At 45.8% G+C, this 72089-nt stretch overlaps 2 protein-coding genes across 2 annotated transcripts; both read right to left on the bottom strand.

The window, feature by feature from the left end:
- Window positions 1-28953: 28953 nt before the first annotated feature.
- LOC121834261 (anaphase-promoting complex subunit 2) lies at window positions 28954-69062 on the bottom strand (the record flags this gene model as incomplete). The annotated part of the gene is given in 6 exon segments (XM_042288011.1): window positions 28954-29903; window positions 36796-37043; window positions 42183-42441; window positions 48694-48974; window positions 53619-53794; window positions 68945-69062. Coding segments are annotated over 6 exon segments (1298 nt in total), but the record flags the coding sequence as incomplete, so codon positions are not given.
- On the bottom strand, window positions 60418-61571 carry LOC121834262. The gene is made up of 2 exons (XM_042288012.1): window positions 61153-61571; window positions 60418-60815 (listed from the first exon to the last, which is right to left on the bottom strand). Exons 1-2 carry the CDS (start codon window positions 61490-61492, stop codon window positions 60604-60606), a joined length of 552 nt encoding a protein of 183 aa, XP_042143946.1. The 5' UTR covers window positions 61493-61571; the 3' UTR covers window positions 60418-60603.
- Window positions 69063-72089: the final 3027 nt, after the last annotated feature.

Raw genomic sequence — 72089 nt, 5'->3', positions numbered from 1 at the left:
GCCAATAAATTCAGATAGTCACACACGAGAGACTTGAATGGCTTAAGCGTGTCGATGTTGAAGTCACCTACCAAACAGATGTCATTCATGGATTGAAAAGTTTGAAGCTTATTCCTGAGCTCTTCCAAAAACTTGAAAGGATGAGCCGAAGGAGGTCTGTAGAAGGCTAGCAAAAGTAAAGATCATTTAGAATTTCATATCCTTATAAAGAGTGTCTCACAATTAACGAAATCGACATCAGCTTTTCAGTACCCAACGAATCTCTCACGAAGATAGCAATTCCTCCTCCTCGGCCAACCGAACGCGTGAAAATGTGTGCATTATACCCTGGTATTTGGAATTCATTACAGGAATCGTCTTTAACATTAATTTCTGTAAGGACAAAAACATCAAATAGTGACGTTGCATTTTTTGACAGTTAGTGTAAACTCATCCCAATATTTTCGAATACTCCTGATGTTAACATGTAACAAACCAAAAGTGCTATCACTGACTGTATCAAAGAAACGTTGAAGAGATAAAAAGTCTGAGCAGTTAGAAAACTGTACCTCCATAATTCGATGTTGTCATTCGATACCTTGTTATCTGTCGGTTTGGCAAAAGAAGAGCTAAACAATCTTCTCCAGGTCAGCAAACCGATGGATGCGTACTGCAGGAGAGGATTCTGTTTTCTTTGCAAACAGTTTACCATTCTTCACCCATGTGAATTTGTAATGCATGTCTCTTACTTTCTCACATAACTTCCAAAAGAGCTCCTTGTTCCTGCGGGTGAGGTTTTCGTTGAAGAAGAGTTTGGGTAAAGACCCGTTTTCTGAAAGAGACCGCAGCTTTTTTCTTGTGGAAAGCCACTGACCTCTAAGCGCTGCCGTACAGAATCTGACCAGTATAGGTGGAGGGATGTCACGTCGAGATGGTAGGCGGTGCATGATCACTCTGTCACTTCGTTGGAAGTCAGCTAGGCCGAGCTTACTGGCCAGCTCATTGACGACGGTGATCAAGTTCTCATTTGAGGAACAAGGCAGCCCATGTATTTCGAGATTTGAATGTCGGCTATACTGATCACTGTCATTTAACTCGTCCTGGAGGTGTTCAATGGTCTTGGACTGCTCCGTAGCTATGTCTCTCAGTGATGTGGTCTCGTTCCGGAGTTCTGTCACTGATGATGCGTTAGCGGTTGCTGTCAAGAGCAGAGAGTCGTAGCTCTCCGACAGGAAGTCAACCGACTTTTGAATCTCTGTTAGTGCAGAATTTAGGTTCTCGACTACAGGTTTTAATGTCAAGAGCTGGTCTATTTTGGCTGGTAAAGAAAGGAGGCTGTCGACGTTGGCCTTGAGGGACGTTAGGCAATCTAGTTTCGACTCCAGCGATCGAAAGTGCTCGCCAGTCACGGGAGATTCCCATTGTGACAAGCCCGTCTCAGATTGAGAACCGGGCTCTCTACTCTGCTCTCGGCACCGACGGCAGCGCCAAATCTCCCGCTTTGCAGCCCCCATGGTTTTAAAGGTGCTGTCTGCAATTCCAGAGCAAAGCTTTCCTACATGGTACGAGTTCTTGCAATCGACGCAGGACATGTGTCGACCATCAATGATGATCTTTTCTCGACAATTATCACACTTAGATGGAGAAGACATGGCAGTAGAAACTAAAACAAGCGGTGATAATTACCGTGCCGTCTTGTCACGCCGACTGTCCTGTTGTGTGCACTCGGCTCGAGAAAAGCGTCGGGCTGAGAAAGCTGGTGTAGAGCAGCCGATGAAATCCAGTCAGGTCGACGCTTGGAAGGCTTGCGCTCCGAGTCAACAACCGATTGGAACGATGGAACCCTGGTGCGGATCAGAGAGCGTGTCAGTGAAGACTCCAGGATTTGGCGTTCGTAGCGGACTGGTTGCCGGTGTTAGCTGAGCTTGGAATATTTGATTAGTACTGGAAATATGAAGAGCAATCGAGAAGAACGATTGCTCTCGGGGACTTCTTCTTCTTCGATCTATAATAATAATAATAATAATAATAATAATAATAATAAATTATTTTTCTGTAGTTACAACATTTTGTGTTTGAAATAAAAATGATTAACTGCATCGTGGCGGCGTAGCGTGCGCTATCGCATGCGCGGAATTTAGCGCTAACGTGCGCTAAAATTGCATACATTATTTTAAAACTTACTATTTTTATAAAAGCGAACCGCACGCGCTCAGCAAAAGGAAACATAAGACAAAGAGCGCAAAGAAGCTTACACAAGCCAAAGCGTAGTGTGGTCCGCTTCGCAACAAAAACTTCCTCAGCCGCCGAAACTTAAATCGACGACAAGCTTGCGGAGGAAAGAAAGGACCCATCCTTCCAATTCGGTTCGCTGCGGTTAAACAAAGCGCCCGTTAATCGCCGCGCCCAGACAAACAAACAAACAAGCAAGCAAACATGCATACTTCACGAGACCGCATCCAGACAGGCAGGCAATCAGCCTGGAACAGAACTGTCGCGAGACAACGGAAAAAGAAACATTCCGCTCGAAAACAACGTCTGGTTCTTTTTCTTTCTTTCCTCCATTTTGCAACCTACCTTCGCTCGCTCGAAGATGGCAACAAAGGAGAGCGGGACGCGTATGCCGTTCCGGAGCGTGGATGGAAGAAGCGGTGCCCCGAAGCAGATGCCCCGAGAAGAAATGTTTACCGCGGCACCCTCTCTATTTGCATCCCCCGAGTGGCACCACAACGACGGCGGCGGTGGTGCAGCGGTTTCCTTGCCGACAAAGACGCTTCGCCCGCAAGGAGGGTCGCCACGGGCCTTGAGTGTCCCAACTCCCTGGAGAAAACCCGATTCCGAAGGAGAAACGAGCCAGAACTTCGGTGCCCCCACCAGGGCACTGCCGAACTCGGAGAAGGCATTTCCTTCGGCATACAGCTCCGGCATCTACACGTGTTCATGCACCTGGGGCCCCCGGAGCATCGGGAGCACGAGGAAGACGCTGACACGAGGGACTTTTGTCGAACCGTTACCGTGTTCCGCACTACCGGAGGCTCCTTTGAAGCAGCAGCGCGCCCGGGTGATAACGTGACCGCGGGGCGCTACCGCATTTCATCGTGTTTGGTCGAATGAACAAAGCTGCAACCATTTTTACCTTTTCTGATGTTTTTTTTTTTTTTTTTTTTCGAGTTCTATTTTACCCATTTTTGCAGCGTTGAGCGTTGAACGGGACGCTACAAAGTCCCCCAACATCATATCAATATGTCAAACGGATGGCCGTACTTTTGGAAAAGAAGGGCGCCATCAAGCGAAGGCTATGACATCATGGTCCTTCTAGAGCACTTGAGAATGAAGGGAAGCAGCCTCGCTTCTCCCCTCCTCATTTCGGTTCACCAGCTCGACGGGACGAAGCGAGGAGGAGAGAGAATGGGAATCGTGACGTCACATGTCACGTCGGCCTCGTCAGCCGTGTTCGATCGCGCACTTCTTTTCCAAAAAAATACGGCCATCCATTAGAGATATCGCTGTATGAGTGATGTTTCTGGATCTTACAGCGTCCCGCCTATCGCTCCAGCCTTGTTTTGTGAGCTCCGAATTTCGGTTCAGCATACCTTGAACCCCGCGCGTATGTAAACAAGCTCTTTACTTCAATCACTTCCCTCGTTCTTACCGAGATTAAAGGACGCCCCCGTCCCCGCGAAAATAGCTAGGAGACGCCTCGTTATCGTGGCTGTTTTGGATGCATGCCTACATCCGTAACACTATCGTTGTCAAGATATCCTCTTCTTGAGCAAGTGCCAGACCATGTCACATACAACCAGGAAGCCAGATTACGGAGAGCGGCAGTCTCCATGCGCAGCGACCCTTCCGGAATCATAGAGGGGTTCACTGCACTGTCTATCAACAGGTATACGGACTCCGCGGAGTCTACTACGCCACGGCCTGGTTAACGTGCAAGGCGAAGCGAGAATTCATGGGAGGTCGGCTGGTTCTCAAAGCGGAACGATGAACCGTTCCCCGGGCCATTATACGTTTATTGGTCCGTCCTTGTACACCTAACTCGAAATCCTTTCCCCCTTATTTGCATGCATTACTGGTCACTTTTTCTTTTTCTCCCGCTTATGTGGAGTGTTGCTTCCAGCGTTTGCATAAGCAGGTAGTTTCTCGCCTTGCTTGTATTGCGACATTGATAGTTTTCTTTGTCTGTACGCTGTGCGCATTCGACGTACGTAACCCTGCCCCTCCGGAGTTCGTTCCCGCATACTAATTTTCGCGGAGGTCGATCTGTCGACCCGCGCCAATAACGTTCTAAAACACGCCTGCAGAGTCGACGCTCCTGCGACAAGCAAAATGAGCCGCACCGACCTCCGCCGTATTCTGGCCGAAACGTGCTGTAATAGCCTCTGTATGTATGTATTTCTAGCGGCCATTGCTCTCTTTAACGACGGCGTTTTTTTAATTAATTTTTTTTTTCGCATTTAAACGTTTCAAAATGAACACTGGTTGCTCTTTTTGTAAATTAAATCCCGCCAGCGTCCCCTTTTTTTTTTTTTTTTTCTTGTGTAGCAAGTGTAGTACGATATATGGCCTTGCGCAGCTTTTCAGTTTCCTGTTTATTTTTTTCTCGTCCGTCTCCCAGATACCTAAAAATCGCAACGACCCAAACAAGGAGGAGCTTAGCGATATGACGAATCAAATAACTCAAAAATGCGCTGCTTTCTTTTTTTTTTTTTTTTTTGGGGGGGGGGGGGGGGAGATTTTTTGGGGTCGCGCAACTTCACTATTTGTAGACAGCCTCAACGACTGACGCTGCATAGACATGGAGAGGCGTAGTGGCCATTGCTTATTAACTGCTAAGTATGGTGCCTGGATCGCGTCTTCGACTGGTGTGTTTAGCGTCCTATCCCGCCCATACATTAAAAGTGGTCCCAATGTGGCAACAAGTGACGCGAGTGTCATGCTGTTGCCTGTCGCGATCCTGGCGGTTGGCCATAGAAATGCTGACGAAAAGCACGAGCGAACGCGAGTGTCGCTGTCGTCACGGCGTCCCTTTAGGCGTCCCAACTTCCGGCTGCTCTAGCTTCCGTAAACTGTCACAGTGGAAAGCGACCTGCAGCAGAACAGGCGTCTGCCACTTATACCACAACTGTTGGGACGCCGCCAGGGTCGCGACCGGCGACAGCGTGACACTTTTATGACGTCATCAGGCGGAAATCGAGGGACCACTTTTTTGGCCGCGGTAAACACACCAGTCGGAGACGCGTCGCAGGCACCATACTGCTAAGTAAGGCAGAGTCGAACCGACAGCTTCAGAAAAGCAGGGCGTCGCTTTTTGTGCCAATCGCGATTGGCTACTGGGCGTTTTTTATCGGCTAATGGTGCAATCTGGTTGGCTGCAGAGAGATCAGAAGGTGATCGGGACTCTCTACGTCCTGCGTTTTGTTCAAGCTGCCAGTAACGAACGATACCGGCGATGCAATCCACGCTAATTAACCAATCAATCACATCTCTTACCCTGGTTTAGTATAATAGCGGTTCGCTTTATCCCTGTCATGCGTAATCAAGACGGGACCTCATGACATGGTTTAGGAAACAGACGCTCTCACTTTGCCCCCCTATCCAAAAAAAAAAAAAAAAAAAAAAAAAACTGCGTCGACATCCTTCGTAAACATTCCCACGGTGTGTCAGAGCGGAGCAGCCGCAGCACTCCAAACACACGCTAGATCTCGACGCAAACGATAGCGGCATCAGATTAAGTATGCGCGCTCGCTCGTCTATATTTGCGTAACTTTTACGGTTACTCTCGCGCTACAAACTGAATTAATTTATGACGGCGCGTAGGCAAACCATACAGCCCGCGTGCTCAAGCTCATACCCTTCTTCTTCTTGTTTAAATGTTTTTTGCGAGAAACACCGTGCGCCAGATTGCTAGGTCTGCGATGTCTCGGTCGGTCGAGCGCGCGGGAAAAACCGCCGAGCTGGGGCTAACGCCTAATTAATGAGCTTCCTGTCAAGGGGACCCCAACCTCGACGTATGGACGGATTCTTGAACACCGCGGAGCACTCCCCGTCTATACACGCCTGACAGCTCGTGTACGTGCAGTACATCCATACACAAATGCGACCCCGCGGTAATGCTGTGCTGACGGTATCATCGCAACAGTGTCGTCATTCTTGTCTTCGCATGATTGATGACGTCGGAACGACTGGGCGGTACCACGAGAAAACGGGCGGGCAACTACCAAATACAAACTTAATGGGGCGTCGTGTGAGTGACGCGCCCGAGAAGTACAAGAATGAAGAAAATACGGGCACAGCGTCGGTCCTCACGGCTTGCAAACGAGAAATTGATTCGCGTGCAAACTTTTAAGTGCTGCAGAACAAGCGCGACAGCAGCCTCAAGTGAACTGGTACGGCATTACTGGAAATAATAAAAAAGCGCTCAGACTCTATTACTCCATCGTTGTCCCTTGTTTGCCCTGTATGCAACATTCCCGTGAAGGGGACGACTCCTCGCAAACTACTGAATAGATGAATTAGCGGTGGTCTCTCACTCAGTTTTGTTTACTTGTTTCCCCTTTCGTCGTACTTCACTTTGGCCCTTCCATAACTGCATGTAGTTTTCCATTTCCATGTCGAGGAACACCGCACAACTTGCGAGGCGCTCTAACGTGGACAAGTCCTCTGCCTGCCTGTCAGCGCGTGACGTCGCGCGCCCACACTGGCTGTCAACGTTGACACTTGTTCCAGAAAAACGAGCGCCTTGCCTTATTTCCCCGATTTGAGTAGCGGCCAATTCGTCCATCCATCAAGCTAAGGCGCGACGTGGTAGGCCCTCCCTTTGGCTGCCGATGAATCAAAACTGACTGAGAGGTATAAATACAGGGTGTCACAAAAGAAAATTTACACGGTCTTTTTTACCGCAAAAATAAACTAGGCATCGCCGAACGCTCATTCTCCGCCCAAAGGTAGAACTAGAGGTCACAACCAGATGCCAAAGTTTCAGCCCGAGCCGATAACTTAATCAAAAGTTATAAGTGATTTTCTGAAAAGTTCAATGGGAAAATGGAGCCCATTTTTGCCCGTTTTCGGTTTCTGGTGCCATAGAGCCCCATGTGTTTGAAAACTCCGTCGGCCGCCATTTTCCCATTGAAATTTTCAGAAAACCACTTATAACTTTTGATTAAGTTATCGGATCGGGCTGAAACTTTGGCATCTGGTTGTGACCTCTAGCTCTACCTTTGGGCGGAGAATGAGCGTTCGGCGATGCCTAGTTTATTTTTGCGGTAAAAAAGACCGTGTAAATTTTCTTTTGTGACACCCTGTATATACTAAATTAAGATGTTGACGTAGTGATCCTTACAGCGTACAAAATAACGGAATTATAATTTCTCATGCTCGTCCGAGATATCTGCAGGCTTCCCTCCAAAACAAGTACACTAGGTACGGATGAGATAAAAGAAAATCGGTTGCTTGGTTTTGCCCATCAGTTTTTTGTCAACACAGTAGAACACAACGGAGAGCAGAGAGAGGCTTGCCATCATCACAAGCAGACATGTCTGAAACACCGACACCGATTAGGAATACTGTTACCCACATACGTTTTCTTGAGTACAAAAAGGAAAAAAAACGACATATAAGACAATACAGACTACAAGGTCGTATGTATTGTCCTATTTTGTCAAATATTTTAAACCCTTTTCTTGTGTTTGCAGTCTCTTAGTGGTGGGCCTCATCAGTCTTCACAATGAGAAGGAACTTTAAAACTGATGATGCACACGAGTGACGGTTTTCCTTCCTTCCATTAACTAATGTTCCCCTATAAATAATAAAAAAATAATGGAGAACAACAACCAAACACTCGGATCGAGGCGGCTCACCTCGACCGGCGCTTTGCTGCGCGGTCCGCACGTTCCCTGAGGCAGCCGACGCCGAAGTCACGATTACGCAATTAATTAGGTCAAGGACCACCGAGCCCCGTAAAATTAAATACCGCGGAGAGGAACCGCGCGAACGTGCATTAAGCGCTTGACAAATGACTCGACATTCCGCGATCTTTCCTTCCTCTTTCTTCATTCCAACATTACCTCCTTCGACGCGAAAGGATGCTGCTCCGGATGACTCACTTCCGCGGCGAGCGGGACGTCACATCAAAAGAAAAAGCCGCCAAGTTCAATTACTCGCACTAAATCGCGAGCTTCGGGTCGCGACGTTCGTGGCCTAGAGGCCAAAATGAAAGCCCGCCCCCGCTAATCGCGGCGATAAATCAAACCGCGAGAGGCTGGCCTAAGCCTATCATCCACCGAGGAACACACACAACGGAGTCGACGGACGGCTCGAACGCCCGGTCAGTGAGCCCGGACCCGGCCAGACTTGTTTACATTGGCGCCCAGCAGCGGGATGCTGGCGACTCCGCTCGCGCGTTTGGATGGGGAGCTCCGATCAAACTCTCGGCGTGGTATCGCCACTGACCTTTCACGACGTCGGGGACGGAGACGAGGACCCAGGAAATCGCCAGGATGAGCCATCGTAAACCACGTTGTTTGCGGTGCAGCCCAGCCATCGTTTTCACGCTTTAGGTCCGAAATACACTCATGGAGATTCTCGAACTCGCTTGCGGAGCCACGACGTTCCGGCCAGATTCCACGGCAGCACGCTGTCAGGCTACACAGCACAATGTATCGCCGGTATCACATCGCCTCGGAGAACAGCGTGCGTTTGACAAGTCGGAAAACCACGGACCCAAACAACGCTTCCAGGCACCAGCCCCGACCGAATATGGTGGGTCCATGTTGAATTTTTATCCCGGCGTTATGGCAACCAACGAGAGGGACGCCTTCTTTCGAATCGACCAATGGGAGCGAGGCGAAACGCCGTGTGCGCCACCGTTGGCAGCCTTCTGAACTAAACATGACGGGTTTCGGTTTCGATTTCCACGAGCGCAGTCTTTTGACATTTCAGTTGCCGCGAAGAGGTGGAAGTGGTGGCGCCCTCTAGTGGCATCTATGAGAAGTACGATCGCGACGACTGAGGCTAGTTTGGCAAGGCTGCAACTGGGTGCCACTACTCGTGACGACCAGTAATAATGGGGGATTTAGCTCGGGAAGGCCTCGGGCTGTACAATAATAATAATAATAATAAATTTATTTGTGACGGAAGAACGTAATCGAGGCAAAGTGCAGGTTCGCCAAAGCCATCATGGGCTTGTGCGGCAAAACCAGCTATGTAAATTGAATAAAAATAAAAGAATCAGTTCTAGATAAAAAAGAAAAAACAGAATTATCACTAAGTTTTTACAGCAGTTCCGATCTGCATACTAAAGCTCCGCCCTCCCCCTTCCCTTTCTAAAGAAAATAATAATAATAATAATAATAATAATCTTTATTTGCACAGATTGCGATACCCACTCGGCAGCGTGCAAGGCTAGGCGGAAAAGTTGAGACCCTACGCAGGTGCGCTTGCTAGCCCGCCGCCAAGTGGGGAAAAATAAATACAAACACTCAAATAGAAAGATACATATACAGAAACGGTTAACAACCCTGTACCATTCTAAGGCAGAGCACGCGCACGCACGCACGCAAGCGCGCGCGCACACACACACACACACACACACACACACACGCGCGCGCGCGCGCGCGCGCACACACAGAGTTTACGAAAATTGCTCGCCCGCGGAAACGGTTGAGCTTCTGCGCTCCACGCGTTGTTAGCCGTTATGTGTTGACACATCCGTCAAACGTCAACGCAGATGATGTGTGGTGATTTTAGTCCACGGGAAGCACTTAGATTAAGTTGGAGCCATTTAAAAACCGGGGCAAGACCTTCAGCCTACCTCAAAACCAGCACTTGACTGCAGTAAAAGCAGGGGCGGATTTAGAGGGAGGAGGGGGGGGGGGGGGGGGGGGGTTCCGGATGTCCTGACTCTCCTCTTGATTTCTGCATGTGTACAATTTAAGGCATGAAACGAGCAAGAGGGGGAGGGGATTCCCAAACATATCGTACGTTAACCAACACCTGACCCCCCCCCCCCCCCCCCCCCCCCCTCAGAATATTCCTGCATCCGCCCTTAAAAGTGACTGAGCAAAGCGACAGAGAGAGCCGAGGAGCTGTCAGCGGAGGATTGTGACACGTTTGTGTTCACGCTAAAGTAGTTCTGGCTCTGTGCAAATCCCCCTACTAGGAAACTCTTCCACCAGGGAAAATCGACTAATTTTTGGTGGGGTCGCTAGCAACGTTTCACTCCGATCATTCATTGTAGTTTTCCAAACAAACAATTCATTTTACAAAAAAGAAAAAAAGAAAAGGTGATTGCTTGTTTTTGTTAACTGTATTGCGCTTTATTCGTCATGCACGACATTCTTTGTAAAAGTAGACTGAACAACGCGATCCTCGCTTTTCGTAGCGTCCACTCCGCCTGTGAATGTCACTTCCCTGCGGTAGACCGGTGCCGTCGGGGGAACGGACCTAACGGAGCTACTAACTGCCCAAACGAAATTTGAACAATGAGTAATCATCGTCAAATGTCTTACTAACAATGTTTGACACAGCCAAATAACTAATGTTGTTCGAATCATTATGAATAACAAACAAACTAACAAAAACATGAATTATTCGCCCTTCTTCGTTAGAGACGATTGCAAGCGCGGGGCGACTGGCAGCCGCCATGTCTCCGTTCGTGCGAACAAGCCCGTGCAAATGCAAGCTTGCCAAAGCTACGCTCAGGTGCACGAAGCACGTGCTTGCACACATGGGGCACCAGTCGCGGCGCCATGCTTGCAATGGACTAATCGTCTCGATCGAGAGCCAGATCGAATTTAGGTGAAGCTTGTTTATCCATGGTTCTCTATGAGGCAGGACGACGACGAAGATCGTCCATGAAGGACGTGTTTTCTCAGCGCTCTGATAAGCCTAAAAATTCGGCCTTACAGGTCAGTTTTACCGGCACTCGTTGCCCCGAGGGGCCCTTCCAGGACTTGACACCCTGGAGAAGACACCAGAAAGCCAACCCGCACTGCCCACGGGCCCGGACGCCAAACCATCAGTCTTTTCGGAGATCGTTTTGACGACGCCAGCTGGCAAAAGACGCTCTGGCACGAAGGCCCTCTCCATGGAGCAGACGAACGCGAGCCCCTACCCGGCTCCAAGCAACACCACAGGACACCCTACCCAACAAGGTCAGTTGGATTTTTCAACACTCTCACCACAGGACAGCCAGTTTTTAGTCGCATGTACCCAAGAACGCCAAGCGATCGAAGAATTTATGCAGAATCGAGTATCTATCGAGTTCTACATAAGGAATAAAGAACTCATTGAGTCGCTCCGCTCCAACAGTGGAGCCTACGAAGAAATGGTCACGAATGGTGTCGCTTTTCAAGAGTACTTCACGCACAAGAACGAATTCGAGATTTTCCGAGCTCAGCGAAATTCCCAGACACCACCCCAACAAGGCGAAACGGGTGAGAAAGAATCGCTGACTCGGTCCACCATGACGGCAAGGCATAACATGCCTTCCACATCAACCAACTCGAATGAGAATTCATTGAGAGAAGTCGAGAACATGGAAGATGATGGATTTCAATTTCAAGGTTCACAAAAAAGACAAGAAAGACAACGTGCCAACTTTACTTACCATCAGCAGAAAATAACGCAAGCAACACAGAGAACACCCAGGCACACGGTCGTTCTGAAACCAACGTGCAAAGAGCGCGTAGACAACTTCACCGGCAGAGACATTGTTGGGGCGATGGAAAAGGCAGGAATTCAAAACAAAGATGACTTCTCCGTCCACCGCAACCAGAAATCTAATACTATTGCGATCACAACAAAGAACCCCCTCCTAACGAATAAACTACTCAACATCAACCAAATCGTCAAGGGCGAACAAAGCTACGAGATGAAACCCTACATGGCGGTTTCAAATGATCAAATCCGCGGAGTTATCTACCTTTCTGGACACGACGTGCAAGAAACTCCAGAAACCCTCATGGAAAGTCTTGACTGCAGAACACACACAATCGTCGCAGCTCGTCCCATTGGGCGGTCGGGCAGGACCATCTTGATCACTTTCGATGGGAAATCTATTCCAAAGCACGTTCGTTTCCTCTGCGAAATATTCAGAGTAACCGACTATCGACCAAGACCTCTCGTCTGTTACTCATGCCATGAAATAGGCCACAAATCGGACGTCTGCCCTAGCGGCATCAAGCGCTGTGACCGATGCGGACACACTCATGATAGCGAGTCCGGATGTGAACTACAGCCTAAATGCATAAACTGCGGTGGTCCCCACCTTGCCACAAGTAATGACTGCCCCAAGCGAAAAATTCCTCCAAAAAGACTCCCGGCTCAGACACTCCAGGGAAAAAGACCCCTTTTCAATATGACAAAAATGGACCTAGCACCCCCCGGATCAAACTCTTCACAATCATGGACTAACCCACCCCCACAAGGAGCATGGGCAACACCTCGCAATGTCAATCCATACGTTCCACCCATGGTATTCGGAAAAGTTTCAGATGTCACCTCATCAACCGTGCAAAACCTGCAAATTTCTCCAGCCACAAATTGCGGAAACTCAAACTGGCAACAACAACATAATCACACCAGCTGCGAGCAACGTCTAACGGCAATGGAACAACGCATGGACAGAGTCGAAAAATCCCTCAAAAACATCTCGCAAACCCTACAAGATATCCTCAAACGACTAAATGATTAACTTGCCCAAACACAACAAAGAAAACAAACCAAAACGTAAGGCGATATTTCCTTGGGTTCTACAATGGAACTGCAGGGGATTTAATAACAAGGCAGCGGAACTTAAAGAAAGATTAGAGAAAATGAGGGAAAACAAACCACACGTCATCCTCCTACAGGAAGCAAACGTCGAAAACCTCAATATTCGAAGGTACACTAAATATATTCATCCCACCATCGTCCGACGATCCCGCAACTACCAAAGCCAACAATCCACTGGTACAACCTATGGCCAAGCAACCACCCTCGTCTTGAACAGTACAACACAATCACAAATAGATACCTCGCAAATATGTAACGGAGCCAGAGAAGTTGTGGGAGTTAAGTTACGCATAGGCAATCAACAATTCGACATCTACAACGTCTACATTAGACCGGGACAGAAAGAAGGAGACGACGCAGACTGGGTCGATGCCACAGTGCAAGGCACCACACCCACACTCATCGCTGGGGATATGAACGCCCAACACCCACAGTGGGGGTACAAAAAAGCTAACAAACGAGGACGGAATATAACCAGCAAATCCAAGCAACTGAGGCTGGTCCTTCTTAACGAGCCCGACACCCCTAAAAGGATCGCAACAAGCACCAGGCACAACGACACAACCCCGGACCTCACCTGGGCCACGAAGAACTTCAAAGCCTCCTGGCATACGTTGCCAGATCCGATGGGCAGCGACCATCTGCCCATAGTCATTCAACTTAAAACAACCACTCCAGCCAAACATCAGGCGAAATTCATTAAATGGGATGTCTTCCGCACCGCCATAGCCGCAAGCAAGGAAGGACACCTTGCCACCCGTATCCAGCGGGCCCTTAAGGTCGCAAAGACAGTATACCAGATTAAAGAAGATTCTCCTATACCCGACCTTCATCTCCTCAATCTCTGGGCTAGCCGCCTCCAAGCGCTCCAGAGATACCGAAAAAATAAACAAAATCGAGCACTTCGGACCAAACTTAACTTAGCCACGGCAAGGGCCAAAAGATACACTCTCGAACTTAGACGAAACAGATGGTGGGCACACTGCAGCTCCTTCGGTGAAAAGACTGGACTAAAGAAGGTATGGAATACATATCGAGGAATGAACCGCAAAACCAAAAGCAAAAACACCGGTTCCAACCTCGCATTACGGCTAAACATAACAGAAGAAGAGCTAGCAAAAGCAGCGGGAGAGAGTTTTTTCCCTCAACCAGCCAAGGAACCACCAGATACTTGCTATGCGCCGGAACCCATAAACGCATTAATGCCAGAAGACTCCCCCTTCACCATGGGTGAGCTCTTGGACGCTCTAGCAAAAGCAAAAAGCAACACAGCTCCAGGCCCGGACCACATTACCATCACAGCACTCCGAAACCTTCCGGATGAAGAAATGCGTGAGCTCCTAGACAAATACAACGAGATATGGGAATCCGGTCAACTTCCCGATGACTGGAAGATATCCACCGTAATTCCCATTCCGAAATCGGGCAAACCCAACAATGACATCCAGAACCTCCGACCCATCTCGCTAACCTCCAACTTATGTAAAGTAATGGAACGTATGGTCCTGGCCAGAATAACCTGGATCCTAGAGTCACACAACAGGCTACACCCAATGCAAACTGGCTTCCGTCCACACCTGTCCACACAAGACAGTCTAGCCATGATTCACAATGACATAACCAAATTACAACCTACAGTTCAGCCTCGTACAATAGTGGCGATCGACATCAAAAAAAGCTTTCGACTCCATCCCACATGAAACAGTCATTCGAGGAGCAAAAAATCGAGGCCTACGTGGACGAATACTAAACTTCATCAAACCCTTCCTTCATCGACGCAAATTTCAAGTTCACATTGGAGGCACCACGAGCCCCCTCACAAGAAACACGGTAGGAATTCCCCAAGGAGCGGTCATCTCCCCAGTACTATTTAACATGGCCATGGCTGACCTAGCATTCCACCTGGAGGCAATTCGAGACGTACGTTACACTATATACGCTGACGACGTCACCTTATGGATCAACAAAGGCACACCCAACATTCAAGAAAGGCGACTTCAAGAAGCCCTGGATGTTACCATGAACTTTATGCATGAAACAAATATGATAATCTCAGCCGAAAAGACCACCTACACAGTCGTCGCCTCAAAGAGGGCTAGAAAGAAAAACATCGGAGACACCATTAATTTGTACGTTGATGGCACCAAAATTCAAAGACAACCAAGTGTAAAGATCCTCGGTCTCACAATCGACGAGGATGGGGGAGCACGGAGCTGGCTGAACCAGATTAAGATACAATGGAGACGCGGCCTTAACCTTATCAAGAGAACAACAACCAAAGCTTGGGGGGCAGAAGAAAAACCTTTAAAACTATTGGTACGATCACTGCTCGTCTCCAAAGCCATTTACGGTTATAACTACCTTCGTCTTACCAAGACCCGGCAAGATCAAGTTGAAACCCTTAACAAGGCAGCTATGAGAGTTATCACGGGTTTGCCCAAGATAACCCGCATTCCCGACCGACACAAAGCGGCTCAAATAAACACAATCAAAGAACTAGCAAAAGAAGCACAAAACAGTCAGAGAGACCGCCTCAAAAGAACCGAACCGGGAAGAATCATCCTTAAGCACCTCGGAATAACGGACTTTGAAATTCCAGCTATAGCCACTTCTCCTCCTCCATGGGAAGACGAATGCATAACAGAGATCAAGCCTATACCCCAAAATCAGAGCAAAGAGCACTGTAATAGAAGAAAAAATGTTGCTAACTAAAAAGACACATAAAAGAGATAGAACATCTCCTTCAATGTAAGACCAATAAAGTCATTTACACAGACGCGTCGCGAAACGAGGACGGTAGGACTGCCATTGCTTGGTACTCCTTCCGCACCGGCGAAACAAGCGCTAAAATCCTCCCTTATACCCCCAGTGCCAAAACCGCTGAACTCCAAGCAATTTTTTGGACACTAGAAAATGCCCAAGAGGATGAGCACCCCACAGAAATCTTCATCTACACTGACTCCCAAGAGGCTGTTAGAGAATGCAGGAAAGCCAGCAGCCGTAACAAGACTGTGAATGACATCAAAGCCGCAGCCCGCTATCTCCGAACTAAAGGAATCACCCTCAAAATTTCATGGATTCCGGGACACCAAGATATCCCGGGAAACGAAGAAGCCCATGAGGCCGCGCGGAGCACGCTACAAGCAACCTGCTCCGCACAAGGCCTCCTGGACTCCTCCGCCACAATACCCACCGAGGACCTCGATCCCGATGAAATAAAGACACTCGCAAGACAAGAGCGGAAAGGGAGGTTGACTGCTCTATTGCCAACGGAGGAACACCCGCTCCCATCAAAATACTCACGGTGGGAACGGGTGTGCCTCCGGCGCCTCGCTACCAACACGGCCATTACACCAGTTCTACGAAAGCGTTTTTACAAACGGACATCAGAAGACGACCCGGGCCCTGACCCTAACTGCACAGAATGCCATGTACCGGCTACCTGCAGACACCTTATCTGGGACTGTCAAGCGACAGCAAGAAAACGACAGGAAGCGATCTCAAGACTTGCCGCCGAACTCACACCACAAAACTACGAAGACTGGGTTACCCCCAACAGAGGTCCTCCAGAGAGGAAGCTAATCCTCGACACCCTTCTTGACTTCGTCAAGAAGGCGGGCCTAGCCCAATATATATAACCACTTCCCTTTTTCCCTTTTTCCCAACCCCTACCCTCTACATCCCCCACCGGATAAGATGACTTTCGTCAAGGTATCCGGTGTCCCCTTTCTGAAATAAACGTATTCTCACTCTCACTCTATGAGGCACGTGGTGATTCTCTTTCCACAATAACGGCACAGAGCACGGGCAAGGGTACAGAGCACGAGGTCTTAGTAGTTCATTCCGGTGCGCGAGCGCTGCATTGGCGCCTCCCATGACTTCGGCTTCGCGTGTTCGCTGCATTCGTATTGCTCCAAGCAGGTGTAAAACAAAGCAGTTTTGCTTTTCACCACATGAGCTGTGCCGCTCGAATCTCGAGGCGAATAGCAAAAAGGTGATGAGACGGGATTCAAATGACTTGCATCTGTTGGCTGACATTGGGTTATCCAAAAATTGCACCCGTCTTAAAGCGCAGCACTGATGAGGGGGTGTACCCCCCCCCCCCCCCCCCCCCCCCCCTAGTTTGTTCGAAGGCACCCCTTTAAAAAGTATTCCGCTGAACACAAGAAAAAAAAAACGTAATATTTATTTTGCGCGAAGTCGTACGTCTTCTCGAGCGCGCTGGCCACAGTGACCTCAGAGCACAAGCCGTTTCGTCCCTTCTCCTCCGCGCTGCTTAGCTTCTTGGCTCCTCCTCCCATTGACGTGAAGGAGAACGGAGGAGAGGTTTGCACGTTCTCGCATACCGCATTGGGTACAGCTCAGTGGAGTTTGCCACGGTGGAGGCTTATGGGGCTTCAAACCCAGTGCTTAACGTCTCCTGTAAGTTGAGGGGGTCCCTATCAGAAGGGTAAGGGGGGAGGAGGGGGGGGGGGTTCTAACAAAATGTACTAGATGCACATAAACCCCACTGCTGACTCTACCCACGATGTACCTGCAACCCTCACACTGCCATGCCCAAATGTCGCATTTCTGAAAACAAGCTATTTTATTGCAAGATATGATCTTGATTTCACTAATGCTGAAGCTGAGGAGGAGGGTCTCAGACCATCCTTTAAAATCAGTGGGGTCCGAGACCCCCAGACTTTAAGCCCTGTTCAGACCCCTCCTCTCCCCCCCCCCCCCCCCCCCCGAAATCCAGTCCCCTCTCCACCTTTTCGTATCCCGAGTTACGGACATCCAGCCACCCCAGCAACCCCTCCCCCCCCCCCCCCCCCCCCCCTTTCAAAAATATTTCTGGCTACCGCCAGTGGACAGCTCTAAAAAAAAACATCCGTGCTTGCACTACAACACTCAAAGTACCAATCTCTGCGTTCTACGAAATCAGCTCAGCGAAAGATCTGCGCTGTGGCGTTACGCAATGCAGAGCGTCATGCTTGCATTGCGTAATAATAATAATATAAAATGAAAGCCGTTTACAACTCCCTGTAACGCCGAATTAAAGCGCAGCTCTTGAGGAGGAGGAGGGAAGGGTACCGAGGGTCACGTGTTCTCGGGGGGGGGGGGGGGGGGGGGGAGTCACGTGACTTGGAGGTTTCACGTGACCTCGGGGGGTCACGTGACCCCCCCGGTCACGTGACCCCCCCGGTCACGTGACCGTCCAGAGCAATCGTTCCGTTAGATTTAGCGGGGAAATTTTTTCGCTAGATTTAGCGGGGAAAATTTTCCGCTGATTTAGCGGGGAAAATTTCACCCAGATTTAGTGGGGAAATTTTTCCGCTAAATTTAGCGGGGAACTTTTCCGCTAAATTTAGCGGGGAAATTTTTCCGCTAGGTTTAGCGGGGAAAATTTTCCGCTAAATTTAGCGGGGAAGTTTTTCTGCTAAATTTAGCGGGGACATTTTTTCCGCTAGATTTAGCGGGGAAATTTTCCCGCTAGACTTAGCAGGGAAAGTTTTCCGATAGATTTAGCGGAAAAATGTTTCCGCTAGATTTAGCGGGGAAATTTACCCATAGTGCACCGCGCGGATACGGCGACGGCGACGCCGCTCAAACTGGAAACGGGCGCCTCAGAGCTGCGCTCTAATAATAATTTGATTTATTGTGCCCAGTAAGAGCCGGTGACACAGCACAGGCCTCATTTTTAGGTATGTTCCACCTCGTCGTTCGCTGAGCTGATTTCGTAGATCGCAGACTTGATCTTCGAGTGTTTTGCGGGTAAGTAGATGCGCAGGCATTTCGTAGAGCGCAGAAAAAGGCGCGCAAGAGAAATGTGGAAAGGAAAACTGTCTCTTTAATTAATCCTTGCTTTAAGTAATTGTGTGTTAGTTTAGGCAGCGGGAAGTTGACCAGCCTTAATGGGCGTCTGGTGCCTCGCTGTAGACGATCGTCAGGCGCAATACGACTGCTCGGGTGGTCACGCCGCTCCTTGTCTTCGTGCTGTGACCGGTTGAACCAATCGCGCACAGTGAATGCGCCCTGATCCTTCTCTGTGCGCGATTCGTTCAACCGGTCGTAGCAAAGGCACAAAGAAGACCGTGGAGATACGCTTTTGGCACTTCATCACTGGCCTAAACGGATTCTGCGGTCGCACTTGGTCTGGAACAGAGAGTCGTAGCGAGCACGCATCGTGTGGGTTCCGTCGCAAAAGTGGAGAGTACTCATATGCATCTCCCGCGCGTCGGAAAAGTGTCAAGAGTACATGGTTTAAAATTTCTGCCGCGCGTTTAATTATTTACGATAAGCAGAGAGGGACATTGAAGACAAACAGTCTTGTCTGTTTGTCTTCAATGTCCCTCTTTCCTTATCGTAAATTAGAAACCAACACGCTCAACCATCTACGTTTCATTATTGCGTCGGTGTGTCGAGAACAGCTGCAAATAGGAACGCGTGTTTCACAACGTTAGTCCACGTGTGCATATACGCGTTTACCAGTGCGGTGTTGTATATGGTTGTCCTATTGGTCTAGGTTCGCATTATTCCCGGTATTATGGCGCCTACTCGCTCGTTACTGCTTTACGTTTTCTCCCGTCTCACTTCCTTCGTTCCCGAGTTTAAATATTTTCTGACATCACCTTAAGAAAACTTTACTCGAAAGTTATAGTTGGTTACAAGTGAAGAGTAAAGTGGAAGCTCCCCCCTCTCGCCTTTCTCCCTTTTAGCGAACGCTGGAGAGGAGGCGACCTCCTCTCCAGCGCTCGCTCTGTTAAAGTGGGAGGAGCTTCTACTTCATTCTTAGCCTGTCACCGACTACCGTAATATTCCGAGAGTTGCCGCAGCCCCGAAAGATAGCCTGCACCCTCTTTTTGGCACGATTTTTTTTTTTTTTTCTGGAACCGTGAAAGATAGTTTATTTCTAGTAATTGCGCGGCCCTGACCAATGGTGACCTCGGCAGAAACGGTGTTACTCGACCACGGCGGGAGATCAGCGACCATTGCTGACTGGGAAGGACAGTCGTCTTCCTTCCTGCGATCACAAGTTTTGAAAATCAAAAATCCAAAACGAGCTTTTTCTTTTTCGCTTTTTTTTTTTTTTTTTTTTTTTTTTATGGCACAACGAAACTTAGCTTACCTCTTATTTTCATCCGATTTGTTATTGATTTTAAGTGGGCTATCTCTCGGGAATTTACTGTATAAAATAACCCGGAACGAATAAAAAAAAAAGTTAAATTATAAGCATATGCTATATTTGTAATTAAGAGATGCATAAAAAATTTAAATTTTGTTTCAAACTTTTTTTTTTTTAAGATGCGTAACCAGATTGCATTTTATATTGTCGTCTCCCTTGTTACGTCGGAAGACGAGGAGCGACTAGAATTGATTAAAATGTATTGTTCCCTTTTTATACCGTGAGATAACCTGTTCTGATATGTGTTCGCATTGCGGAGAGAAAACTTTTGCTTTCGCTGACGACACTTCGAAATCGTGGAAACGTTGCAGTGCTTTCAGATTCTTCAGTCAACCATATTTCCGTTTTTGACAATGATTGCGTTACCACAGTATTGATACCACGATTGATATTTCCTGACGTTGCTTTACTTTATTTTCTTAAAAAAAAACAAAAAAAAAAACACGTATTTTTCAATAATTGGTTTATTTGTCACGTTGGAATGTAGAGTCCCAGAAACGCCGCCGGGCATTTCGCAAAAACATCTGCCCCCCAACCGAAAAAAAAAAAAAATATATATATATAATACAGAAAAGAAATTACCTTCTTGTGCCTTGCCCTCCGCGCGTATGCAAGCATCGGACTTCGCGATAGTAAAACATTCTTCATAACCATTTTTTGCATAAAACAATGAAACTAATTCGAGTTTTTAGCTTATTGTACTGTGCAGCCGCGCTGGACACATACAGAAAAATGGGCGTTTTTTTTCCTCACTTTTTCTAAACTTTTCGTGCTTACCCACCGAGACATGGCCCACCCCTCCTTTATGAATATCAGGCGACAGGGGGTGGACGGTGACTCGGGATATTATGGTAATTATTTTTGGGATTAAGTCTATCAGGGTCATAGAATATAAATCTGTATTGAAGAGAATTCAATTAAAAATAAAAATGGGGTAGCTAGGGTGGGTGGTGCTTAATTCGGGTGGTGCGTAGGGGAGGATGACTTCGACTTTCAGTGACTGGGGTGCAGGGGCATAACGAGGTGGGGGGGGGGGGGGCTTATTGCTCCCCCCCCCCCCCCCCCCCCCCGTTGTAAATGGCCGTCTTCACCAAAGAGTTCGTATATAAGTCACACCTTCGTTACCGTAAAAGAGTGTCCAAAACAGGACACTACAAAACGCACGACTCCGACAAATCGTGAAAATTGAAGCGGACGCGCCCGCTTCAATTTTCACGATTTGTCGGAGTCGTGCGTTTTGTAGTGTCCTGTTTGGACACCGTACGTTCGATGGAGTCGCTGCGGCCGCGAACCTATTTTTCACCCGTTCTTTGGAAGGTTGGACGCTTCGCGTACGAGCACATCTGAAAACAATCATGCCAAGATGAATGATGGAGACATTTAATGCGTACTATACCAAAACACTCGTGGCTTACGAACCAAAGCAGACACATTTCTGCCAAATGTAGTCTCTTCCAATTTTAATATCATTTGTCTAACTGAAACATGGCTCAACGAGGAAATTTCAAGTGCAGACTATTTTCCGCCTTCTTATACCGTCCACCGTCGTGACCGTGATTATGCTTTAACTCGCCAGAAATTCGGAGGCGGTGTATTAATCGCCGTAAATCAGTCAGTTGCCTCGCATCGTAGACAAGACCTTGAAACCTACCCAGAATGCGTTTGGATAGAATTGCTTTCAAATGATGGTTGTAACTACCTAATTGGTAATTATTATTTCCCTCCCCGATCGGATAATCGTATTTTTAATGAACACTTTGATACATTGGAAAAAGAAATTGACTTTTCAAAGTTCAGGGTGCACATTTATGGTGATTTTAACCTACCTGGTGCCAACTGGCAGTCAGGATTTGTTACTAGTCAAAACAGTATAACAGCAAGCAAGTCGTCTCACCTATTGAATTTCATACATTTTAATGGCCTTAGTCAATTAAACGGGTTTGATAACTGCGCTGGGAACGTCCTTGATCTTTTTCTTTCAAATGTGCCAATCATCGGCTTAACTCTTGCCGATGTTTCACTTGTTAAGGTTGACGCTTTTCACCCACCCTTTATTGTTGCCTTCCATAATTCGTTGAAATCTGCAGCTCTCCCAAAGCAGACGTATTACTCCTTCAACACAGGCGATTATTTTGGTCTTTATAGGTTTTTTGAAAATTACGACTGGTCATCCATTTTGAAGGACGATTCTGTCGACTCAGCGGCGAAGTCGTTTACGACGGTAGTGAGAAATGGAATGGAAAACTTTATTCCAAAACGGTCATCGAAACCTAGAAAGTATCCTTCGTGGTATTCTAAAGATCTAATATATTACACAAAGAAAAAATCACATTGTCACAAATTGTACAAAAAAAAATGGATCGCAAATGTGGTATGCTAAGTTCAGCATTTATCGGTCTCTTGTTAAAAAGTTGTTTATTCATGACGAGTGTGTGCATTTAAACGCAGTAGAAAATAGTATTTTTCACAAACCAGATAAGTTTTGGAAATTTGCTAGACAACATACAAAAGGCAATACACACGGTATCTGTCTAAGAAGAAATTCTGATTATCTGTCCAACCCGAAGGATATCGCCAACTTTTTTGCAAGTCATTTCAGTGGTTGTTTTTCCTCCGATGTTCCTAAAGATAGTGCATTTCTTGACGATCCTGTCTACTCTGATGTTTGTGCAGTAGACAAAGTCACTGTTAGCGAGATCTTGGCGGCTATAAGGAAACTGAAGCCGAAACTAACATCTGGTACAGATCATGTGCCTAACTTTATTGTTAAAGGTTGCTCGAATCTTTTTGCGCCTATCTTAGAGCATATATTTAATATTTCATTGAGTAAGGGTATATTTCCATCTCTGTGGAAAGAGTCTATTGTTGTTCCTATTCATAAGACGGGGGATACTTCGCAAGTTGGGAACTATCGCCCTGTATCATTGCTATGTTCTTTTTCAAAAGTATTTGAGATAGTGATGCACACCCGTCTGTCTTTTTATTTCAAGCGCTGTATCAGTTCTTTTCAGCACGGTTTTACCAAGGGGCGCTCAGTCGAGACAAACCTCTGTACTTTCCTTGATTATTCAGTGCCTTTTGTTTGTAATCGCGGTCAAGTTGACGTTGTTTATTTTGACCTCTCGAAAGCCTTTGACAAGGTGAACCACGCTTTGCTGCTGCACAAATTGTCACGTAATGGCGTTTCTCCTGTGCTTTTATTATGGCTTCAAAGCTACCTGACTGACCGTCGTTGTGTCGTACGCATTTTAAATAACTTCTCTGATCCTTTTTATCCGTCATCGGGAGTACCACAGGGCTCCAATTTGGGTCCACTATTGTTTTTGATCTTTATCAATGAGATATCTAATTGCGTAGTAAACTCAAACGTGCTGTTATTCGCAGACGACATCAAGCTCTTTTTAAGTATTAGTTTGATCGATGACTGTGACCTTCTTGAGTGACGCATCGCATATTTTAGACTGGTGTCGGGAAAATTGCTTAATCATCAATCCAGAAAAAACGAAGGTCATGTCTTTCAGTAAAAAACGTGAAATTATACACTATTCATACTCAATTGATGATAAGTGCATTTTAAGAGTATCATCGCTTCGTGATCTAGGAGTGTATTTTGACACTACTCTGTCCTTTGGCTGCCATGTCGCCCATATTGCCTGTTCTGCATTTAGATTACTTGGAATGATTACTCGATTAACTACAAAGTTTGCGAACTATGCTTGTTTCCTTCGTTTATTTTGTTCTATTATCAGGTCGAGATTAGACTTTGGCTCTGTGGTGTGGAATTCACTGACACTAAGTGATGCAGCTAAAATAGAGCCAGTTCAGAGACGTTTTGTGCGCATAATCTATGACAAATACCTTGGCCGAAGGCATTTTTACAACTATGAACTCCTGCTCGACAAATTTGGCCTGCAGTGTCTATCCCTTAGAAGATTATCGCGCGATGTTGCCTTCTTATATAAATTAGTTCACGGGGACATTGACTCAACACTTTTGTTCACAGTGAACTTTAACGTACCGACTCGCTCAAATAGGACAGCTCTCACTTTTTATCCCCACAATCAACACATGACATCACCAACAACAAGAATGCAGACAAGTGTAAACAATCTTGGGCATGAAAAGTTTGATATTTTTGATAGCTACGTAAATCTCAGTAGACAATTAGATGAGATTATTTTCCGTCGCTAAAAATGTACTGTCGTGTTTTGTTGCATGCTAGTTTTATCAGTTGAGCATGTTTTACAGTTGTGCAATTTTTTTTTTTTTTTTTCACTGTGCCACATTGTAGATTTTTGTTGGTTGTTAATGGACCTTTTCCGAGAAGCGTTCTGCGCACGCGCGAGCGCCCGATGCCAAGCGGTGGAAGTCGGCACGAAAAAATCGAGGAAATTCGGAATGAGGCTGTAAATCGACGAGTAGAACACGTAATTGCAGCATATATATAATTGTGTTACACAAAAAAAGAAAGTGGACGGAAAGAAAAACACGACGTTTGGGTGGACGCTACGGATTTCCTTCTTCAAAGTCGCGCTAGGCCTACCTCGTTGCGTTGGGCTGGGCACGCGACGCTGCTCAGAGAGCGAAGCAACTGGTAACGTAGCTCCCATTATCGATGGTAGCGCAGGTAGGTCACTTCCTTGATTTTTAGTTCGTGCAGCCACCGCCTGGTGCCGTCGGTATTTGGAAAAGGTCCATTGGCACAAATAAAGGCATTATGATGATGATGATTGCGCTTTGCACCGCCTTCGCACTGCTGGCAGAGCAGACCGTCGGCGGATGCTCTGCCGTTCCTCGCTCGTTGTTAATGTCAATATGGCCTATATCTTGCGCAATTAAGGCACATATACTAAAAAAAAAAAAAGAGTATGTAGAAATTTAAGAAAAAGAAATGCAACTTATACAACAGAAAATGCCGAAGTTTAAAAGCCGACGAGCAGCCAGAAAAAAGGAAACTCTTCCTGAATTCCTCCTTTCTGTTTGAGAAAAAAGGAGACTCCCTCGTTTCTGCTGGGAGCAGGTCAGAAACCGGGAGAAAAGTGCGGGAGGAAATGGAGAGAAGGGAACTGGGAACCGGCTTTCTTTCTGGCAGGAGACAATTCTTTAGAAAGGCCTTTAAAGACTGGCGACCAGTTCGCGCTTTCCAATTTTCCCTCACTTACTCCTCTCCCCCCTTCTATCCTGTTCACCGTAGCCTGTTTCCTCCTCCCCGATGGTGAGGAGGATCTTCTGCCTTGCAGAATCTCGAGTCTCGTCGTCGGCCTTTAAGCACAATGCTGTCGAGCACGGGCGTAAACTTGCAGCTTATGCCTGTTTTGACTCGAACTCTCTACCGTTGTAGAATGTTCAACAATTACACTTCACTGTGTCGTCAGAATACAAATCTACCCGACGTTTTGATAAAAAAAAAAAAAAAGAATACTAGGCACTGCAAACATCAAACCTTCTAGACTTGATCTGGCGTCTTCAGTACAGACAATATGCAGGAGAATACGGAACCAAAATACGGAACTAGCTCAGCTTCAAGCCGTCACAAAATGATAAGTCTGCATTCCAATGCTTTCAGGGTTTTACCCAAATTAGTGATTGATGCATTGCGTTTTGATTGCAGAGACTTTAGAAATATTAGGCAAGTAAAACAGGAACTGGTCCAGAATGACTTGGTGCTACTGCAGACGGATAGAATGGGCAGGTTCGAGGTATTGGATGATTCTTTCAAGGCTAAAGTGCACTCTGCTGCGGGTGACCTATTCCAGATTCTAGCTGTGTGTCGAGGATATCCAGAAAATCAAGAGGTGTGTGATTAGATTCATTCAGTCGGTTGTTAGTAGCATCAGTGGTAGAATAAGGACATCCTCATCCGTAAAGTTCGTAGTGAAAGACCACAAACCATAGCTTCACATGCGCATTGTGATATAAATGAGAATGGCACTTGGCGGCGAGTTTTGCCCGATTTCCTGCAAAAATGACTTCACTGTTTATCTCTTGAAAATGGGTTTATGGAACCGTTTCATACAAAACAGTGCAAGTTGACTTCGCTTGACATCAAAGATCTTTCTTTATAATTCTCTGAACAAAGGTGTGCTCCTTCGTAGAGTACAACTGCTGGAGGATAGTTTGGTGAAATTCCAGGCTGCCTCAGGAAGAGATGTAGCCAGTTTCTTGAATCTTCTTGAGTTTTACTTATGTTGAACGGCTGTTTGGAAGGACAAATGTTTTCGCAGAAGCAAGGTGTCTTATGCATTGAATCGTCCTTGGCTCCGTTATTTTCAGAAACTTATTTGTGTGTTAGATCATGAGGTTCATGCGCAAGTATCGTCAATGGCCGGAGCGTGTACGATAGTCAAACGTTATGTTGATTTTACATGTGTATTCGAGAGCCCGAGTTTTGACGAGTGGGTTGATTTCACAAGACAGCAGGCTCCAGAGTTGTCTTTCACGAGCGAACTGTGTACTACAGTCGAACCCAGATATATCGAATTCAGATCGTAAAATAGTTCGATATATCGATAATTTGATATACAAAAATATGTTAACTGAAGCTCCAGTTGAAATTTCCGCGCGTCCGACAAACGGTACCTTACCAAATCCGCTAAATACAGCAGAGCTTAGGTGGTGAGGATCGCAAGCACCGCCGCTTTTACCCGACGGCGTTTGCGGTCGTTTACGCCTGGACACGCTCCACACAGCACCGGCAACAAAACACGATAATAATAATAAAAAAAAGAACGGAAAAAGCGAGCCGCATAAAATAAAAACAAAAAGAAAACTGTCAATCTATAGAATAAAGTTACGCAAGCAACAAAAGGAACCTCACTAAATTCAGGCAGCAACAAAAAGCTAAAAAAAAAAAAAGAAAACCGGGCAAGCAACAACGGCGAAAGAAAAAGGCAAACAAAGATAAAGCGGTCAAAGTGCGATTGCTCAACCTTTGTTGTCGACACACTCAACTTAACAAAAACTTTTAGGTGTTTTTTTTTGGGGGGGGGGGCTAAGGAGTCGCGCAGCAACAGCGGTGTTCTGGAAAGAGCACACGCTACCACTGTGCACGCTATAGCGCGTGCCCTTCCCCTTGCTTTTGCAATCCTCCACTTTTTTTTTTTTTTTTTTTTAGAATTGTTTTTTTGCTGCGTATCTTTGTGCGTGCGCGTATGCTGGCTCGGCGGTCTGCCAGCCCTGCAACGCGAGCTATGTGCTCGATGCCGGCGCAATCCGACCGCGCAAGAAGCGAAGGGCGGCCGTGCTTAGTTCGCTTTATCGAGTGTCCCCGCCATGGGAGTTCGATACAGAAAAACAACGCTCGTATACTAGTACATGCGAGTTTTAAGGGGATGTTTGGACTGTTCGATATAAACTATAATTCGAAATATCCGGGTGTGATATAACTGGGCTCGACTGCAGACTTTCTTTAGTTTCTTGATTTGAAAGTGTATTGTTCAAAGATTGTGCTGGGGCTACGGCAAATACCGAAGCCTATTTTGCCGTATCACAGTTGCCATCCTAAGGCAGTCAAGCAAGGAGGGGCAAATTCACTTGTTAGAAGTGCGATGAAAAAATCATGCTGTCATCACCTACAAAGTGACGTGATCATTCAAATCTCGGGGTTAGCACAGTCAGGCTATTGCTCGGTCAGTAAGGTTAGGAACTTCCTGCTTAGCTTAGCGGAAAACAATGTAGAATGCAAAAAAAACAAAAACAAAAAAAAAAGACCGGAAAACATTCTATCATCAGTTCTCACATAACCTGAAATCTCTGGCAGGGAAATATGGTATCTCGGTGGTGTTCAAAAATTATTTAAGTTGAGTAGGTTGACACCCTTCTCGACAGTCCAGAAGGGTTGTCCGAAGAAACATACGGATACGTCAATTAGATGTGAAGAGGCCGTGGTTTACGAAGTTCCGATCGCATGTAGTTTTTCCTTTGAGGGCAGACGGGACGGCGCATAAATGATAAGATCTTGAAACACAAAAGGGCAGTACTGTTGAACGCGTCAAATTTGGAAATAGCAAAAGATCTTGGGGAGTGTGGCCATTGTTTCCCCAAAGGACTGAAACTAAAATTTTTAGCAAAGAAAAGGATCATTGTGAAAGGTTGTTGAAGGAGACTGTTCGGATAAGAAGTGCTAGTAACTGCGTAGGTGTTCCGTCCATTGTGCTAGACCAGAAGTTGCGGAAATTCTTCTCTTGTGGGAGTTTTTGGGTGACCACAAACTTTTTTTGTGGGTGATGGGAAGTCGTGTCTTTGCTTTCGTTGTTTCTTCGAATCGGTGTGTCGGGGTTTGCCTTCCGGCGAGTGTCGGGGGGGAAGGTGGATGTTCTATTGTTGTTGAAGTTCATTCGGTTCGGTTTCTTCGAATCAGGGTCGGGCATTTGCCCATTTAACATGCATCGTAGGGTTGACGGTAGGAAGTTCTAGTGATGGTGGGGGTTCGTTCCATAAAAAGGATGAGTCAGAAAAATTAATTTGCCGCTGTGCTTTGAGACTTCGTTGTGTTTGTCCTTCTCGCTTCACCTGTCTCAGGGTTGTCTTAAATAATGAATACTACCATCATTTAGTTTCTATGTTCTCTCGGTTTTAAAGTGCCATTTTTCTTAACGTAAACACACATCTAAGAAATTCTGATAAAAATACCCTAGCTTATTAGGTAATCTCACAATCCTAAAACACATTTATTAGAAAAAGACTAAAAGTATCTTTGCTTTCCCATTAAAAATTTGGCAACATAAACTCAGCAATTCATTTTTGATTTTTTTTTTCAGTAAAACATACAAATAAACCGTGGAGTCTGTTCTGGAGCAAATGATGCCAGAGGCTTCTTCCATGACTGCACTGCAAGTTAATTGGGTTCCTTATTTCTACTTTACTTACGACAAATAAATTCAGAATTTAATATACAAATAAGTAAATAATTACAACCCAAATTGGAAATCATGTCATTATATCCCGATTCTTTGCATCGGGATTTAACAAGCACGAATTGAGACTGCACACGCTCGCCATGCACCGAGGAAAAGGAAGCTTCGGCACACTTTGAAAATAACTTACAGAGTATATTTTACTTTTTAAAGCAAAGTAGAATCGTAATGCACACAAAAAAAGCCACAACACTCGTTTCACTACGAGTGCGAAACGAGCGTGCTGTGGGAAAGCGGCACTGAACCGCTTTCCCACTGCAACACAACCATCAAGGGTTGTGAATGACGCCGTAGTTGTGGCAAGATTACGGCACCTGAACCTTCGACCGGCGCGCTTGGTGCCTTTTCCTACCCGTGCATCGAATGCGGTCCCAAAGTGCCAACAAATGATATCGCAGGAGCGGGCATGGCACGCTGTCGGATGACGCGTGCCATGCCCGTAAAAGGTCGTAAAAGGTACTAAAAAAAAGAATGGAACAACACGAGTGCCGTCGTCGTCGCGGCCTCCAAACCCCTGGCTGCCAAAGCTTCCGTGGACTGTGAGGCTCGAGAGCGACCCGAGGGAGAACTGTCACCTGCCTCATTCACCGCCACTGCTGTGCCGCTGCCAGGATCGCAATGGGGGGGCAGACTCAAACAGCCGGGCTCTGCAACATCCCACAGCACGACGACCTGTCTCGTGCGACGCAGTCTGTTGCTACTTTGGGACCACTTTCGGTGCATGGGCTGGTAAACGCACTGGTCAAAGAGGCAATTCGGGCACCGTAATCGAAGCACGACTTCACCTTCCGACAGGGTGCAGTCGTGCTGCGGTTAAGAAGGGCTCTAGTTTTCCCCGATCCCAGCCCTCAGATGAGGTCTGCCTTGGGCAGCCTGTAGTGTCCCCCGGAGTAGAGCAGTTTCTGCTTGGCCACCTGGCTGTCTAGGAAGAGCCTCAGCTCCTGGACGGTCAGCTCGGTCGTCGAAGGCGTCTGCATGGCAAACATCTTCAGCATGGTGTGGATGCGCTCCAGGGTCAGCATCTCCAGGTTGGTCAGCATGCCCACTATGTATGACCAGTACATCTGCGCACAGGTAGAAAAGTCAGCGAGAAAAAATTGCTTAGGGACGGCGCTCAAGCAGACTATCTCAAGTACCATTTTGGTTTTAAAACTGTGTGCATTTTAAACGGCATGGTCACAGTTGGTAAGGGTTAAGAATTTAGTAGATGCCTACAGCGCAACCTTTCTGTCCTTGATAACACTTCATCGCACATGCACAGCCAAAGCTTGGCGGAAGGCAACGAGATTGTGCTGGAGGTGGAGCATCTTTTGTTAAAAGAGTGATGCAATAATTTTTGTACTTAGCGCAAATACCGCTTAGAATGAGTACCTGACATTTATGACCTATAAAACACGCACTCATATTTCACCCCTCGTAATTAAAGTCACAAAAAAAATTAAGAAAAAATTGAGCAGTGTTAATCTACAATACAGTCGGAGCAATAGCTGCAACTCGTCACGGCAAAGTCACTGGGCAGCGGTGTCGCGTTCACATACATGAACAAATGCGTTGGGAACAAAATAGACATGTGACCAATTTGTTCAGAACGCTTTCATTGTTTTTTGTTCTGGAGCCTGTGAAAGCGGTTCTCCCAGCACAAGCTCTTGGCATTGACAGTGCTACAACAACATTTTGTTATCAACTATTTTTTTTTTTCAGAGTGCACATTGGGTATTATCAAAAACCCTAAGTATAAAGCGGGTTGTTAAAGCTGTGACGCCATGTTCGATTCCCGCGTGAGACAGGCAAGCTTTTTCGAGGATTTGGCAGCATCGACGACAGAGATTCTACACCCTACTATGCTAATTAAAACACCAACAACGACAACTGCATCAACAATGGACGTCATTTCCAGTGGTGAGAAGAGCCCACAACAGCTATCGTAAAACGAGCAGTGTTCAACCTCTCAACTCGCAGCCAGGACAAGCGGCCAATAGATCTGGAAGCGATTATATGCCGCCAATGTTGATCGTAGCCATGCGCTGGGGTTGGCAAAGCACAGGACAAGCGCTGAGTTCCAGACATTGTTATGGTTTGGCTAGTGTTGTCACTACAGCGACTGGACACGAGCCACTAGTTGAGCGCTTGTAGAGCACTATTGATTATCGCGAGCCCAAATACTAAAGTGCTCAAGCAGTGCTTGGGTTCGGTAGTGCACCAACTTGCTTTTGAATGCAGGGGCAAACCAGACCCTCCTTCCCCAGGGCCGGGGGGCAGTACCCTTGGCATCCCTTGGGCGCCGCCGGCCAGTGTTTGCCCAGCGCAGTGGTGGCTGTTTCAACGGGGGGAAGGGCGGCAAAACACATGCTTTGCCCCCCCCCCCCCCCCCTTCTCGGTCGGTACGCCCATGCTCGAGTTCAATCTTTGAGCTGTATTTAAATATCGTCACTGGGGGCTATGCCAACACTGCGGCCCCAGACTACGTCAAGTTTCACGAAGGAAAGATTGAAAGAAAATGCATGCTTTTATCCTTGAAATTATATCGCAACAAAAAAGTTTCTTGGTCAGCGGCATTGTGTTCAAGTATAGTTGAGTCCCACAGTGCCAATAAGCTCGTGTAGAATGAAAAACATTACAACTCAATTCCCGTTCCACCGCCCCTTTAAGGTACCGACAATAGCACACCGGCCTCTTAAAACCAGACCTTTCGATGAAAATATAGCTTCAAGCAACAAAAAAGGCCTCGCATACTATTCCCATGCAAAGCATCCTGCACTATATTTGCCCCTCTATATGTACCTATTATGCTCAGATAAATCAACAAACTCCTTTTGTGTGATTTTTTTTGTCCTACTGTTAAATTACGAGGGAGCGCCCACCTACTTTCACTGAAAGCTGGATTAATCTAGGCGTGGGCACTTCTTCGGTCAAATTGGGTGCTTCATGTATAATTTGCAAAATTCACAAGTTCGGGAAATGTTAATAGTGGCCTGAACAAAGTGGGCACTTCTGTGGTATTGTACGGTCATACCGTTAATCTCTTTCGAGATTGTAACAGCAGTGAATTGAAAATGATGTCAAGTAGGCTGCACTTTCTGCAATTACCTTGAACAGAATTTAAAAAAAAAATTAGCTATGTGCGCAACGGTGGTAAGCTATTTTAATCAATAATCGTTTGAGCAAAGAAAACTTTGAACGAGTCCTTGTTATAATTATACAGGGTATTTCTGAACAATTTACAGACTTGTTTTAAAACGCTATAAAAGCAATTCTACTGTGGTTTGTGTAGGTGATAAGGCCAGGGGGACATATATACCCCAAAATTCTGTAAGGGTGCCCACCTAAAAAAGAGATAAATGGTGAAAAACATGAGGTGGGCTATCTTTAGAAATGAGACAGCAAAAACTTCATAAAAAATTAACGATAAACACAAGAGGTACCCACTACAAACCACAGAAACTGATACTGCAGGTCGCGGACATGGCAAATTAGCGTTTCACAATGCGATAAACATGCGGGAATTCGCTGCAAACTCCTGTGTCACGGGAAAGAATACCCCAGACTGCGGAGGCAGCAGATTTGTGTTTCATGGTGCGAGGAACATGCGGAAACCAGCTGAACTTACATGCAACGGGAAGCTATATTTTGCGCAGAGATCGCGGACAAAAAATGCAGGAACTCGCTAAGAACTCGCATGTCGCGGAAACCGATATTAGGCGTGCAGATCGCAGACAAAAATGCGGGAACCCGCTGCGAGTCGGCTTGTCACACATACTGGTACCGCAAATAGCGCGGTTGATGCGAGTCCCGTCGAACATTGCATGACGTCTGACGGAAATCAGGGGGTGGGCGACATTTCGGAATTTTTATGTTACGGATATTTAGCCAGAAAAACGGGATGGGCGATCATTACGGGGAGGGTGCCCTTAGGAGATTTTACGGTAGAGGAATAATCGTCACAATAATTTGGTTAATTGACTAATATTTCTTCATTAACTTTTTAATTTTTGAAGTTAGATATGATTCCAATTAGAAACTTGCTGAGCATTGTCGAAAACCACTAAATAAGCAGGTTTTAGAAAGATTTGGGGCTTTCGGCAAGTGCGGAGGTGCACTAAAGTTAACACTCATGCGATGGGCATATTGCTGGCGATACGAAAATACTGAAAATAATAGACTAAAAAACTGTGCGGGCATGTTTGTGCACCATTACCTATTGCACAAGCAGAAACTTTAGCGCACCAATGTGCTTCCCACACGCTGCAAATATTTCTAAAATTGGTTTCTAAAGTGGTTTTCGATGACGTTCAGCAAGTTTCTCATTAGAATCATATTCTTATCTTTGCTAATGGAAAAGTTAGCAAACACATTTTAGTAAATTAACCGACTCACAATGATTATCCTTTTATATTAGACCTATATCAGATCCCCTAGACTGTATAACTCATTTGCACAAACCACATTTGTGTAGATTTTACAGCTTTTTAAAAACAAATCTTTAAACCATGTTGAATTAACCTGAGACTGGGGTAGAAAAGAAACATCAAAACGTAGAAGAGACAGAAAATAGAGAGGACGAAAGAGAGGTCATCCTCTCTATTTTCTGTCCCTTCTACGTTTTGATGCTTCTTCTCTACCCCAGTCTCGGGTTAATTCAACATGGTTAATATTCACCAGCTTGCCTGCACCTTAACGATTTTTTCTATGAAAATCTTTAAAGCCTAAGAGAAAAACATTCTGTTTACAGTCCTACTGTTCTTCAATAAAAATGTCTAGTGTAGACCCAGGACAGATATACCATAACATCTTGTACAATTGCCCCCCCGCCGCCCGCCCTTCCGCCCCCGCCCCCCCCCCCCCCCCCCCCCCCCCTTTCGAGAGAGGTGCTGGCATGCTCCCCGCAAAGAAAAACAAAAAAATGAGCTGGGATCCGGGCACATTAGTAGTAATATTTCCCACTACTCTGCCATGCAATTTTCTTCTAATCTTGTTTTTCTGCGACCTCAATGCAGCAATAAATGCAATTAAAGATTTGCCAAACAAACTGGAGCAGGGTGCTCTATATGTGTGTACTATTTAAAGAAAAACTTTTGTTTTCAGCCAGAGTTTGCCTCTGCAAACCACGCACAGGGCGCAGAAATACCATGAATTAGCGTACCATGTCGGCTGCCAATTATTTATAGAAATAATCAAAGAAAAATGTATCCTAAAGACTACAACCTTATACACTATAAAGTGAATGTCTGTACAATCTCAAAACATAAACGTCACTAAAAAATTATTTTTGCCATTACAAGACTGCTTTGCTGGAGACAGGTGTGCAATAATATGATCATCAGAGTGGTAGCCACTTCATGACTAGCAATGTTATTAAAATTGTAAGAAAGAAATTTTGAGAGGCCCCTTTCAAGATGCAAGGCAAGAAGTATTTTGTCTCTTCCACCGCTAGAAGCAATGCCTTTGTCCCGGCTCGGCATTGTTAGGAAACACAAACACACACACACTCCCAAGCCGATCTCGGGTATAGACTTGCCAGTGGTCTTCTGAAGAATGTCGAGTGCTGAAAAGTGAACAGTTAACAAAAAGTTGTTAAAGTAAAATCATATGCAAGTGAGGGACACATTTTCTCTTTTTTTAACATAAACAAAATAGTATAAATTTGTGCAGGATACTAAACCAACAGCAGTGTTTCCACTTTGCTTCAAAGCTGACTAGTCATAGCATGCACAATCACAACAAACACATCAATCAAGATAACAAAGTCAGACAGATATTACCATTGACTACAGTGGCATAGAGACACAAGCAAAGAAGCTATTCTGTTGTGCCTCTGGGTTATTTCAGTACAATTCGGAGAACCCATGACAGCGGGGGAAGGGGAAGGAGGGGAGGATACAAGATAAGACAATTAACTGCAGTGTAAAAAGGACACCCCTTACTGTTATAGAGAGGAAAAGTGAGAAGCATCAAGAGGATGAATGGATGGATAGATGGTAACGACTGTACCCTTTATAACGGGCAATAGCTTGTGCTACCCAGCCAAAGTAAATAAAAAAAGCAATCTTTTTTTTAAGAAAAAGGAGGAGGGGGAGGGGGGAGGGTTGAAGAAAGTGCTTTGTGGACCCCAAAGATGGCTTTGTGGACCCCAGTGGGTCTGCAGAACCCTATTTGAGAACCACTAACCTAATGTATAGCAGTGATGGAAGCGGCAATCGACTTTTTGCAGCAGGTTTCGTAGCAGGCAAAATATTGGTTTGGAGCAGCAACAGGCACTTTTGGAGCAGATGCCAACATCTGTCTGTACAACCCTTGAAAATTAGAAAACTGTTTTTGCCACAAAATGGGTTCCTCCTTGATAATGAAGGGTTCCTCTTTCGTACAGATTCATATTACTTATTACCTTTTGTAACAAGGATAGGATGCGAGAAGAACACACAGCCCTCTTTTGCAAAGATGCAGCAAAACATCACCACCAGTTGTTGTCGAGCTTAATTTTGAATGAAAACACTGGCATCGACAAGTCACACATTTCGTGGGAAAGATGACCGAACCTGACAAGGCGACGGTCAATTACAGCGTCACGGGTGCTCATGTGAGGCACTGACCGACCAGTTCCCGGTCAATTTCAGCCATCTTTGCGACGTTTGGTCGTGCATGCGTAAGGCCCAATCTGGCACCCAGTGGTTATCATCTGTTCATATGCACACATTGGAGCCCTTGGTTTAGGAAATGTCACAGTGCGGCTCTCGAAACGAGGCCAACATTTGATGTGTCGGCTATGCATCGCATATAGTTTGTCACACCTTTTGCAAACACGAGATCCTCATCATAAACTCCACAAAATGAAGTGGCCTTCATACAACGCTTTGTATTTTGCACAATATTAAAAATAAATATATGAAACCCTAGGTTGCTCTACGTGCAATAGTCACTAGTCACTACAAATCGGACTATTTTGTGAAGTAACGTAGTGCGTGACTGTATTAAGTTTTTAATTAGTTCCTTTCCTTTCGAAACAAATAGGAGTAACTTGAATTACGCACTTTGGTCCCAGACATAAAAAAACTACTAATAAAGCACTAATAACGCCTTGAGCTGTTTGTGGGCACATTAAGCAGAATAAATAAATAAATAAATAAAACACTCGGAAATAAACCGGAAATGTAAACTTTCCAACAATTGAATCTTTCATCCACAGCCAATGAGATACTGAAAAACGTTTTGTGCACTTTCCAAAGCACGTGAACTATTTTCCAAATGTTAATTATTTAAACAAAGGTCAACATATCTTTTTTTTTTACATTTCTTTCACTTTGTCACAGTTACAGGGTGTAGACACAAAAGAGCAATACACAAGACAAAACAGATTGGTGGAGCTGCCCGAAGATAAAAATTCCGAGGAAATGCAAGCACTCCTCATGAGTTATGAATGCGAAAGCATTAATGTCCAAATGAACGCCGCCAGGAGCGGCCGCAGAACTGGTAGGTAGCGCAGCAGTGCACCGTGCAAACCGCTCTGGCTTGTTGGTGACTGCTGCGCCGCTGGGTGAGGCAGGGGTGGAAATGCGAAGCTCAGCGCGGTGCCGCGCTTCGGCGGTGACATCACCCTCCCCCACTGCGCAGGCGCGGCACTCCCGCCGCCTCCACGGCTTCCGTGGCGATGCGTCTGCATTGATGTGCTTTTCTTTGTGTTCTCTTTGACCTTGAACGCCCCGCTGGCTTCCGTGACAAAGCATCTGCGTTGCTGTGCTTTTGGCCCAGGGGACTTTGGGTGCGGTTTCACACAGCCAACGAGAATTTAGCTGCTGTTCTGCTCAGCCAATGGGAATTTAGCTGTCATTTTTTGCTGCTTCAGACGCAAGTTAGGTGTCATCTTTCGCGGTCACAAATAACGCCGGCTTCACTCCATGGGACAGTTAATGTTTTCGCATTAAAAGAGTGAAATGAATGATTGATCGGCTGACCCAGCCTCACCTGCAAGTCGCTCTCCTTCTGGTCCTGGGTGGAGGCCATGACCGAATGTGCCTCGTCGTCGTCCTCGTCCCCCTCCACCTCTATGGCCAGGGTGCCGGAGGGCCCACCCTGGCCCTCTTCGCACAGTGTGAACACTCCGGGGCTGTCCTCTCGCAACAGCCCGTGGCCCTGCCACAGGGCCAGCTTGCGGCGCAGCATGGTGCCGGACACGTGCGTCGCACCACTCAGCTCGTCCAGGGTCCAACGCGCTGCATGCGGAAAGTGGGCATCAATTGGACGCAATTTGGAAGCTTTGTATAGCGTGTTTAAGGGTACATTACGACGGAAATTCCTTTATCAGAGCTCTTTTATCTCCCTGGCCTGAAAGCCGGCAATGTTCACTCCAAAAACTTACTGTAATATCCTGAATGAACGGCCACCTTTTCGCGGGAGATAACTGAAAAAGAAAGGCGGGTGGGCGAATCTTCAAGATTCGCCCACCCGCCATCTTGAAAGAATGTTATACTATTGCAAAGTCCGTCGCTTGCATACCAAAATGAACACTGCCGACTGGCATATAGTGTGAATGCTTGTTCCGTGAGAGCCCATTTCTAAAACTGCTATGTTCCCTTCATTGGGCAGCCTTGCCTTTGCTGATCTGTGAACTAAAAAATGAATAGATTTAAAAAAAGTCAACAAGAAAAGAATGAAAGACGTTTACAACTCCCCGTAATGCCGAATTAGAGCGCAGCTCTTGAGAAGGAGATGATGGTACGAAGAGGAGGGTATGCCCTCCTCCTCCTCTGTACCCTTCTCCTCCTCCCCCTTCCCTCCTTTTCCTCCTCCCCCTCCCTCATGACCCTCAAGACGTCACTTGCGAAGGCCTCGTGAAGGCTGTGACCTTCACTGTGAAGGTCGTGATTTTCACGAGTGACCATTGTAACGTCATTATGAAAAGGCTGCATTGCGCAAGTCACGAGTGATTCGCGCATTGCATCATGGGGCGTTTTCCATACTGCAACGCGAGGGACCCTCATGATGTCACTTGTGGCCCTCATGACGTCACACGTGACGTCATTATGGAAAACGTCCCATCTCTTTCACTTCGCCGTAAAATTTCACGCTTATGCCTTTTTCATAAAATTTATTTTCATAATCCCCTATTACGCGACCATTTCATAACTCCCCCCTATTACATCTCGCCTCGTGTAGATCACCAGCACAAAGTTGGAGTCCCAAGCTCATTAACCAACACATTTCATTCATCTTTTCTACCACGCACAGCTCAAGAATGGAACCACCTTCCCGGTTTAATTGCTGCCATAACAGACTCTAATCTTTTTCGAAGTGCCATAAATAACCATTTTTGCGCTGATTTCTGACCTGTTTGTTCACTTTTTATTTGTTTTAGTATTGCTGAATTGTTATATTTTCCCTGCCTACGCTCTCCCCCTCTGTAATGCCTTCGGGCCCTGAGGGTACAATAAATAAATAAATAAATAAATAAATGCAACACGCGGGTCACGAGTGAGACCCGCGCATTGCATTATGGGACGTTTCCCATAGTGTGAAGTAGAGATGCCGCGAATCTTTTTCGAACCGAAGTTTTGATGATCGAATCAAGCAGTTCGAAAGGTTCGAAAGATTTCGAATTTTTTATAATGTGAAATTCGACAGAAGTAGAATTTTCGAACTTGGTAAGCTAAGAAGTTCGACGATTTTTGAACCGTCGAACTTATTACGCTAAAAAATTCCATCTTTTTCGAACTTCCGACCTTATCACGCTGCAAAATTCGATGCTTGCCGAACTTCCGAACTTGACTGACAAAAAAGTTTGATGATTTTCAAACTTTAGAATTTCTTGCACTAAAAAATTCGAAGCTTTTCGAACTTTCGACATTTCCTATGCTAAGGAATCCAATAACTTTCAAACTTATTTATCAAGAGAATTTGAAAAGTTTCAAACTTTCGAATCCTGAAAAGTCAGAAGTTCGACGAACTTCAAACTTTTAGGGTAAAAGTTCGACGTTCGTCAAACTTTGAAAGAACGGCGAACGGTTTCATTTGAATTCAAGTAGTGAGGTACATTCGTAATTTTGTTTTCTCAAACTTTTACATGCAGTGCTGCGTTCTTTACAAAAGGCAATGCCGTTTATTTCAATGTTCTGGCATGCTTAGTTTTAAAGAAATAAATTCCCGAAGGGGCGAGGAAGGACGACGGGTTTTTCATGATTATCGCTTGTGCCAGATTTGAAGCGTGCTGTAGCCGAAGCTATTTATGGTAGAGATGTTAAACTTTTTAAGAATAATCTATGTATAGCCTAGGTAAGTGTCATCTTAAGATGTGATTATTGTTATTCAAGGTGAGTTTCGAAGAAATGTCCAAACATGTATCTACATGCAATTATGCCCTAAACTTGGTATTTATTTTCGTCCAAGTTGTTTGAGGCATCGCATTTAAATTAACACCACAGACAGTACATATCATTGCCATCTGCAGATTACAAAATGATGTATTTATTGCTTTTTCATGTTAAGGAATAAATTAACTCATGGGAGAAAATTTCTAATATTGTTCAAGTTCAGCACGTCATTAAAAGAAAACATTTTTTTTTTTTTTCGCTTCACGTTCCTGGGACGTGTTTCTTTTAGCCTGTACACATTTTGGTAGGAGAAACTTGCTTCGAAGTTCTGAACCTCTGAATATGCAACAATACAACACTTCCGGCAAATTCTTGATAGTTTTTTTTTTTCTCCAGCTTTTTATCTCCGCATTTATTAATTTTTTTTTTTTTTTTTTTTTTTTTTACCACTGGCACAGTTATTTAGGTCGTAAAGACATAGCTTTGAACTTCTGAACCACTAAGCATGTGACGAGTAGTGCCTTCTGACAACGAGTTTCTAACAATGACCATCTACGCGATTTTTTATGCAGTGAAGAGCGACAGTAGCTATACATATGCATTAATAATTTCAGACTAAAATAAGCTCGACCTCGAGTTGTGTCGACTTCTGTGCTTTTTGCGAGGCGATTCCTCCGTCTCAGAAATGGACAATTACAAACTTAACTTACTATATGCCAGAGTCACTCGGGCGGTGTTCAATCGGGTTACTACCAGCGTGCAAGGGGTGGGGACGTATTTTGCCAGGTCGCTTCAAGGTTTTGCTGAGCCTCAACCTCTTGCCCATTTCGAACTGGATGAGTATCGTAAAACAGTGTGTTTGTGTGATCCCTACTGCGTGATGCACGTTAAAGACCCCCCCCCCCCCCCCCCCCCGGGCTGGCAGTCACAATTACTGCTCTATGGTCACACGTCACTCTGCACTGGCAAATATTCCAGCTCATCCGGGACACTCGTCATCTCATTTAATTGCCTGATCAACTTCGCAGAGTCTAGATAACACACCCTAACTTTTCTAAACTTGATTTTGTGAAAACCGTGAGTCGTGAAAACGTTATTTGAAACTGAAACTGTGGAGGAACTTGAAAACTGGACTTCAAACTTTAAAAACTTGGACTTGAAAGGAATTCAAACTCTTCGAAGTTGCAATAATACTTCAAAAACGAGCGAGCTGGTGATGATTCATGATAATAAAACCCGAGATTCAGGAACACAGAAGGGGACAAACACAACATGCTTATTTCGTGTGTTTGAGACGTTGTGTTGTGTTCGTCCCCTTTTGTGTTCCTGAGTCTCGGGTTTTATTACCATAAATCTTCAAAGTTTTTTTTGTTTTCTTGTTTTTCTCCGAATTTAGCGTTAAAAGAGAATCGAAACCTTCCAACTTTTCGAACTTTATGCAGAAAGAAATTCGAAATCTTCGAATTGTTCAAACTTCATGTCTATAAAAATTCGAAGCGTCCAAAGTTTTCGAATTTTATTTCCAAAGAATTTCTAAATCTTCGAACTTTTCGAACTTCTGATCCCAGGAAATTTAAATGTTTCAAATATCTCGAATTTCAAGTTAGGAAAGTTCGAAATCTTAGAATATATCGAACCTCGAGTAAAAAAAAAATGAAAGCCGTTTACAATTCCCTGTAACGCCGGTTAGAGCGCAGCTCTTGAGGAGGAAGATGGAAGCGTACTGAGGGATAGGTGACTCCTTGAGGTCACGTGACCTCAGGGGCTCACGTGACCTTTGGGGGTCACGTGACCCCCAGAAGTCACGTGACTTCAGGGGGTCACGTGACCTTAGGGGGGTCCTGTGACCTCAAGGGGTCACGTGACTTCTGGGGGTCACGTGACCTAGGGGTGTCACGTGACCTCGGTGGGTCACGTGACCCCCTTAGGTCACGTGACCCCCAGAAGCCACGTGACTACAGGGGGTCACGTGACCTCTGGGGGTCACATGACCTCGGGGGTCACGTGACCTAGGGGTGTCACGTGACCTGGGTGGGTCACGTGACCTCGGGGGGTCACGTGACCTCGCGGTTACGTTGACGCCGCCCAAGCCGGAAACGGGCCCCTAAGAGCTGCGCTCTAAAAATATTCAAAATATTTGAACCCGAAATTTTAGAAACCGTGAAAGCTTCAAACTTTTCGAATTCGAAACTTCACTGTGATTGAAAGTTGCGAATTTTTCAAATTCGAACCTTGGTCAGTTCGAAAATATCGAAATTTTTCGAAATCGAACCTAGAGTGGTTCGCGACATCCCTAGTGTGAAGGGCAATTACGGCAACGGCGACACAATCGCCGACCCACGCGTTGCATCATGGGACGTTTCTCATAATGCAACACGCTGGACCCTCGTGACGTCACGAGTGAGACCCGCAAGTTGCATTATGGGACGTTTCCCATAATGCAACGCATTATGAGCAACGCATAATGACGGCGATGCCGCTCAAGCCGGAAACAGGCGCCTAAGAGCTGCGCTCTACATTAGAAAAACCAACCAGGTGCAACCAGCGAGTGAGCGAGTGGGTACGAAAAGCGATGAAGAGCGATGTTGGGGAAGCGGTAAAGCCAGAGGTTGCATTGGTAAATACTTTCACGTCGGACAACCTTGTCAATGACAAGGAGCAGGCTCTTGTGAAACTTCCTTGTTTGGCGCATATGTGTGTGCGTCCGGAGACTTCTAAGGAGAAAGGTCTACCCAGATGTCCCCAGTTTTTCGGAATGACTACTTCTGGAGGGTGGGCGATATATCGGAATTTTCTTTGACATAGACTTTTCAACATAAAAGGGGGGAGGGGGGGGGGGGCAAAGTTTGAGGTTGGGCATATGTTCAGGATATTACAGTAGATACCTTGCCTATCTGTTATCAAGTTCTAGGGGCACTACCAAGAGCCAAGAGCACCAAAAGGTTTCTTTCAGTTTTAGAAACAATAAGGTTTTAACGTCCAAAGTTAAAATAAATAAACTAGTCGAAGGCCAGGACCCTTTTTAAGGGCCGGTTTGACACCCACCCTTGTCCTGGAACAGATAGATGACGGTGGCGTGGATGGGGGACACCGAGAGCTGGAGCACCCTAGAGCCTGTGTCCACCTCCAGGTCCACCTGCCCCAAGTGTGGCTTCCAGTGCAGGGTGCGGTTGCCCTTGACTGCCTCAAAGGCCTTGGTGTACCGGTCCAGGGCTGCCTGCACTGCTGGGGGCACCACCAGCTTCTCGTCCTTCAGGGACGGCCAGAACTGGGCCGAGATGATTGTGGCCGACACGTCAAAGTCCTGCATGAATCAAAAGAATACGACGACGAAGCACGGGTCAGGAGGAACATTGCTGGGAAATTCTGGACTCTACCAATAAGAAATGCTTATAGGTACAATTGGTATCACAAATCTAAGTTGCAAAAACCTGAAGCCAAGCCTAAAGACAACGAGCTTCTGTTGGTCTTGCCAAGCACCAGACTCGGCAACACAAACGATAAACCCTGTCTTGGGTGGGCTACGGGCCGTTTGTCAAAAGACAATTCGTAACAGGGCAATTCGTAGCAGGGAAATTGGTCGTGTAGGTCTATTAGTCATAGGGCTATTCGTTGCAAGGGCATCTAGTCAAAAACTGGGTTTCTTTTTTAGTTTTATATTTTTTTAGGAAAGTTTAGAACAAACTTTCCAATGCTTGCAGCTTACCGGAATTCGGGAAAGGGGGGGGGGGGGGGCATGGATTGTGTATGTATAACAGATAAGTTCAGAAGCCTTCTAGGAAAAGTTTGAACACCGCCTTGTTGTCAGGGTTGACAGGTTGGGCTATAAACAGCCCAATTGGGCTACTTATTTTTGTAGTTGGTGGGAAAATCTGATAGTTGGCTATTTGGCTATTATTGGGCTATTTCAGCCCCCAGATTCAACAATTTTCAAAGCACTTGGTTTCAAAGCCTTAAACATGATATTTCTGAGCCGGGTAGAGAACAACAATCAACTCGAAAGATTAGGAAAGGAAAATATCCAAATCACAAGTGTGAAAATACAATATGTGGACCGTTATTGGTGTCGGTCGCAGAGGTGCGATATTGTTTTTCTGAAGTTTTTTGTCGAGATTTAATACCACTGGAAGGGGCGGAGGCAGGTGTTTCCAGAGAGAGCGAGGGAGGGAGTGGGGTGGTCAGCTAAACTGATGTTTGAGAACCCCCTCCTTTCGCAATCCTAAACTGTGTACGCAGATGCTTTATCCTCTTTTTGCGTTCTTCTGTGAATAAATGTCTTATGTCATGTATCATGTTACCAGTGTGCCAAAGATATGTTTTGAACACCTTGTATGGCTATGAAACTTTATGTGTTGGGATATTTTTATAGCCCAACATTTGGCTATTTTTGGACTATATCTCAGAAAAATTTTGCGGGTTAAGAGTACCTGGCAACCCTACTTGTTGGCCGCATTCTTTTGGACTTTCGGAAAGGTCGCAGGCTTTCCTTCTAAACATCCTTTGTCCGATTTTTTTCCCGGTTTCTTAGTCCATTCACCCTTGAGCTGACGGTGCATGGGAGGCTGCATGTTCACCGGGCCAATCTTATCACTCAAGTACAACAGTTTGAGTGGTTCAGCAAGCGATGCGAATAAAACCATTTTTGTGAACTGACACCTGTGTGGTTGTCCTATAAAAATTGCTGAAACATATTTATAACTCGGCTGTGGCGTATACCTATAGACGTAGACAGCGCCTACTGCGTAAGTAGAGCATTTAAGCCAAATCTTAAACATTGTGCTAGAAAGCAAAATACCAAATGAAGGAGAACCTTCGTACGTAAATAATAAATTTGAAGCAATATACTCGTTAAATTGTGAAAATTAAACATAAAAATCTTTTAATAGGGTGACGTATCATCATCTGGACGAATTGCCCTATTACAAATTGCCCTATGACGAATTGCCCTATGCGATGAATCGCCCTGCGACGAGTTGCCCTGCTAAGAATTGTCTTTCGACGAATAGTCCTACAGCCGTTTTGGGTAGTACGCTATACAACGACTAGTAGAGCACTATCCCTCTCGTGCAGAAGGCGGTCGGTAGAGCCCTGCGCCGATAACAGTTTGATCATCCGCATCCAATCTGCAACCGCAGACTTAGTATCCGCCTGCTAACTGCATCCGCGAAAAACAGAACTGAATCCGAGCCTCTATTTACGCTTCTTAGAGTGGATGCTTGGGCAAGTTGGATATTCATTGTAGGAGAAGCGCTAAAGTAGACTCACTCAACCTCCCACTCACACTCACACCAAAAAAACGGTCACTCACGTCGCGCTGACTTTCAACTCAAATTGTATTTTCGTCTTCTTTTGTTTTTCTTTGTACAGAAGAGAACAAAGTGAGAAGACAAATTTAATACGGGTAAAAGAAAAACGAAAGAAGACGAAAATACAATTTGAGTTGAAAGTCAGCGCGACGTGAGTGACCGTTTTTCTGGTGTGAGTGTGAGGGTGAGTGAGTCTATTTACGCATTCATTTTACATAATAAAATCAAGTATGAATAAAAAAATAAAAAAAGGAAGCATCTGGATGGTATCTCGTCTCCTTACCTTTGTACAAAGAACTCCTAGTGTCAGAAATACGGTGAAAGTCCTTTTATCATATTTATAAAATAAGCGATCATCCTTCCAGAAACACTTTGCATCGCTGGAAAGATGATCGTAGTTATGAGATCATCTTGCGAGTCCGTGACACTGACACTCTGTCCAAAAGGTGCACTCAAAAGAAAGGAAATTTTAATATATATATATATATTTTTTATTCTTAAAACCCACCTCAAGCAGATGCATATTTTATAAAAATAAAAATTAACAAAGGACAGAGTAATAACATTGTGCTATTTTATTTAGGCCAAACATTAAAAAAGTGGGAGGGGAAAGGCACTCACTCACTGCAGCAAAGTATTTGTGTATATATGGTAAGGTATGAGTACACCACTGGGAAAATATCAGAATACAGTGTAGACCGCATATAACGTATGTCGCGGGAGTCGCGAAAATCCGCACTATAAGCGGTACCGCGCTATAACCAAGACATAAATTTTTCAGGCCAAAATACATGCCATCAGACAACTTACCTTTGTAAAAGAATTTATTTTACGTTAGATGAAAAATAAAGCTTAGTTTGAGGAAAGTCTTTATTTCACCAGACTAGTACACTTCTCTCTCAAGTGTGTCGCACATTTTGAAAGAAATGAGCGACTCTTGCCTGGTGCAGCCTTTTAAAGGGGTACTCCGGCGATTTTTGAGCTACCTGAACTAACTATATTTTCTGACTCCCTGGCCTTTACCCTTTCCGGTATGCTATTTAGTTTCGCAAAATTCATAATAGTCATTGCGAAATCGTCAAATAAAAATGATGCAAAAACCAACATTCAAATATACCCACACTTTTCAGTGCCGTGACGTCAGTGGAGAGCAGGCTTGCCAGTCGAGCGAGCAGTCTAAAAAATAGAATATGCCAATCATTTGTTCCGTGCTGGAGCGCGGGGACTGGAGCGAGCTTTAAAAGCATTTATTTGACACCACGAAACTGCTTCGAATCAGTTGGGAACAAATTCTACAGTCCAAAGAGTGAACCCTGCACTTCCACTGACGTCACTTTTTCATTGTCGCCAGTAGAGACTTTCAGTTTGAAAAACACGGTGAGGACCAAAATTGTAAATTGAATAACTTTGTGAAAAAAAATTATTTTGACCTAATATTTGGGATACTATTTTGACGATGTTGTTTGGCGAGTTTAGCAAAATTTCAAGCAAATCGGTGACCATGAAGAAATCGCCGGAGTACCCCTTTAACAACGTCGCGAGTTGCGGACGGACGTTGCGAGCGTTCAGAATTGCTAACCCTAATCACTTTTCTCCGGCGATGAAAACGCGTGAAAATTCACATCCTTTATACGGTACATGCCAGTAATACCTTCAACTTGAGCACAGGCATGAAATGCTCCAAATAAGAAATCCGGGCGATGTTCGAAAACACAAATGCTTAGAAAGCACCACTGTAGTCAAAGTAAACAAACACGACGACACGGACGTTTCTGCCGTCTTGAGAGTGCCGCCACAACATCGCCGCACGAGTAGGTGGATCTTCCCTTCTAGTACGTGCTGGGTTATCATAGCAACACACAACGAAAATTCACAGTCAAGGATAGCGCTTTTACGAGGAACGATGAGCTTCCACCACGTCGTTTATGTCGACGATCACAACCGACGCCATGTTTACGGATAGAAGCAGCCGGCCAGCCGGCCCGCGACCGGCATGCAAGGCGTGCGAACACTTCTCCTCGACCTGCGATTGGTCTGTCGTTGCAATTGTTTCCAACCATCGCAGCGGCAGAGGGACGCACGCACGTGAACGACACGTGCGTGCATCCCTCCGTCGCTATGGCAACTGAAGCCTCGCTCTTCGCTTCTCCCCGCTTCTTCGAGCAACCTCCTTGCCCCGCGAGTGCAGCTTACGGCTTGCGCCGTTATCTAGCGCCGCACAGGGAAGCGTGCTCGCTGCGCCGGTCAGTCGGCACGGCCGCCGGGCTGTTCCAGAAACCGCACTATAACCGGTATTTCCCTTCGCGCGCCTGCATTTTAAGCGGTGTGTAAATACATGAAGTTCTATGGGAGGTGAAGCGGTGGTTTAAAAAAGCCGCGTTATACCCGGTCCTGCACTATAAGCGGTTACGTTGTAAGTGGTCTATACTGTATTTAATAATGGCAACACCTCCTATTGGTTTCAGTTTGAAACACAATATGGTGCACCGTGCATTCACGAGGGTGCCCATCAAACCACTCTGGCATAGTTGCCGCGAGGCGGCTGTGCAGTTGCCTTGCCTCAGACACGATCACATGGTTGTGTCGCTGCGTGGTTGATCGGGATCTCGAACTCGGCTCCCGACGTGCCGCCTTCTCTCCTAGCCACTGGATGGCGCTGCAGGCGCCCCAGGGCGGGCAAGGAGAAACCTTTTCGGCCATCGATCGAGATATAGTCGGTGGACCAGGGGGCGAACGGCTTTCTGAGACTCCAGGCGGGCTCGAAATAGGCAAGTGCGAGCAACCGCTCTCGGGCAATAGCGGGACACGAGGCCTGGGGGCCCTCTTTGTGCCTTTGTGTCCATCTTTGTGTGATGTTTATTTGTTCGTCTATGTGTTAAGCTATGTGTGATGTCGCGTGTCTTTGTAGTTTAGATTGAGTGCTTTGAGCGTTGTGTTTTATGTATCGAAAAAAGGGGAGCGGAATCTCACTCCCGTGAAAGAACCAGGCTGAACTTGGGTTGTTGACGGACCACGTGGGGAATGGCGAATCGGCGGCAGTACGCGATTTCCTACAACGTTTGAACCTTCAATTGCATGCTTGGAACCATATCCTCAAAAGCAACTCAGTGCCAACTGTCGACAAAAAGAAAATGCACACACACGCAACATTTAACTTGTCGAAATTGATATGCAGAAGAAACAAAATACCGTCACCATGAATGGATTCAGACTGGTTCGCCTCTCTTAAATTATAATACATTGGTGCCCTTGATGCTGGGATGGCATGCACAAACTGCGGTACAAAAATGAGGTGCGGAATCTCGTGCGGGTGCAAGTTCCACTGCTCCAGAGGATCGAATTCAGTCTCGTCGATCTACTTATTGGCGAAGAAGCCACTTGTAGGCTTCTACTTTTTTGTGGCTTGTACGTTTTGGGTTTTCTTTGCCCACAGAATGTTTTCCGCTCTTTCCCTGCCAAACAAGAACACACTTTCCCGGGACGACTGATACTCCTGCACCCTTTACTTTTTCTAGGGACAGCAGTTTTGGCGAGATAGAATGTTCTAAAGCTATCTTCGGTGAGAATCAAGGCTGTCCTGATGTAAACAATTTTCTCCCTGATTGGCACCTTTTAAGACAGTAGTTTTCTCCCGCAATGCAGTCGATGATTCACTTCATAGAATCACTCACTTATCCACTCTACACTCTGCAGTTGCACACATTTCTGGGCCACCTCGGCAAAAAACGTAGATCCGGACCCGCGGATATCCGCATCCAATCCGCATCTGCAGCCCCTGGCATCTGCATTCGATCTGCTATCAGCCAAATCTGATTCATTTCTATCCGCATCCAGCTTTTTACTGTGCACATACACGGATAATCCACAGATAATCCGCAGATATCCAGGTCTCTAGCAGTCGCCTATGGTCAGATACAACATAAGAAAGACAGTGCGAGGGGGCAAAGGGCATGCACGAGAAAAAGCCGTTGTGGAGGGGAAGTCGCTTCTCTCCACTTCAGTTTCTTAGCATCCACCCTTCACCCTCTCGTGCAGTCCATCTTATGTTTTATCTGACAATAGTGCACAAGTTCATGACTGAAAGGGCCAGCTCCCAAACTCAAATAGTTTTGATAATGTCATTTTAATTGCGAAAAAAGTAGAGGAAATCTTTCGGTGACTTATTCACGCCAACTATGTATTGCACTCCTAAAAAAAAACAATAAAACAGGGTTCCTGTGGCAACGCTCAAAGACTGTGCCCAGGCTCACCGCAGGTGCGAGGGCGGCCCCGGAGGCCAGGTTGGCATGCAGGCGCTTGGAGTCTGCAACGTCCCTGAGCATGACCTCGCACGAGTGCAGCTGGGCCTCTCCGAAGCGCAGTTTGAGGCACTCCAGGTAGCGCACCTCCCTCTCCGTGTCCACGCCGCCTGGGGCCAGCAGCCGCTCCGCCAGCAAGGTCTGGTACTCGCTCGCAAACAGCTCCTTGCTCCCGTAGATGTTCACCAGCATGCTCACTATGTCTGAGGACCGCGTCCCCTTCGACACCTGCACTGCAGACCCCAGCGGAAATTTTTTAAATTTTTTTGTGGCCAGATTACATGCTAGATTGATGACAGACATCGGCATGCCCCGACGGAAGACCACGAATTCGTTTCGATCACCCAAGGGTCTTTCGAGATGCAGACGTGAGCGCCTTCTCCGCAATGAGCCTCCATCGCATTGCAAGCACATCGGCCGAAAATCTGTGGGCCTGCACTTCGCCTTGAAGCCACCGAGGTCCGGATTCGGTGGAAGGAGCTCGTGTGAGGAGCCCCACTGCCTCCTTCCCTTCCGACATCGCGAGCATGCTTGGGTTAAACCTCGAGTGTCAACGTTGCATGGACATCTCAAACACCATTTGAACTTTGATTCCCACGTTGCTTGAGAAACTGGTGAATTGGCTCATGTTCTGGGACCTTTCTGCCGCATGCAACATGCGTGACTCTGATAGTGCATTGAGAAACTGAGGGAGAAAAGGAGACTAGAGCGCACGGGGACAACAGAATGCCGAGTTCTGACTGGAATGGCAGGTGGGTAGACCTAAACCTAGCTGCTTTTGTCTCCACTGCACTCGTTGAATGCATTAGAATGCGGAATGCCGGCATCCGGCGTTTGGCTCTCGCATTCAAATGCGTTCGACGATTGCAGTGGAGACAACGGTAGCTAGGTTTAGGTCTAGGCACTAGCCATTTCAGTCAGAATTCGGCGTTCTGACGTCCCCGCGCTCGCGTCTCCTTCTCTTCCTCAGTTCCTTGGCGCATACATTTTCGAATTTACACCTCAAAAGCAACGAAGCGTGCCTGGCACGGCTTACTTAATAATGACGAGGGATGTAGAGCACCGAGGAAACTTCAATGTGCCGTCAGAGTCCTTCAATACGCTATTAGTCACGAAACTTCTCTGCAACACTATGGGGGAGCTTGGTACGAGACTGCGCATGGCACTAGTGTCGACAAAGGTGCTGAGACCTGCCAATCCAGCCAGCACTGCTGCAATTCTGGCAACCAGAAAAGTGGGATCGGAATTTCGAACCCGCTTTGAATGAGCCACCAATAAACCGCGGCGACGCGTCATTGCACTGATGGTGTTTCTCATTAATTTTAGTGTCTACAGCTCTGTACACTCAGTAAACTGATCAAACTCCCAGTTTTGCAAAAATTTCCAAGATAATATCATTCTTCCTTTCTTCCTCTTGCCTTAAAATGAATTCTTGCTACCACTATCACCAACAAAATTCGTCAACGTGAGTAGTGTCATCATGTAGAGGCACTACAAATACGTACATTCAATGGACCTTTTTCCACTAAGCTTCTGCACACGTGTACACTCCCGCTGTCGCCATTTTCACAAAACACCGCGACGCGGTGCCCCGCGAAAACGGCCACAGCAATGTTGTTAGCATCTATCTTCGCGTGTATTTAGTCTATTTTGAAGCTTTGTTTTTTAGTATTAGTAGTATGGGGTTATGGGGTATAAAAAGCACTGAAAACCGGTACAACGGCACAATGCCAATGTGTTTTGACGGGCAAAGGCTTGTCGGGCTGCTCCTCTAGTGTAGTTCGCAAACAACTCCCCAGACGGCGCTCATTACTCGAAAAAGGTAAAATGACTGGCTCTTTTTCACTTGCAAAACATTGTTTTGTTAGAAAACAAACAAAACAAGCTTATGTGCAAGTCATTTTGTTAGCTATCAATGAATAATGATCAGTGCTTGCTTAAGGTGGTCAATTACAGGCTTAACAAAATGTCGGTGTGTGAGAAATTACTTTTACAAAACTATTTGTCATCGTAAATTTCAGGTGGCTTACTGAGAGTGGTGTGTCCAAACGAAAAGTCCCACTCTGGAACAGTGGAACCTCTGGTGGCCATGTTTGACCCTGTGCCAATCTTTGGCTGAAGTTTCGTGACCAGTAGTGCATTGAAGGAGTCTTGTACCGTTGACGACTAACATACAATAAGTCTTTATGATATTACACGACCTCGGTTGTAATTTGCTCCAGCCAAATGGGAATCTGTAGGTCGGTATAGTTTTCTCCAGAGAATAGCCCCTGATGGTTAGTAGGCCACATAGTGATATTCAAGATGCCAAAAAGACATTGGTATTATTAGAACAGCCTAATACGGAAGGAAACGTCTCGTAACTCAAAAGAGCAGCAGTGGGAAAACCATTGGTGTTGGCATCCCAGGCTAGAAATGAAGCTCTTCTGTCGTCCGGATCTTCCTTTGACGTCGGGTATATACATGACAGCCAGGTGAACTTCAGCTCACATGGTCCCTCGCCCCTACAGGTAACATCCTCAATCATAAATGTTTGACTAACAGTTTAAATCAACATCAAGTTCTGCACTGCAAGTTTGAACTACTGAAATGTTATTTTGGAGATAACAATGCTAAAAGGCAAAATTTTATGCAAAGCCTAGCAAAAGGTAAGTTCTATAGCATGTAGTACAAAAAAAAAAAGAAAGAAAAAAGAAACAGATCATAACTGGTAAGTATATGGTTCAATGTGATGTACTTCCTAAAATTTTAATGTTCTGAAAGCACCAGCATATTTATGCAGATCAGAGATTCTAAAACAAAATTTGATTTGGGGGAACCTCTAGTCAAGTTTAAAAGGGACATGACACGATTTTATCACTTTCGTTGAATGCTGCTCAGAGTGAATTCTTGATGTTCATAATCTGTAAAAGCTTTTTTTCTTTTCAGGCATTAGGTGTTGCAGAAAATCCTTCACAAGCAAAGGAAGTGTACAGTTCGCCCAGCCTCAAAAAAATCTTTTGGGACAGCGGCAGACCCTAGACACCTTCAAGAATATCCGAAAAGCTCCACCTTTAGGCACTTTTGCAATAAAATGGTTCATAACTTTGTCAACGAGAAAAGAAGTGGGATGCCTCAGTTTACATTGCTGCATCCACACAAGGCTCAGCCATACTTACATTACACCTTATAGATAAAGCATGTTTCTAAAAAATTGGGACAAAAAAAAAAAAAAACCAAAAGAACAGACTATTCAGGAATCCCTAGATTTTTAGAAATCCGATTTCCAAAAAATTCATGTCCTGGGAAATGCTTGGTCGTAAAAGGCCCTAATACTTTGGATTACCAATTTTAATTGGGAGCATACTTGACTGACAAGTTTCCTTATGCCCAGAAATCAAAAAGGATTATTAAGTACAATCCAGGGGTCACATTCAAAGATCAAGGTATGTGTAGAATGGCATGTGATCGAAACTGGGTTTTGCTTTTGGCAACACACTTTTCAGCCAAATAATTATCTGTAGTAGAAATAGAAGAATGTTTGACTAACAACATTTCTTGGCTTAAGACATTCTGTCAAATGCAGTGAAGGTGCGATAGCACTTGGCGGGGATTCTTATGAGTGGCAATTTCTATCGGAATCATTTTCCTTGAAAAGCCTGCTAAATTACCGGCAACTTTTACCTTCAAAGTCCTATAATGCAAGGAATACAGTATGGAAGGAGCGATCGTTCAAATTTGCCAAGAATACATTAAAGGGAAAAGAGTCGAAGTACAGGCTAGCTGGTGGAAGTCAACCATTTCGTTGTTTACCCTGAAACTGGGGTTTTTTTTTTTGAAGAGCAGAAGTAACAGAAAAAACAGACAGGTCTCAAACTCAGCTACAAGTTTATTTCAACAACTTCCTCTTATATAGTTTGTTCTCGTCGTCATCAACCAATCACATACGACTTGTCCTCTGCACCGTGACTTTACAGGTTCCACTCTATCACAAAAGAAGCGGACACTCCCAACGTTTCCAAGTGAAAAGGTTCTATCAGTACCTTTTCACTTGGAAAGAGGAAGTTGTTGAAATAAACTTGTAGCTGAGTTTGAGACCTGTCTGTTTGTTCTGTTACTTCTGCTCTTCAAAAAAAAACCCAGTCTCAGGGTAAACGACGAAATGGTTGTACATTAAAGGGTCGTTTCGGGGAGAGAAGAACATATTGCTCATCAATTTCCCCGCACCTGACAACAGAAAGTCACGGTGTCCAGTTGTGGTGTTTGCGAAGTCACAACGTCAGCGACACTGTGGCATCACGTGACATTGTGATGACATGCAGTTAGACCGACAAAAGCAAGAAAGGTCCCAGAAGGGTTCTCACATAAAGCAAGCGCTTTCAAAATATACCAACGAAACAACAATATGTAGACAGAAACGTATGGCGCAACAAAACTTGTTAGAATAACAACCGGGGGAGGACAGTGCAATATCTCGAGATACGCCCCACCCCGAAAGATAACCTGCCTCCTATTTTTGGCACAGTTTGCTATTTTTCTCAAGAACACCGAAAGATAGCCTATTCTCAGTAATTGCAGGGACCTGGCCAAATGATGACGTCAGCAAGAAAGGCGTTACTTAGCCAGGATGCGAGATAAGTGAATATTGCTGTCTGCAAAGGACAGTCGTCTTTGGTTTATTTCCCCTCCCTACAATCACAACTTTCGCAGGCATTTTTTTTTTAACTTTTTTTGATCATGCACCAAAAGTTAGCTTACACCTTTTTTTTGACGCGATTTGCTTTCGATTTTAGGTAGGCTATCTCTCTGGATATCTGGCACTTAATTAGTTATTGAACGTGGTCACTCGATGAAGCAATCGATTCAAAACACATCGTCGGGAGCGAGCGGAGCACTACCTTGGTCGTTGCCCACGGGGGCGGGCTGCCAGTGCTCCCAGTCCTCGTCGTCCTCGTCGCTGGGGCACGTGTCCTCCAGGGTGATCGGGGTGAACTTGACCAGCTCCCCAGCGAGCTCCACGCAGCTCTCGTCCGTCAGGTTCGACACTATGCACTTCACCGTGTCCTCCCGCGTCCTGAAAAGAGTGTGGTCAGATGCCCCCGCTTCAGCGCACCGGGCGTCGGAGGGGACAGCGCTATCTTTCGATGGCCACAGAAAGCCCGGTTCGCACGCATTACGTTCAGTGGCTCCGCGACGAAACTCGTGTCAATGGCTTTGAGGTAAAGTACTGCCCCACAAATCCCTGGCTGCAGCGTTTGAGCCCCGGCCTGAGGTGCACGCAATTCAATGTTTGCTTGTTGCGGCGAAGATGTCAAACGATGAAAATATCCGTTGCGGGTCGAAAAATGGTCTAAATTAGTCTTCGATCCTTTGATGTGACATGACAGATGCCCTTTATTGGTATGGCTACGGTAGCATAATGCTACCATAGCCATACCAATAAGCTACAGTAGCATAATGCACATTCACAAAATTAAGTTTATGCATTTCAACGTGTTAGCTTTCAGCTATGGACGTAACTCGGACGTGAGGAGTACGACGAAAAAAGTTGAGGTGAGCCTCAAGGTCGCTTAAATAAACTCTTTGATGTACACTCATGTCATTGCCCGTAACAGGGGTTCTTGGGTGTTTCGGTCTTGAGGATTGCGCGTTGCTCTTGATTGATAACTGAGAAAGCCCTTCCAGCCCCAAAGTTGAGGCAATAATGCAGTACTGAAGCCTACAGACCTTGTAAACAATAATGCAATTTGTACGAGAGTGTTTGCCACAGAGTCACTGCTTTTTCCTTTTATACCGGAACTGACGTCAACGTCTCAAAGCTATTTTGAAAATAAAAAACTAGGTGGCGCTATAGGCACTCCCTCGTAGGAAAGTATTCTCCACTTCCAACTTCATCTTTCCTTCGTTGATCGGAGCGACGAGATGCAAGTTTGATCGCACTTCGAGCCTTTTCTCTGTTGTCCGGAAACTTCAATTGATTAAACTCGGAGAGGCTCACTCTCGACAAGGGATTGACCTCGCCTTCAGCGAGGTTTTAGAAGAAACTTTGTCTGACCGCAGAGTAAACAATTTTGAACCTCTTTGTCGCACGTCCGTTATCTGTGCTAGGCCTAAGTTCTCAGGCCTCAGCCTCGGAACAAAGGCGGTGGAGTTTCAAGAGGCACAAAGGAGTTGCCCGTCCCCGCTCAAGTCCTACGGGTTCCGGCTTCAGAGAAAGCAGGACAATTTTTGCGTTTACATATAGAGTCTGATCATCCCTGACGTTCTATGGGCCCCGGCCTCGAACAAAGGCGGCGGAGTTAAAGCGGCCTTAAGGACTCATTCCCACTCGCGTCCTACGGGCTCTGGCTTCGGACAGAGCACGACTATTTTCGGTTTACAATAGGGTCCGATCCCCCTTGTTCTTCTATGGACCCCAGCCCCGAACAGAGGCGGCGATTCCAAGCTACTTCCGGCGTCCCCGCTCGCGTCTTGGGAGCTCCGGCTCCAAACGGCGCGGCGCGTTCTTCGACAGCCACAAGGGCCATTCAATAAGCCAAGCATTCCGATTCCCTTGTTGTTTCATGGGCCCCGGCCCCGAGCAGAGGGGGCGATCTCAAGTGACATCCGGCGTCCCGGCTCGCGTCTTGGGACCTGCGGCTCCGAACGACGTGATGCATTCTTGGACAGCCACAAGGGCCATTCAATAAGCCAAGCTTTCCGATCCCCCTTGTTGTTCTATAGGCCCCGGCCCCGAGCAAAGGCGGAGCTTTCAAGTGACATCCGGTGTCCCCGCTCGCGTTTCGGGAGCTCCGGCTCCAAATGACGCGGCGCGTTCTTGGACAGCCAAAAGGGCCATTCAATAAGCCAAGCTTTCCGATCCCCCTTGTTGTTCTATAGGCCCCGGCCCCGAGCAGAGGCGGCGATCTCAAGTGACATCCGGCGTCCCGGCTCGCGTCTTGGGACCTGCGGCTCCAAACGACGTGATGCATTCTTGGACAGCCACAAGGGCCATTCAATAAGCCAAGCTTTCCGATCCTCCTTGTTGTTCTATAGGCCCCGGCCCCGACCAGAAGCGGTGATCTCAAGTGACATCCGGCATCCCCACTCGCGCCTTGGGAGCTCCGGCTCCAAGTGACGCAGCGCGTTCTTGGGCAGCCACAAGGGCCATTCAATAAGCCAAGCTTGGCGATCCCCCTTGTTGTTTTATAGGCCCCCGCCCCGAGCAGAGGCGGCGATTTCAAGTGACATCTGGCGTCCCCGCTCGCGTCTTGAGAGCTCCGGCTCCGAACGACGTGACAAGTTCTTGGACAGCCTCAAGGACTACTAAATAAGCCAGACTTGGCACCTTTATGCCTCACGTTTGAAAACGGATATCAGTGCGGCCCAAATCGTGTCTAAACCAATATGTGACTTTCTCAGGCCTCCTCAAATCTCAACCTCAGAGATCGTGGAGCTGTAGCAAACGGTGGCGGGCATCGCTACTTTGGTAGCGGCGCTCACCACCCGCCTCCCTCCCTTGGCCATGGAGGAGGTCGAGCTCTAACACAGTGAACAAAGTGCCATGCCCCACCCGGACCCTTTTGGGGCCTGCTGAGGGGCCTCACGCCTGGTTGGGGAGCCCAACAGAGGGCTGATTTCGGGAGGTAGACCCTGCTATCCTGGACTTCCTCCAGGAGCACTGGGGCTCTGAGAGGTGCTTTGAGTGGTGTAGGGCAGCCCTGACGAGCTTTCCCCTGACCACGGCTCCCCTTCGCCATGGTGCCAAAGTTGAATCCAGAAATGAAGGCCCTGGCGAAGGACAGGAGCCGCCGCCCAGAGGGTGGCCCGGAAGTGCCCGCAAGCATCACAGCGCGAGACCAGGCACTCGGAGAGGGCCAAGGCACAGTGGCTGCGGCTATGGGGCCAGTAGTAGGCCTTTTGGAAATCGGCCTTTCAGAGGAGGTAATTGACAGGAGGATGGTGGCAGACCACCTGGGGGCAGCTACCACCCATCTGGGGTGGCTCTTTGCATCGCTCTCCCGCGAGCGCCAGGAGGAGGTGATCGCACGAGTCTCCCCAGACCTCTGCCAGATGGTGGTCCATGACGGTGGGAGTGAAGGATCCCCCTTTCTGCTCGGAGAGGGCCTCCTAGGGCAGCTTCGAATGAGGAATGAGACCATCAAGGTCCCCCGGGAAGCCCGCCAGCCACCCTCTCCCATCGCGGAGCCAGCAGCCAAGAGGCCCTGCGGCTCGGCTACCCCGGGGACCAGCGCCCAAAGCCGGAGTGAGGGCCAGCATCCCCTTCACAGGGGGCCCCCTCCCCGAGGCTACATGAGGGGGGCCTACCTCCACCAAGGACATCATGGCAAGTATAAACCCGCACCTCTTAGCACTATAGCCCACAGGCCGACTGGCATATTGCTGCGAAGCGTGGAGGTTACTCACCCACGATGCATGGATCCTTCAGACAATACAGGGGTAAGCTGGAGTTTACACAGGTACCACCTATTCAAGGGCCGCACAGCGTGCCGACCAGAGGGGTAGTCAAATCAGGTCTGGGAGGCAGTGTCCGACCTGGTCAAAAAAAGAGCAGTTTCTCGGGTACCGTTTCCTGAGAGACTGCTCCTTTTTCCTCTCCCCCTTCTTCGTAGTACCAAAGAAGGATAACAAGGTGCGTCCAATCCTAGATCTTGGACAGCTAAACGAGACGGTGGAACACAGGTAAGGACCCCACCATCTCAATGCAGCCGCAAGCTGTGCCGTAATCACTAACTCGGAAAGATGAAGCCGGAAGTGGAGAATACTTCCCTAAGGGGGAGCGCCTATAGCCCCACCTAGTTTTTTTACTTTTAAAAATAGCTTTGAAACATTGATGTCAGTTCCAGTATAGAAGGAAAAAGCAGTTGTGAACTTGATAGTAAGTGCTTCTATAGGCGTCGTATAATTCCCGCTCTAACTTCAGGTAAGTACCATTAGTCACAACTGGTAATTAAACTGGACGAACACTTCTAGACACTGAAAAGCATGGTATTTTTTTATTATGTTTATGAGTCGGAGCACTTTCCATGTTAACCCGAACGCAGTGTCTAGCGTTACGTCCGACGGAACCCAAAATAAAAATTAAAGTTATGTCCAACGTAACCTTACGTAAAGGTTTTGAGTTATGTCCGACGTAACCTAATATGAAAATTAAAGTTATGTTCGACGGAACTCTAAATAAAAATTAAAGTTACGTTTGACGTAACTTTACCCCAAGGTTTCCGGTTACGTCTGACGTAACCCAATATGAAAATTAAAGTTACGTCCGACGGGACTCCGAATAAGAATTAAAGTTACGCCTGACGGAACTTTACCCCCAGGTTTCCAATTACGCCTGACAGAACTTTACCCCCAGGTTTCCAGTTACGTCCAACGTAACCCAATATGAAAATTAAAGTTGCATCCGACAGAACTTGAAGTAAGAATTAAAGTTACGTCCGACGGAACTTGAAATAAAAATTGAAGTTACGTTTGACGTAACTTTAATCCAAGATTTCAAGTTACGTCCGACGGAACCTAATATGAAAATTGAAGTTGGGTCCAACAAAAATAAGTTACCGCCTGTGTAACCTACGGAACCTTATTGAATGTTACGCTTTGCGGCCGAAACATGATGTAAACACAAAAATATTGTAAATTACTACTACATTACGTCTGATGCAGCACGCATAAATCTGTTAAAATCGCGACTCTATGCATACCTCCAGGTTTGTTGAGGGGGTTGGAGTGCGTTCCTCATATGTCGAGGCTGCATAGGCCGGGCGGGTTCGATGCCCGTCACATACGCTTTTTTTTTTTTTCGTTTTTTCCCCTTAAGAAAATCTTTTTCTCCTTTTTTTCAGAATTTTTTTTCAATATGAAATTACTTTTTCCTAGATGTGACACACAAAAGAAAAGAAAAACATTAACAAAATGGAAACCGCAGCACACATGCTGCGAGCCTGAGATTGGCAGTGTTGGGGTGTTGGTTCGTACGACAGATTGAGGGCCCATTGTCTCGCCTAAAGCGTCTAAAGCCCCTGTATGTGTCGTGATCTAGAAAAATTGACCTATCTCCACATAATGAAGGATGTTGATTGAAGCGAAGCTCTGGTGGTGCTTGTCTGCGTAGACGCTGAGCCGCAGCATGCCGAGGCTTTCGTTCGTCTTCATTCATGTCAGAAAGAGAATGTGTGGTATGGAACGTGGTTATATACGCATTTGAGCATTTGACCGCAGCACCTTCTCGTCTATAAACATTGAGCCAATGAATGCAAAGTTTAAAGCGATTATATACGCATTTGACCGCAGCGCTTTCTCCTATATAGACGTCGAGCGGCTACATTCAACGTTTTATATATGACATTCCCAGCCCTTGAGTTACTACCACATCTCGGAGCCCCCTACTCGTCCCGCAGTCGTGGCCGAGTTATTAAGGCGATGGACTAGAAATCCATTGGGGTCTCCCCGCGCAGGTTCAAATTCTGTCAACTGCGCAAGCATTTTTTTTTTTTTTTTTTTTTCCCCTACACGAGCATGTGAGCTCACGAGCACGAGCACCAGCAAGATCGATGTGAGCACAAACGCCGGATGGACAAGGCTAGACCCTAAGGAGATTCGCCCCTAAAATCGAGTTGCTCATATGTTTAGACAGTCTTGATTGTTGTACACCTCCACGGGTGACTTGTCTCTTAGCTGTAGATGAGAAAGTTAACCAGTGCAGTACAACCTGAGGTCTTTAACGTGCACCACGCAGTAGTAATTACACAAACGCGTGCCAGTACAATGAATGACCTTCGCCGGTGAGAAACTCATCTGGGTTGAAACGGGCAGCGGGTGGGGATCAAACCCAAGAGGTTCTGGAGCGCAAGCTTTCACTCCAAGCTGAGACGCGTTAGCCCACTCAGCCCCATCGAACCCCCCTACCCACTCTTCTTCACTGTGATCTAGTCCATCTAATCTCGCTAGTATCTCATGTCCCACAAGACAACTAGTCTGAAAGAAAAGCTTTGCCAAAGCTAGCGCATGAACTAAGGTAAGTCGCAGTGCTGATGTTTCAGCTTGCGATCTACATTTCATTGAACATGCATTCATATCATTTGCAATTTCTTTTTTTCCCATGTAGTCCTATCGTGACTAAAAGCTTGTGCTTGAATCTGGTTGGTGCTTCCTCTTCATAAGCATTCCTGCGGCTGAGGCATGTTTGAGCTCACATTTTCCACAGCAGTTCCTTTTTCGCCCGAGAAAGCTAGCTTGTGCTAGTGGTACTAGCGCTTCCATCCTATTTTCACAAAGCAATGAATCATACACAATTCATTTTGCCACAGCAGGCCCGTACCCAGCATCTTTTTTTAGTGACTAAAATGGCTCGCATAAATCAACGACTTGACATAGGAAGTAGCAACTGCCAACTGGGTCACATTTTGCAATTAAAATTCCAAAAAACAGCTGAGTAAAAAAAAAAAAAAGTACAATTTTTAATGTTAAGTTTTTTTTATTTTTTATTTCCTGCTTTAAGTGCAGACTATATTTTAATGGTTCCAACTTTATACATCACCATTCTAATGCAGAGTTAACATCTCTTTTGGGACACCCTATACATATATGAGGTTTATATATGCAGATGTTGATAAAATGATGGCCCTTGAACACTAAAGGTGGGACAATAAGCATATTTTCTCTTGAAGAAAGTAGTTCACACATATTTTTCCCGCATACATTAGAACACCCCAAGCTTTATTCTTTTATGTCCACTTTTTATGCATAATACATAGGTGGATATATAATAAATAGGAAGGTCCATACGTGCATAATACATAGGTCATCCGTCATGCTTCAAACATTTTTTTGCAGAACCAGCTGCCGGCTTCGATACCTTTCTCTGAAATGCCTGCACAGACCATGTCATGCATCACATGCATGACATGCAGTTTCATCCAATGGATCCTTGTAGTAGTTGCAATTCCACTTGTGTGTTCGCTTCTTGACATTTACAATGTTGGTTACTGAAAACCACCCATCTTCTGTGAAGTTGTCCTTGATGATGTCCAGGTCGACAGTCTCGTCAAGGGCAGCGTCTGGGATACGGCAGGAAAGGACCTCCACCTTAGTTTCATCTGTAAAAAGTTAAACACGCTCACTTAGGTAACAGGAAATGAAATATATTACCAGAACACACGTATGCACACGCAAAACATTAGAAAATTGTACAGGTAAGTATTTTTATGTACTGACCATTATTAAGTAGTAAATAAACAAAAATTATATAAGCAGGTTTTTCTGCAATGGGTTGCGAGCCTCAGGGGAAACGGTACAGGTGCACGTGTGCTACTTCCTTGCACAGAAACTTTCTTATGTAATTTTCGGTATCAGCACACAACAAGGCTTCAATGTCTATACCACTTGTGCACATCATGTACTGAATGTGATCCTAAGTATCCAAGTCCAACTTACCAAGCAGAGTGTTGTGCTGTAAAGCATAGGTGGCGTCCTTTTCATCCACAAACCACATTAGCATTTTGTGCTGCATCATATGTGCTGGCAGCTTGGCGAATGCCACAGGCGTGCTGCTTTTTCCTCGTGCTGCCTTGCTTTCCATGGCAGCCTTGCGTGCCTTCTTCTTGGGCAGCCCAATGACCACCATGTCGACTCCCTTTGGCCGTCCATGAGGCTTTGCAAAGAGTGGCATCTTAATTGAACTCAGGGGGTGGGTCACCAAGGCGTCATCCTCGGAAGAACTCGGAACGAGCAATGGGGTTACGGTTGCAGTGGTAGACGCTTGGGTATTTCCCATCAAGCTCAAATTCGTGCTTGGTGTAGGGGCTGCATGTGAGGAATCCCGTCCTGCCTCGTGTTCTTCAGCTGACTGATCATCTGGCCTAAAAAGAAAAACAAATTTTACATTACTATGCTGAATGGCTCCCGCAGCTAGAAGGGAACATATAGGTTTTTTTTAAACCATAAACTGTTTACACATGTATCAAACAAATAAACAAGTTATGTATGATGACGTGCTTGGGGCAATATAGGTCGCCAAACAAGACAGTGAGTATATGAAGATGCATTTCGTCTAGCGGTGGTCGCTTGGCAATGGCGCCTACCCGAAATGTTGCCCTCTTTTACCCTCTTGCACTCTGTGGAAGGCATTAGTCACTTGAGCACGAAGTCTGGAAAGGAAGCTCCATGTCGCCTTGTGTAAGCTGTACTTTGAGCCCAGCTTTCCAAGAACTCCCGAGTGATATTATCAGTTCGAGGCGTTTCACATAGCACTCTCCTGTTTCTTCTGCAGCCAACTCGGCTAGGCGTCGGCACAGAGGAAAGGCTTTTTTGTATTGCTTATGCTGCGACAAGATCTTGGAGTTGTTGAGTTGCTTTGTTAGTGTCAGTCCTGCAACTCCATCACAATCCACCTCTTCGGGAAAGAGTGCCAAATTCCTGTAATATAGTACTCTCTGGTTCATCGTTAAGAAAAGAGTGTGTTGTTGAAGAGGTCAAAGCCTTGCACTTTTTTTGCAGCGAGCATGTGACAGCACAGCAGCATCATTGAAATCCTTGATGAGCATGTGCAGTCTGTAGAGGATACAACTATCATCCCGGAGCTGCTGCAATGGTTGTAAACTATATTATCTGGTAGTGGCAGCTTCACATTCTCCATTTGGCTGAATCGCTTGACAACCTGTTCCTATGCAAATGGCGTGAGGAGCTACTTGTATTGTTGAATACCGCTGTCCAGACTATTAAGATTACATGGTCGCTTGAACATGGAGTAGGCTGCTCCATGGTTGTGCTCATCAGCCAGTGCACCAAGCAACTTGAACAACTGGTGGAAGAATTCCTCGAGGGAATTGTTGTTTTTCATGACGCTTTTGAGCTGTTCATTGAAGTTCCCCAGGCGGTTGTTGGTCATGTTATTAAACAATGACTCCATAAACTGTGGCCCGGTGTACCACTCATGCCTGATAGGCCTCCGGGTTTTGTCAATGCTTTTATGCTGGGGTTCACTTCTTGATCAAATTCTTTTTCGTGTTCTTCAAATTCGTTATCAGATTTGGACATCATTATTTTTTGAAGCAATTTAAGTGCTGTTTCACGCTCTTCTGCTGTGATTCTCGGCTTCCTTGCACTGACCTCTCTTCCAAATGTTTGAAGTGCATGATATACACAAACCAGGACTTTAGCTTGTGGAAAACATTCCTTAGAGCAGTGCCACTCCAGAAGATCCTTGTCTGGCATAATGCAGCTCGTCTGTGTCCACGCTGGGTTGAGCTCCTGGAACTTCTTCAGCACCCATTGCATGCTCGGGGCATCTTCTTGGACTAGAAGTGCAATGCACACAACCTGTGTCGCACCGTTGCCATCTTCATTGTGTATTATATAGACTGGGGTACGCAACTCCAGCGGCTTGTACGTAGCGTCAATCCCAGTGTAGTCTGGATAGGGCTGCACCGATGCTTTCATGCTGTCCGTGCAGATCAGAAGTCTGCAAAAGTCATCATTCTCAGTGAGGATATGGCAGCCTGTCCCTGAAAGGCAGTAAAATTAAGAAGTGCAAAAGTAACAACACTAACGTTGTCCTCAAAAAGTCAGGACAGAGAATGAGCAAGCTCTGCTAGTACCATAGTCATTTCGCAGCAGCCGGACGGTGCTGGAACAGGATCCAGGACTGCACTTGCAACATTACTTAAGTCCTTTAGCAGAACAATTTTTCCTGTTTTCGCCTGTACCGCAGCCTTCACGAGTTTGTTGTAGGCTCCCAGCTTCAGTAGGCTCTCAACCTCCTTACGAACATCCTTGTCCATGGCTCTGTTCTGTGGCAGGTGAGTGTGCAGCTTCTACAAAAGGTTATGAACTATTAATATTTATTTTGGGGTCTCTCTCTCTCTATGTATCTACCACTCTCTCTCCCATGCACCCCCCCCCCCCCACCCACACACACACACACACCGTAGGTAGACATATTAAAGGAGCTGTGCAACAATTTCAGGGCTTTGCTTAAATAATTGTGGAAGTTGATGCCTGACACTCCTGCAGTGAACTACAGAAAACAGATTTTGCCTGGATACCCTAGTTTTTATTTAAAAAAATGAAAAAGATCCTGGTTTTTGCCGCCTCTCAACTCGTACATCGTCTTCCGGGTCACGTGCGCAGTGACGTCACTTGAGTAGGCGCGGGGTTCCGAAAAAGTACTCTCTTTAGATCCATCAGCGAGCAGCGAGAACTCATCCGCTCGCGACCGCGTGATCACGTGCTGGCGGACGGCCCCGCGAAATATACGGTGAAAGGAGGAAAGTCTCATCCGGGTCCGGCCATACCCGTCCTTGCCCGTCCGGCGCTGCCCCCTCCCCCTCCGGCTTCTGGCGGCTATTCGCGGTTTTGTGGACCTAGGATAGATGGCGCCACTAAAACTCCGTATAATAGAAGTTTTGTCGATGATACCAGGGTTTTGACACATTTATATATGTGTTGGAACGACAAGATTTATAGAAAAGTTACCTTTTATCGAGCAGGTATTCGCACAACTTGCTATCTTTTTTAAAACTACCCAAGTGACGTCACGCCGCTTGTTTCTCATGGCCGCCGCTCGTGGCTGCAGATCGGGAAATATTCTAAGTTTTGCCTCGCTATTAAGCGGTGGAATCGCAACATTTCGATGAAAGGTGTTTTCTGCCATTTGTGACACAGTGAACAATATCAAAAGCAGAAAATGCCAATTCTTTCAACGTTAAAATCGTTGCACAGCTCCTTTAAATGGAAGAAACCTTTACCTCACAAACAACGTGGTTGTGCTTGAAGTGGTGTCAATAAATGACACCACTTCAAGTGCTTTTTTGTTGATTGAGACTCTACATTGAATGTGTGCCCCAGAACCATCTAGAAAGGTGCTGTAAATAAACAAATACACATTTTAGAAAATTGAATGTGGTGCTGAACGATTATAGACAAACAAAACGACGACACAGACCGCACTGTATTTTATCATTCTCTTCATGAATATTTGTACAGATGCCAGTAATTCTATGTGTTACTAGAGATGTTTAAAGGAACACTGTGCAAAAAATATAATTTTTTACCTGCCTTAATTAGGACTTAGGTAAGCCACGACACACACTTTCCTCAAAAAAAGAAAACTTGGGGGATGCTTAAACTTTGCCTTGAAGAGTGGAATGCAATAGCATTATCGGGCCGCGTTCGCAAAGCTTTTCATTAAAGGGACAGCAACACTAAAAAAAAAATTATTTTGCCAGGCGATTTATTATGTCAGAAGACTACCCAATCAATATTTTGCTGCAGTGTCACGTATATTTTTAATAAAGTCAAAAAGTGCAACAGCTCGAAACCGAAACCAAAACTGGACTGGGGAGGAAAAAGTATAGAGGAGGAGAAAGATACAGGAAATCACGTGGCTGTGTAATGGGTTTCATGTTTTTGTCCATTTCTAGTATTGAGTGTGTGCCTTCCATGACCCACGACTTTGATTATCTTCGGTGGTTGCGTCTAAATCATAGAAAACGACACATGGCCACGGAGGAGTGAGTGCGACTCAAACCGGCCAGTTCAACCCAAAACACAATTTGCGGCATTTTTATGCGTTCATTTCGTTCAAATTAATCCATCACTTCATGCGCGCATGGCAAAGTATGCGTGCCGGCTGCTGCGGACACTTGCACGGCCCCTATTGCTTCACGTTTTTTTTGCTCGCATGTTCTTCGCTTGAGGACTCCGGGCGCCTAAATCGTTGGCATTTTCTCAAATTTCTGCGCAGTCGTGGCACACCCTGCGTGGCGCTTGTTCACTGTTTGCCGAATTTTTGTTACTTCATTGAATATTTGACTGCGGCCAAAAAAAGGGCCGAAAAGGATATTCTTTAATCGAAATTTCGAATGCTCACACAGGCCTAGAGAAAAGAGAACCATGTCGTGCAACGAAAGCATTCCTCACAACGCCGAACGCTGTATCTCCTCCCGAATGTAGTGCTAGAGGTTGGATATAACAGGACTCCACAATGTTTCGTTGGCCCCTTGAAGTGATCGCATTAATCAATTTCGTAACGTATCGAGCTACGACTTGCTACAGAGGTGCCCAGAGGCGGTAGATTTATTATTTGAACTTATAAAAACATAAGCTCCCCCCCTCCTCTCCTTTCCTAGGAGTCAGAAAGAAAACTGGTTATTTGCAGAAAAAAGAATTGCCGCTAAGCCTTTCTTTTTTTCCACCTTTCTGGTGTTTATTGCAACTGAAAAATGGGTGGAACAGAAAGGAAATAAATATGGCTTACATAATATTTACTACATTTGGCCAGATTAAATGCCACAGTGGCCCAAATATTATCTATGCTTACATGCAAAGTACAGGAAAATATAGTTGTTGTTTTTTTATGATTTACTAATTTGAACTAATTTTTTTATAATTTTACTCAATGCTTCCGCTGTCGTATTAACCTGTATGCTAAAGCCTTCCAAAATCTATTGAAAAATGGTTTCATGCGGTGCGCCAAAGAGCCAACAAAACATTGTAAATATGCGGCCCGTTTTCCGTAGCAGATGCTACGCCCAACTGCTCGCGCTACTTTTGGGAGAAGACAACGTCCCGGATGTGTTGTTAATTTTTTGGAGAGAAAAACAATGGGTCATGAGAAAAACCATGGTTCTCGAGTCTCTTGAATCCTAAACCCCCGGTAGAACTGTTACACGGCGGTACTTATTTATTTGAGAGATTGAGACATCAGCACCATCCCACATTCTGAGTATAGAAAACATGCAAGCATTCATAAAATCTTATTGGCACATACCTGGTCTCCCATTCACCTTTTCCTCTTCCCTTGAAGGTCCGTCCACCTTTAATGCAGCAGTAGTGCACTTGGTACACCATAAGCTCACTGTCTACATGTCGCTCGAGTCCTTTTGCGCGGGCAGCTTCAACTGAGCGGGTATCTCGCTTATAAAAGTGTACGAAGTTCGCTTCAGGATAGGCTTTCACAGCGTTGCTCAGCTCTTCGAAGGAGCTCAATAGGTCACCTAGCTTCATTTCAACTTAGGGTAAAAGCATGGAGAAATATTCTTAAGATGTATCTAGCGCAAGGAGATGGCGAATTAGCAAGAAGCACGAAGGACATAGAGTGCGTTTAACTTTCAACTAATACATTTAGTCTCTTTGCCGACTAAACGAAGGGATAATTCACAGGCGCTGGCGCCGATTAGGAAAGGGTGGCTTCGCAGCACAGTCCTTCAAGACTCCTTTTGTTGGCGTCTGTCTGATGGAAAAGCCTCTTACAACCGAAGTGAGTTTTCAGGGGTGGCTCCTCTTACCTTTTCATTCAAGCAGCGCCCAGCATAACCTATCTACTAATAGTCGCCGCTAAACCTCACCAAAAGCATTTTTTTTTATTTATTTATAAAAAAAAAATGACATGTTCTTGAAAAAGAAAAAAGAATTTAGAGCTTGATGCTTGGCAACACTTTCTAAGCACTTGCGAACATTCGAAGCAATTAATAATAGATAAGGGTTTCGGGCATACTTGTTGGAAACTAGCACAATCTTCACGTACACCACTCAGGTTGCCTTGGCCTTTAGCCAGATCAGCTTTGCCGGCAAGGGCTACAAGCAGGTGTAACAAACGCAGCAAATATATATCAAAAGGTGTCTTCATTATGGAAAAAAAAATCGCAATAAATTGTCTTAAAAGTGAGGAAATAGGAGAGAAAACAAAAATTGTAAGTAGCAAGCATCGAACTTTCCCAACTTTGGCAGCCTTGATCTTCGAGGAACACGCTCCAGCCCCCTCAACAAATCTGGAGCTACAGATAAAGCTAAAGGTCTGTTCACACAATGCGTCTTTTAGGCGCGCAACAGTTTCGCGACACTCAAGTTTCGCGAAATGTGCTCGTTCACACGTACCGCTTCATGTGCAACAACACACACCGATGCACCGTTTTGAGTGAGCTCCAAATCAGATCGCTATTTATCTGGAGACCTGCTTTGTGCATTTTATGCACTCAATTTACTTTAATTTTTTTTCTCACATACTGCACTACTTGGAGTGATCTCGCGTGTGCACTAAGCCGATTGAGGCGGCAACCTGTACGTGCAGGACATGAGCCGGCGCCGAGCCCGTACGCAGCCAATTCATTGCCAAAGCTCCTATCAATGCACATGGTAGTCCTAGAGACGCTACGTGCCCAATCTGGTTACTTCTCGGCGCCCATGTCTGCACCGAGTTTACTGTGCCAACTGTTTCAGAGAGCGCACATGGTTTCACGTTCGCTTGTAAACAAAGCAAACTGGGTTTCAGTTTACTCAATGGTCTCTTATCCAGCGGTATCGTCGCGACAACAACGCTATGAGCACTATTCTAATCTCGCCAACTCCCGCTAATTGTCTTCGTCCATCGCTGGATTTTTTTCCAATATGCTGCTCACTTTTCCTTCAGTGGTGCTTGACGTGCTTGCGGAAGCGCCGGCAGTTTTCATCGTTCGTGGTTTCGGTTTTTTTCGGATTTGGCTCCGCTACAACACCGGCAGTGAAGTGGTCTTCTCAAACAGCTCGCTCCCCCCTCAAAGGCCACGTGAGAGCATTTATGAGCGGCCATTGGTGGCGCCCTCAGTGTGATTGACAGGACTCGGCAAAGTTTCAGCAAAAGCTCGCTCCAGAAGCGAGGTGTGTGCGCAACTTTTTTTTAGATGCGCGCGTCCTTTTCGGATTCGTTCAGACGGCGCAACCATTTCGCGAAACTACATTTTGCGACACTAGATGCGTGAGAAAAATGCATCGTGTGAACGGGCCTTAAGATTTTATCCAATTTACGAATGCTGCATTGGACGTAACGCAGTAATAAGTCGCATTATTTTTGTATTTATGTCATGTATTGTCCATAAAGCGAAACCTAGGTTGCATAGGTTACATAGGACGTAACTTTAATTTTTATTTCAGGTTCTGTCGGACGTAACTTTAATTTTTATTTCGAGTTTAGTCAGACGTAACTTTAATTTTTATATTGGGTTCTGTCGAACGTAGCCCGAAACCTTGGATTAAAGTTACGTCGGATGTAACTTTAATTTTTATTTTGAGTTCCATCGGACACAACTTGAAACCTTCGCGTAAAGTTACGTCGGACGCAACTTTAATTTTTATTCCGGGTTCCGTCGGACTTAACGCTAGACACTCATAGCCCGCAAGCTGCTTATTGAATAGCCCAGACCTGGGAGCTCATGCACCCATATTCCGGTTAGAGGATGCTGCATTAGAGTACCTGAGGTACTGGCAGACTGGCTCACAAACAAGCTGCAGGATGTACCCCGTGGAGTCGAGAATCCGAAGGGCTTTGATGGCCGATATGTAAGCAGTCAGTATGTCGTTGGTGTCTACACCTGAAAGGTTTTATTACAGCATTAGTCGCAAATGGGGAACATGCATAACAAATACCCCCCCCACAAATTCAAAGAGAAAATTGAAACCTTTCATATTTAAACCTTGTAAAACACACTTGTCCAAAACTTAACACTTATGAGAGTACCATCAACTGGAAAACTTTTGGCACACGGGATAACTTCAGACACCTCGGTATTCACATGTGACGGGGAAGTTCTCCTACATCTATTGTGAACTGTGAGAAGCATAAACTAGGTGCACAGTTCCCAGCAATACGAAAGACCAACTCGAAGCGTGTGGCTGGGGCAGTGGCTGGAGGGGGCACAGTGTGGTAACGCAGCCAAACTGACCGATGCACACTGGCTGAGTGCATTCCCTCTCCCCTGAATGACATGAGATTTACCAAAGCACGAGCTATCTCGGCCTTGCAGTCTAAGTGAGTCGTTCATATAGCCAGAGATAGTATTTCGGTAAGTTATGGGATCATGGTTCACTGAGCTTAACATATCTGTATGCCCACCAATGATGAAACTTGCCTACAAGGGTGAGCTTTCTATTGAGAATAAGCCATATTCTGATACATTGCAATAAGTCTCCAATGAAAGTGTGCCAGATTTGCCACAACGAAACCCTACCCAAGACCAGAGCCGTATGTAGAGAAAGTTTGGTCAATGGGAGGAGCGGGCAGAGCCAGGGGGTGCACGAGATGCAGATAGAAGGCCTGACGTGCTCTCTTGAACAACCAGAAGCCGAAAATAATCCCCTAGCGGTGGTAGCGAGAAACACTTCAAATAAGTGTGTAACAGTTAAATGTAGCAACTCTTAATGGCTGAAAATATGGTGCACGTGATGTTTCGATTATGATCACGCAAAAAGATTTAAGAATCGAATGTGACGCTCCAACTGTTTTGCTCGGTCAGAGTCTGACCGCTCGGACCCGCTCAGACGGCATTTTCCTGTCCTTTGGCGCCAGGCGTACAAATCACGTCGATCATTTTCCTAGAAATTTATTTTGCATGACCGTGATCGTAAGATCATTTGCATGTGCACCCTATTTTCAGTCACCTAGACCTACTCTGACACACTTATTAATTTTGTTTCTTGCGACCACCGCCAGGGTATTATTCCCGGCTTCTGGTTGGCCCCATTCGAATTTGTGAAGACGCCCTAAAACACGCCTTGCCCGCTCTCGGCCAATGGCGCCACCTCATTTGCCTCCTTTACTTCCCAATAAATGGCTAACCTCTCTCTATATATATGGCTCTGCCCAAGACAGGGTGTCGTGCATACCAGTACATGTGGTGCTGGCCTTGAGGAAGGCCTTGATACCCTGCCTTGAACAGTACACGAAAGATAGGTGGACTTTGCTCTTCCGGAACACAAACAAAAATCCTGCAATCGTGGCCTGCAGGCGCATTGTTTCAAGATGTTTTTTGTACACCATGAGCTCTCTTTTAGGACGGAAAAAAGGAGTATGCAAAGCGCACCATGTTGTGAGTGCACCATGTTGCAAGTACCTCAATTGGGTATTTCTCAAAACGCTCTGCAACATTTTAAGGGCACAGGGTAAGTCCTATACTCTCCATGCATTTGAGGCCATGTTGAGGAACATTTTTCTCGGTGACTATTAGGAGTATTCCTGTCATGTATATATCATTTTGTTCGAAATATTGTGTTTTATCCACTGAACTAGAAATATTTGAACCAATCTGAAATAAGCTTTTTTTATTTTTTTTTTTTATTCTAGTACTGAAATTTTAGTTTTTTTCATCTATTAAAAACTTTGTAACTCAAAAACTGCTAGGTGCACATTTTTAATTTTAGTTCAGTATTTTTGAACACCCATGTATGTGGTAGGAATAAAAAATCAACCCTCTATAATGTCAGGTTAAGGAAAAAATGGTACCTATGTACTAAAAAACACTGTTTTGAGATAATTGAGATTAAAGTAAAAAAACTGGTGAATAACGAATTCCTATTGGCACCAACAGCCTCAGAGTCATCTTTTTCAATAGCCGCCAGCTTGAAAGGCATTGCTAAAGTCATGTCTTCGCCTTTAGGCTTATCGCCTTGCTTGCCGGGCCTCTTTTGTGACCTGCCATGTCGCTTGGTCCGTAAAGTATATTCGAGTGACGTCAACTTCCCTCAGCCACTTGACGGCTTTCCAAACAGGGTTCCATCCACAAAACTTCAAAACATTGGCTTGTGCAATGCTGCCACCATTGAATAAAGGAACAGCATTCAATGGCGCCATTTTGTCGTTACGAAAATACAAACGCTTGAATGTACACACCGTACACACCTGGGAAAAACGTGCACAGTGTCTCGTGATTGTCTCGGTTGAAAAAAAAGCTATGCAATAGTTGCAAAATAATTTTTTGAGATTATCTGTTACTGGACAAGCTTTTAGGTCTTGTGTTGATTTTGTTTTGTTGGAGAATTCATCGATAAACAGGGAGTGTATCCCAAAAGGAGGCGTGGTCACCTGCTACTTGCTTTCGGAAGAAGTGATTTTCAGCGCGAAATATAGCTTTCTAAAAACACTGGGACAATGGAAAATGTACAGAAAGAACTAAACTTTTCAAATTGCGAAAAAAACTAAAATCGATTTTTTTTCAATTTTACCTTACCCTGTGCCCTTAATTGGCATCTTGGCCGTTAAACCAAAATTTCAGGAAGTAGCTCATTAGTCTTAACTAAATAATTAAGCTCAATGAAAAGAAAACTGACACTTTCACAAGGCACTTGCTAACAACAGTTAATTTCATTCACACAGAATGCTCTGTGCATGTTAATTAGGGTGCCTTGTATAAACAAGAAGACTCACGTTTCTAAATAGTACTCGAAAATTGCCCAAAGAAACATACAAAGTCACTGAAGTTCACACAAGACAACACCTCATCACTTTATATTACCTCACTGCATAAGATTCCAAGAATGCAAAAGCTAAGAAGTTAATAATATGTCAATAAATGGTAGGTACTAGGTATCACAGAATGCTTCAAAAGATCCCACCTACACAAAAT

The sequence above is a fragment of the Ixodes scapularis genome, unplaced genomic scaffold (genome assembly GCF_016920785.2).
Source record: "Ixodes scapularis isolate PalLabHiFi unplaced genomic scaffold, ASM1692078v2 ptg000882l_1___fragment_6___debris__unscaffolded, whole genome shotgun sequence".
In the NCBI taxonomy this organism is placed as follows: domain Eukaryota; kingdom Metazoa; phylum Arthropoda; class Arachnida; order Ixodida; family Ixodidae; genus Ixodes; species Ixodes scapularis.
Note: the sequence above shows the minus strand (reverse complement) of the source record. Positions and strands in the feature narration are given on the sequence as shown.

What these genes read in the sequence shown, in the direction of transcription:
- LOC121834262 (XM_042288012.1), bottom strand. Translation starts at nt 61,492, where the DNA reads ATGGGAAATACCCAAGCGTCTACCACTGCAACCGTAACCCCATTGCTC. An exon ending in ACAGCACAACACTCTGCTTG is followed by an intron (nt 60,816 to 61,152) that starts GTAAGTTGGACT and finishes AACTTTTTACAG; the next exon opens with ATGAAACTAAGGTGGAGGTC.